This window comes from Lactuca virosa, chromosome 9 (genome assembly GCF_052849685.1).
Source record: "Lactuca virosa cultivar CGN04683 chromosome 9, Lactuca_virosa_CGN04683_v6, whole genome shotgun sequence".
In the NCBI taxonomy this organism is placed as follows: domain Eukaryota; kingdom Viridiplantae; phylum Streptophyta; class Magnoliopsida; order Asterales; family Asteraceae; genus Lactuca; species Lactuca virosa.
In genome coordinates this window covers 51,855,763-51,927,851 of record NC_136434.1, presented here as the reverse complement: position 1 = coordinate 51,927,851, position 72,089 = coordinate 51,855,763, and the positions used below count along the sequence as shown (strand labels likewise).

The 72,089-nt window shown below is 37.3% G+C and overlaps 3 protein-coding genes, 1 long non-coding RNA gene and 1 pseudogene across 4 annotated transcripts; 4 read left to right on the top strand and 1 right to left on the bottom strand.

The window, feature by feature from the left end:
- The first annotated feature begins 10,622 nt into the window (after positions 1 to 10,622).
- Positions 10,623 to 12,020, top strand: LOC145139230 (uncharacterized; annotated as a pseudogene).
- A 10,906-nt stretch (positions 12,021 to 22,926) lies between these two features.
- LOC145136125 (uncharacterized) lies at positions 22,927 to 23,483 on the bottom strand. The gene is made up of 3 exons (XR_013720239.1): positions 23,412 to 23,483; positions 23,282 to 23,330; positions 22,927 to 22,952 (listed from the first exon to the last, which is right to left on the bottom strand). It is a non-coding gene; the product is annotated as an uncharacterized LOC145136125 (long non-coding RNA).
- Positions 23,484 to 29,193: 5,710 nt separating this feature from the next.
- LOC145137480 (Target of Myb protein 1) lies at positions 29,194 to 31,361 on the top strand. The gene is made up of 4 exons (XM_079071610.1): positions 29,194 to 29,324; positions 29,641 to 30,246; positions 30,339 to 30,590; positions 30,677 to 31,361. Exons 2-4 carry the CDS (start codon positions 29,728 to 29,730, stop codon positions 31,088 to 31,090), a joined length of 1,185 nt encoding a protein of 394 aa, XP_078927736.1. The 5' UTR covers positions 29,194 to 29,324; positions 29,641 to 29,727; the 3' UTR covers positions 31,091 to 31,361.
- Positions 31,362 to 37,752: 6,391 nt separating this feature from the next.
- On the top strand, positions 37,753 to 41,766 carry LOC145138855 (Exostosin family protein). The gene is made up of 9 exons (XM_079072870.1): positions 37,753 to 38,438; positions 38,518 to 38,691; positions 38,794 to 38,951; positions 39,040 to 39,187; positions 39,254 to 39,369; positions 39,464 to 39,602; positions 39,727 to 39,837; positions 41,278 to 41,346; positions 41,441 to 41,766. Exons 1-9 carry the CDS (start codon positions 37,902 to 37,904, stop codon positions 41,582 to 41,584), a joined length of 1,596 nt encoding a protein of 531 aa, XP_078928996.1. The 5' UTR covers positions 37,753 to 37,901; the 3' UTR covers positions 41,585 to 41,766.
- A 608-nt stretch (positions 41,767 to 42,374) lies between these two features.
- Positions 42,375 to 46,511, top strand: CSLD3 (cellulose synthase-like D3). Its single transcript, XM_079072869.1, has 4 exons — positions 42,375 to 42,626; positions 42,744 to 43,634; positions 43,726 to 44,533; positions 44,608 to 46,511. Exons 2-4 carry the CDS (start codon positions 42,766 to 42,768, stop codon positions 46,357 to 46,359), a joined length of 3,429 nt encoding a protein of 1,142 aa, XP_078928995.1. The 5' UTR covers positions 42,375 to 42,626; positions 42,744 to 42,765; the 3' UTR covers positions 46,360 to 46,511.
- Positions 46,512 to 72,089: the final 25,578 nt, after the last annotated feature.

Below are 72,089 nucleotides of genomic sequence, written 5' to 3'. Positions count from 1 at the left end.
TATATATATATATATGTGTGTGTGTGTGTGTGTGTATGTATAACTTAAAATGCTAGTCTTACCGTTAGTAGGCCTCATTCACGAAGCCAATATATAAGGGGGGTATAAGGTTATGGCCTATAAAATGGTCGTTTAATGGGTGTCCACTCTCACCCACCGCTTCCTTGATTGGTGGAGGGTCGTTAGCCGAACGGGTAGGATAGGGCTAACCTTTCCTCATTAAAAGTATAATGAACTATAAAAGTAACTAAATGTTTTTACAAACAAATTCTCAATCTTAGTTATTTTAGGAAAAGTGAATTGGTGCAATTCCATGAAATTACACTTTGCACCCTTGCTAAGACGTTAGTGGAGCGCGTGTGGTTAACCGGCACACTAATTGGATTCTAAGCATAGGTGGCAAAGGGTGACTCATTGTTTGTCATAGTTCGATGGAGCGTGTGTGGCTAACCAGAACATCGAATAGGTGACTGTAACAATGAGGGCACCATGTACATTTGCATGGTTATTCACACCCACTTTGTGATCCTCGGCATCCCAGTCACAAACTAGAGGGGCACATCGAGATTTAAACATGCCATTGAAAAGTTCAATGAATCTCAAAAGATCTAGGAGTTTTCAATACATTTAAAACTTAGCTTTAATTTGTTTTTTCATGGTGGAGAATTAGTGAATCGTCATTCACTTACCTTCAAATTATTTACCGGTTAGATTACGGCATCCGTCTTCTAATTTGTAAATAATGTTGTTGGATCCTAGCCCTAATTTCTCATTTGGGTGTTTAATTGGGGATTCATTTCTAATCAAACTTTGTTCTTTTTCCTTTTCAGATGTCGACCAACAACAACAACAACGCTTCTGGTTCAAACTCCTCTGGCACATTCTCACTCATGAACTTGTGTGGGAGAGTGATCTTCGATGAGACCAATTTCAACAATTGGATCCGCAACATTCGCATGACCACTCTCTACGAGGACAAAGAGTATGTCCTTAATGAGAAGCTAAAGGAGATTGACATCAACACTGCCACTGCTGAAGAGATCGCGACCTTTGAGGCCCACGAGCGTGATGCCATGAAAGTCCATTGCATCATGCTAGCGACTATGAGTGCAGAACTCCAGAAGTCCTATGAGGACATGTACCCCCTATGAAATGCATCAGGACCTGCTGGACCGGTACCACCAAAGCGCAAGGCAGGAAAGGTACGAGATCATCACTTCGATGATCACTACCAAAATGAGTGATGGAGAGTCCCTCACTGCCCATCTGCAAAAGATGCAGAGATATGTCGATCGCCTACTAAAGCTAAATGTTAACTTTGATGAAGAGCTGGCAGTTGACATCATCCTTCACTCCTTGCCTCCCTGCTATAGTCAGTTTTCGCATGACCTACCACATGAACAAGGAGGAGGTCTGTTTGTGCAAGCTTCATGGTTTGTTGAGGACTGCTGTGAGCAACCTCAAGGACAAATCTGTTGCGCCAACTCCAACTCCCACTGCTGCCCCTGTCTTGGCAATAGGACAAGGGAAGGGTAAGAAGAGGAAGGCTCCCTCAAAGAGCCACCACAAGGGAAAGTCCCAAGATGGTACCTCTTCTAGTGGAACCAAAGTTGGTTCTACTAAACCCAAACCTAACCCTAAGGAGGCAGAGTGCCACTACTGCCACAAGATAGGGCATTGGAAGAGAAACTGCCCAGAATATTTGCAGGCCATCAAGGATGGGAAGATCAAGCCATCTTTCGCAGGTATTTACACAATTAAATATAATAGTCTATCACATGCTACTTCTTGGGTTCTTGATACAAGATGTGGTTTTCACATATGTTCTGATTTGCAGGGACTAAAAAGAAATAGGGATGTGGAGCATGGAAGGATGAATCTGATCATGGGAAACAGAAGATCGTCGCCTGTGACCAAGATTGGAGTTTATTCCTTAGTGCTTAGTAATGGATTAGGTTTAGATTTGAACAATTGTTGCTATTCGCCAAATATGGCAAGAAACATCATTTCATTTCATGGTTTATATAGACAAGGTTTTAGATATTCATTTGATAATGAAAAGGGTTCTATTTATGCTTATTTTAATAATGTTTTATATTTTGAAGCATTGCCTTGTAATGAAATATATGAAACTGTGATAGTTGTAGATAACTTAGGAAATGATGTATTGTGTGTGGATTCTTCCAATAGTATGGATAAAGCATGCTTGTGGCATTTTCGTCTTGGACATGTCAACAAGAAATGCATAGCCCAACTCCAAAAGGATGAAGTGTTGGAGTCATTCGACCTTAGGGACGATGACGTATGCCAGTCTTGTTTACTTGGAAAGATGACCAAGTCACCCTTCACTGGCACCTGTGCGAGGGGTGAGGGTTTAATGGATCTCATACATACAGATGTATGTGGACCCTTTAGATCCACCACAAGGGATGCAAGCCGCTTCTATGTGACTTTTACCGACGATTATAGCAGATATGGGTATATCTACTTAATCAGGCATAAGTCAGAAACCTTTGAAAAGTTCAAAGTGTTCAAGCAAGAAGTGGAGAATCAATTGGGCAGGAAAATCAAGATGCTTCGATTTGATCGAGGAGGAGAGTACCTAAGTCTTGAATTCCACGACTACCTCAAGGAATGCGGAATTGTTTCGCAATTGACGCCACCTAGGACACCGCAGTTGAATGGTGTAGCTGAGAGGCGTAATCGAACCTTGCTAGACATGGTTCGTTCCATGATGAGTCGTGCTTCACTACCTATCTCATTATGGGGGTATGCCTTAGAGACTGCCGCCCATATCCTTAACTTAGTCCCTACGAAAAAGGTTGCCAAAACACCTCACGAGATGTGGACAGGGAAGGCTCCCTCGTTGGCACATATCAAGGTTTGGGGTTGCGAGGCTTTCGTACGACGAGAGACTCATGACAAGCTCGAACCTCGTAGTGAGCGATGTATTTTCATTGGCTACCCGCAGAAATCCTTTGGATATCTCTTCTATAGACCGAGTGACAATGTTGTCTTCGTTGCGAGGAGAGGGGTTTTCCGAGAGCGAGAACTCATAAGCCAAGGAGACAGTGGGAGGAAAATCGATCTTGAAGAGCTTCAAGAGTCGAGCGATGAAGGAACCTCTAACACTGGCGCTCAACCCGAGGAGGAAACTCCGGTTGAACCAATTGACGAGTCCTTACCTCTTAGACGTTCCGAAAGGGTTAGTGTTCCACCCCAGTTTTATGGTTTTCATATTACTATGGAAGGGGATACGTTCATTAGTGATAGTACACTAGTGAATCTGGACGAACCTAACAGCTATAAGGAAGCCATGGCAGGCCCGGAGTCTGCGAAATGGAAAGAGGCTATGGACAGCGAGATTCAGTCCATGTATGACAACCAAGTTTGGAATTTGGTTGACAATGTACCTGGTCGTAAGACGGTCGGGTGCAAATGGATCTTCAAGAAGAAGACCGACATGGATGGAAACGTGCACACTTATAAGGCGCGATTGGTTGCGAAGGGTTTCACTCAAACTCCTGGAGTTGACTATGATGAAACCTTCTCACCAGTTGCGAAGATAAAGTCTATCAGGGTGATGCTGGCCATTATTGCATTTCATGACTATGAAATATGGCAGATGGATGTCAAAACCGCTTTCCTTAATGGGAAGTTGGATGAGGATGTTTACATGGCTCAGCCAGAGGGTTTTGTCAATGCGAAGCATCCCAATAGAGTGTGTAAGCTTGAGAAGTCCATTTATGGACTTAAGCAAGCGTCTTGCAGATGGAATCTTTGTTTTGATGAGAAGGTCAAAGAGTTTGGTTTTCTGCAAAGAGAGGATGAATCATGTGTATATGTCAAAGCCAGTGGGAGTATAGTTAGCTTTCTCGTATTGTATGTCGATGACATACTACTCATAGGAAATGACATCCCGACACTGCAGGAAGTTAAGTCCTGGCTCGGGAAGTGCTTCGCTATGAAGGATCTCGGAGAAGCTGCCTATATTTTGGGAATACGGATAGTGAGTTACAGAAGTAAGAGACGAATAGGACTTAGTCAGAATACTTACTTGGACAAGGTACTAAAGCGTTTTAGTATGGAGAATTCAAAGAAAGGGGAACTACCAATCCAAAGTAATGCCAAGTTGAGTAAGACTCAAAGTCCGAGCACCGAAGTCAAAATAGCATAAATGATCCGAGTACCATACGCTTCTGCAGTTGGCTTGATTATGTATGCTATGACTTGTATTCTCCCTGATGTGGACTTCGCTTTGAGCATGGTCAGCATATATCAAGGGAACCCTGGCAAAGCACATTGGATCGTTGTCAAGAATATTCTTAAGTACCTTCGGAGGACCAAGGAATGGTTTCTAGTCCCCGGTGGGAGTGATGACTTAAAGGTACGAGGGTATAGTGACACCAGTTTTCAGACCGACAGGGACAACTACCGTTCGCAGTCGGGCTGGGTCTTTACCCTCAATGGAGGAGCAGTGACTTGGAAAAGTTCCAAACAGGAAACCGTAGCTGATTCAACGTGCGAATCAGAGTATATAGCGGCGAGCGAAGCGTCAAAGGAGGCGATATGGTTGAAGAACTTCATTGGAAACCTTGGAGTTGTGCCAGCCATACGAGAGCCTATGGAAATTTTCTGTGATAATGAAGGAGCGGTTGCCTTGACCAAGGAACCAAGGGATCATGGTAGATCTCGACATATCGACAGAAAATATCATTTTATTCGACATCGGGTGGAAGAAGGATTCCTCGTAGTAAAGAGGGTATCGTCGGAGGATAACCCAGCAGATCCCCTTACGAAGGGACTGAGTAGGGTTAAGCACTTGCAGCACGCTAGGAGCATAGGGCTGAAGGACGATATTAGTTTAGATTAGATAGTTTAGAAACATGTAATAGATAAATGTAATTGACATTTGATGATTAAATAAAAGGGTATTATTTATAAGTAATGTTATTGTCTTATGTTAATTGTTTACCTGTTGTTTCATTTTGCATGTTTTGACTTCCTGAATAAAAGGATTATTCAAACGATCCACAGTCGTTCATATGTTGGAAGTAGGTATGAATGAAGACTATCATGAATTGGTGTATAGATTGTCTAAAGTGTGTTAGACATAGCAAAAGTTTGCTACAGCGTTCATGAGTGCTTATGAACAAGTTTTGAGCATTGGAATCACTTCATGGAATTCATCACGAGTGATCGCAAGACGATAATATCATATGGTCTTAAAACCTAGATATATGGTTTATTGTTTGCTGGTTGGTTGTGCATTAATAATGCGTAAACGCATCAGTAACTTGATGTTATAAAACGCATTGTTGTGTATGATTTGATTAGTGAAGAGTAAATGCATATAAGTCGAAGTTTATCTGTTCCTTTTATCCTAAGAGGGTAAAAGCGATATCAGGGCCCCTCGATGATTTGATTTGACTTATGTGTCGGGCCCGGTCAGGACTAAATTGATGTGTTCAATTAAGTTCTATGTCAAATGAATTTGAGATCGAGAAACAAACTGATGGACAATAAGTATGACTATGTTCCATGTGATTGTCCACATGATATCTAGAACAGAGGATCATCCGATCCCTTATCTAAATGGCAGGTTACTGATAGGATCAGAGTTAGACAGCGTCTTTGAGAGCTACGATTGCTAATCGGATTCTACTTGCATTTATGGTTACTAGACTTATCCAAGTGGGAGACTGTTGGATTAGTGTCTAAGCCCGTAACCATATTTGGTAAGTACTTGACCCGATTGTGCATGGTCCTTTTGGGTTGCCTTCACCAAAGCAACTTGATTGGAGAAATAATAGAGAAAGAGGTTATTATGGTTTATTAATATATTATAAGAATAATATATTAAAAGAGAAATCATATTTGTTTAGTTAATATTGTTCAAGAATTAATTAAGAATTAATTTTGTGATCAAAAGAAATTAACTAAACTAGGGGGACTGAAATGTAATTATGTGATAGTTGGAAGTAGGGCAAAGGATGCCCTAGGGATAGGGTGGATGTATTCAAGGGGATAAGGCCCTATAATTCGTCCAAGGATAGGGCTTCTAGAATTATCCTTGGGCTGCTTGGTGGCTAAGCAACCAGATAAGGATAAGGACTGAAACCCTAATCCCTACAGCTATATAAAGACCCCCTGGCTTAGGAAAACCGGCCACTAGATTATTAGAAGTCCTAGAGCCGATTTTCTACCTCTCCCCTCTCTCTCTCTTACCTCTCCATTGCTCTTGGTGTTTGTGAGCCATTAGAGGTACTACACTTGTGGTACTTGCTTTCAAGACAAGAAGATTGAAGAATTGAGTTGTTATTACAATATAACAACAAGAGGTATGTAAACCTTTCTCCATTGTAAATTTCGAAATTACTAGGAGCATGCTAGGGTTCTTCATGTGTTCATAATGTTGTGTATCTAATAGCAAAACATAGATCCAATTCTAGGGTTGCATGCACACATAGGATTGTTTGTATAAAACCCATCACATACTCCACATGTAACCAACCCCTTCCATTAAGCATTTAATCGATTAAGCCACTAAGCCAAACTCTCAGATCTTATCCCAAATAGTGTCTTGACACGTAAAGTTGGCAACTTTACATTCTTTTATGACTTAATGGGGCCGAAAATTTAAAAGGAACCATAAGAGTAACTCTAACTCATGCATGGGCCATAATGATTCATCAAGATTGCATTTTTATGAATAAGGGGCCTCAAAAATGCCAAGATCTACCATTCCTAGCTTTTGGAGTAGCTCATACTCTCAAGCATGGATTAAAGGACCATAAAAAGCATAAAACAATCCCTAAGCTAGATATTATCATAAGGAATCATCAAGTCAGGATCTTTATATCTCAAATAGCTTGCAAAGCTGATGAAGATTCTGGATCTTCAAGCTCCAAGTCCACCAAAGCTTCACCACCAAGCTTCCCTTCATTCAAAGGATACAAAAACACCTCCGAAATCACAACAAGGCTCACAAACACTCAAATGGGGGCAAGGGTTTCGTTCTTTGGGTTTTAAGAGATGAAGGTTGGTCATAAGAAACCCCAAAGACAACTTAAGGTGTTTAAATATGGCATAGACCCTAAAATTTAGGGTTTTGCCCATGTTGGACGTACGCCCCTCGTAGCTATACGTATGTCACATGTATGTTGAAGCCTCCTCGATCCGGATGTCGAGCCAGTACGCCTGGCGTACTTATAGCGTACGCCCCGTGTAACACCCGCAGATTCGGGCTAGTCAATTTAGAGACAATGAGCGTCAAAAATGACTTTTTGATAGAAGATTATTTAGAGTAAATATTCTTAACAAAGTTATAGTATATGTCACAAGGGTTCCATACATATAAAGACGTTGGAATCCGAGTTATAACAAAGAAGTTATGACCTGTCGAAGTTTCGCGACAAAAACGGCACGGCGTTGTGTGACATAAAAAGTGAGCTTGAGATAAAATACTTTTTATCCTTATAGATCTAAAATAAAGGCATAGTATATGTTAAACCGAGAGCATTCATAAAAAGAATGTCCAAATCTGACTTCGTATGAAGAAGTTATGATTTTTCTAAGATTTAGCATAGCAGTGCACAACCCGAAATTTGAATTTTAGACCGATCAATTTTTAGCCGACACAATCTAAAAAAGAATTTAAGATCTCGTTAATAGGAGCTCAACGATATAAAGACAGAAGAAAACGGACGTCAGATGACAAAGTTATGAATTTTTAACGGACTTTACATGTCTAAGCCTGTTAAAATATAACTTTAAAATAAACTCAAAATTAGCCGAAGAAATCTAAAGGAAAGTTGTAGAGTACATCGCCACCTACGCGTGGATATAAATAACATCGAAAACGGAGCTCGTATGCAAAAGTTACGGATTTTAGAAGATAATTAGTTTTTGGAGTAATCTGCGAGTGACACATGGCACAATCCTGACCATTGCTTCCTCCCCACGTCTTACCACCAGATGGTGACACTTGGCACTCAATACGACGAGTTGGAGGCTTAGAACTCGCCGAGTTGGGCCATTTTCCAACCCATAAATAGAGGCGCAAATCTCCTCAATTCTTCACACCTTCACCCTTCTTTCTCTCTTAAACTTCTCTCTAACCCCTCCCAAGCCTTAGTACTTCCCAAGTGCTAAGAGGCGAATCCTGGAGCGCCAGAAGGCTCCGAGAAGAAGAGCTTTCGGCTCGGAAGTTCTGCTCCCGCAGAGCCCGGTTCCTAGCCAAACCTCCTAGTAAGTGAGTTATGCTTACCCGATTTTAAGTATAGCTTATATTTAAGTTCAATATCGTTATTATGAACTTATAAACAATATACACTACTAGAAAAAATACTTTCCTTGACAGACGAATTACGACGTACAACAGTTTTATGACAGACATAAAAATGTCTGTCATTAAAGTTTGTCATATTTCATAAAATATAAATGGTCTATGACGGACAAAACTGTCTGTCATAAATTTATGTCGTATGTTAATTTGTTAAATTTTAAATAAAAAATAAACAATGTGCATTTTAATGTATGAATTGATTTGTTTTTTATGAGTTAATAGGATACGCAAAAAACATTATATATATATATATATATATATATATATATATATATATATATATATATTACTTTAATTCCTAACACAATTAAGAACAGTTTACTTCTTTTGTTTCATATTTTGACACATTACTTTGCTTCTTTCTATAATTTGTCCATGTTTTTCGGTTTTTGATATTTTGATAACCTTATTTTGCTCGGTTGCTATAATGTATCCCTGTTTTATTATGTTTCATATTTTTGACCAAATTACTTTGCTCCCTTGCTATAATTTGTCCCTGTTTTTTAGTTGTTTATATTTTGATCATCTTATTTTGCTCCGTTGCTCCTCTGTTTGTCATGTTACTCGTTTCTCTCTAATCGATACTCATTTTGTATAACCGGATCAAGTGAGGGTGTGTTTTGCTCATTTTATAAATGCAAAATGATTTTAGGGATTTTATAAAAGGAAATCTCATTGAGGGAGTGTATTTGTTTAAAAGACTAAGAAGGTGTTTGGTTAAACTTTTAAAATGACTTTTGACTTTATCTTTTGGAAAAGGTCAAAAAGATGTTTGGTAAAGGGAAAATGACTTTTCCTATAGAGTAATTTGAGTCTTTTTGAAAAGTAACGGTTACCTGACTTTTCCCAACTTTTCACCAGCTAAAAATATTGAATTACCATTATACCCCCCATCTACCATTCATTCACATATTATCGATTCCCTCATTCTCGTTCACTCCGCTCACTCTCTTCTCTCTCGCATCGCATCTCCAGACCTGCAACATCAACCGACGACACCGGCGACCTGCAGCACCGGCGACACCGGCGACCTGCAGCAGCACCGGAGACACTGGCGACCTTCAACACCGGCCTTTCTCCATCTCCGATCAGGTTTTTTTTTTCAGTCGATTTCCAACCTCCTGTCTATTTCCGATTTTCAGTAGCAATGATATGCTGTGAAATTGATGAAATATTTCCCTATTTCTGAAATTGATGAAATATTTCCCGGTTTTCTGAAATTGATGAAATATGAAGCCCGATTTTATGAAATTGATATGCTGTGAAATTGATGAAATATTTCCAGATTGAATTGATATTCCTGTCTATTTCTGATTTTCTAGCATCTCTAATAGTGATGTTCCTCCCGATTTCTGAAATTAATATGCTGTGAAAAAAACAGTTTTGTGATATGCTGTGAAATTAATATGAAGCTGATGATATGCTGTGAATTAACAATCTGTGAACTTGATGAAATATGAATTAACAGTTCTGTGAACTTGATGATATGCTGTGATATTCTATTTTTTTTGTTTTGATTAGAATTTTCATAAATTAATGAAATCATTTAGGAAGGTTAATGAAATTGGTTTGTTGCTTAAGTGTTGATACTATATGTAATTCACAGATAATGGATGAAAACCACACTACAATTGTTGATTGTGAAACATCTTTAAAAATGAAAAAACCAAAATTTGGGTGGGATAATCGTAGCTTCATGGTGTTTGTTGATTCATGCTTGATTGAACAAAAAAAAGGTCATAAACCCGGTACCTCCTTTGATAAATTTGGGTGGGAAAATATACAAAAACGCATTAAGGAGAAAACAGGTTACAACCTTGAAAAAAAACAACTAACAAACAAATGGGAGAACATGAAAAAAGAATGGAAGCTTTATGACCGCTTAATGAGGCTTGAAACCGGACTCGGTGGGACGAGAAGCCTACTAGATGCGTCCCCTGAGTGGTGGGAGGAGAAAATAAAGGTATGATTACTATTCTTTTTAATTATTTTAAGTTATGACTGCATATAGATTGAACATATTTGATTTACAATATCTTTTTGTCTTGCAGTACCAATGTGAATGATTTAGCAATATGTGTTATGCTTTGACATTTATGTGTTATCCTTTGACAATATGTGCTATGCTTTAACATTAAGTTTTATGTTTTGACATTATGTGTTTGACATTATGTATTTGACATTTTATATTATGTGTTATTGTTTGTCTTTTTATGTGTTTATGTCTTTATGTTATGTGTTAATGGTTGACATCTTTTTATTTGTATTATGTAGGATGGATAGTGATGATTCTAATTCATCCAATGATAATGAAGAATGTGAAATGGAAGAGTATATAGAATTTGAAATGTTATGTGGATTAGCTTTGCAAGGGATAATACTCGCTCGTAACTTACGGACGCCATGTCACACTTCAGACCGCACAGGGCACATGTTTATTACTGAAGTACTAAATGGCCATCCTAGACGTTGTTATGAGATGTTTAGACTCAATGTACCGGTTTTTAGACAGTTATGCATAGATCTTGCTACAAATTACGGGCTACAACAAACACGAAAAGTATCTATTGAGGAGTCTGTAGGAATATTCTTGATGACTTTGGCTCATGGGTGTAGCAATAGATTTGTGCAAGAATTTTTTAATCATTCGGGGGAAACGATTCACATGCATTTCCATATAGTTTTGAAAGCCGTGCTAAAACTGAGTGCCGACATCATCAAGCCAGACGCAAACTATAATGATGATGTTCTCGAATATATATTAAATAAGCCTCGGTATTATCCAATGTTCAAGGTATTATCCAATGTTTATTTTCTTGGTAGTCAAACTTTAACAAATAATTTATTTATGATATGTTTTTGAATTTGAAGGATTGCATTGGTGCTATAGATGGGACACACGTCAGGGCCTCGGTTCCACAAAAAGATGAAGTGAAGTACATTGGTCGAAAGGGATATGCAACACAAAATATAATGGTTGTTTGTGATTTTAACATGTGCTTTACATTTGTTTAGGCCGGTTGGGAGGGGACTGCACATGATACAAGAATTTTCAATGAAGCATTACAGAGACCAGATCTTAATTTTCCTTATCCAACGGGTGGTTAGTATTTTTTTTAACACAAGTTTTATGTTTTTACTACTTGTTTGAAACGAATAATAAATGTTTGTTTTATTTACAGATAAATATTACGTTATTGATGTCGGATATCCAAATACAAGAGGGTATCTTGCTCCATACAAAGGCACAAATATTCGTTATCATTTCCCAGATTTTCGACGTGGACACACGGCTGCTATTCGTGAACCTCGTGGACCGAAAGAGAAATTTAACTATCTCCACTCATCATTGCGAAATATCATTGAACGAACTTTTGGAGTGTGGAAAGCTAGGTGGGCGTTATTAAGAGACATGCATGTTAATTACAAGTACAAGAACCAAGTGAGAATTGTGATAGCATCGATAGCGATCCATAACTACATTAGAAAGTTTGGTATGTCCGATGAAGCGTTTAATAGGGCACAACAAGAATCCTACAATCCCGTACGAGGTGATACCTGTAGTGATGTTTACGAAGAAGGTTCAAGTACACGTCGCACGAGCGATGATGATTTATATATGGCAGCGATACGGGATATTATTGCACAAGATATAATCACATTGCGAAGATGAATGTAATATTATCTATGATATTTTTTTATGAATTATTTAGAATTTGTATGAACGTAATTTTAATATTGTTATGGTCTAATCCAAAAAATTAGAAATATTTTAAAAGTCTTCTTATGAATTATTTACAATTTGTATGAACGTAGTAATTTTAATGTCATGGTCTAATCCAAAAAATTAGAAATATTTTAAAAGAAATTTATATTTTATATTTTATATTTTCTAATAAAATGTTTACAAAATTATGATATGTGTTTTAAAAAAAAATTAAATATAAAATAATATATGTAAAGTAGTAAATCAATGTAAATATATAAACATGTCCTTTTTAGTCATTTTACATGTAAAAGTTAAACCAAACACTTTAACTTTTGACTTTTTCCCTTCAAAAACTAATCCAAACACATTTTAAAAAATAATTTTTGTAAAAAGTCGTTTTACAAAAAGTCCTTTTACAAAAAGGACTTTCACATTTAGGGCTTTTAATTGCCCTTGACTTCAACGACCGGGAAAGAAAAGGGGCATACAAACGGACGAGCTTATGAACGATCATAGTGAAGGGGAAAACACGAAGGAAACACGAAAAATGGGAGGGGTTCGATGGTTCTGCAACAATCGGTAGGGTGGCCGTCGTCAGAGGCCGTCGTCGGCGTCTGGCTCGACCGGGGAAGAAAGGAGAGCGAAGGCTCGCAGCGGCTAATCCGGAAGCCCTAAACGATCGCGAAGAGGGAGAAGAGACGAAGGCAGCGAGGCCTTCTCTTTCTCGTCTGGTGATTTCAGACCGATCACACTCGAGTGGCGAGCTCCGGTGGTCGACTAGACCGAAGAAGGACGTGGGCAGAAGCAATGACGCTGCTGTGGGGTTGGCTTACGTATTGAATCCCATTTTCCTAATGCTCCAAACTAATAACTTCTTTTTTGTATATTTGAATTAGGAAATGTCTAGTGATACTCCAACGATCGATCAAATACAAAGGTAAGGTTCTATCGAATGTTCCTACATCCAATAATCTTTTAGTTATGCGTTTACTTCATTTTTTTTTTACTTTTAATTTTCATGAAAATGCTATAAGTAGTTAGTGATATATTGATTAGGTTAAAGGCATATCGAATGATTCACTTGGAGGCTTTATCCTGCTAAAGAATTAGTCTAATAAATATGTCTTGCAAATTATGTCCACTAGGTGTTCGATATAATGCTAAGGTGAGTTACAGACTTACAGCTTAATGTTTTGACTTTTTATTGAATAGGTTGAATATCATTGATCAAATAATTCGACTTTTTAGTGAATTCTATTGTTCTACATTGAATATTATCATTATTTATCTTTTTTTTGTTTAATTGTTTGGTTTTGGCTTATTTTAAAGCTTTTGCACCAAACAAATGATTTCTGATGAGGCCAATATTCTGCTTCTGTACAGGGCCATTCTCATAATAATGATTTTACCTGGGTAGAGTCATCTTGACTATTTTTATTAGTAGGTTTGTCTTATACGCAACTATTCATCTTAGACGATATTTTGCAAAGAAAGTTTTGTGTGAAGCTATGCACTACATGTCGAAGGTTTCATACTCAGGTTGATAAAAATCATTAATTTGTTCTAAGAGCTGCTAGATCTTGCATTCTTAGGGAGGAAACCATAAAGTTAACTTCAATGAAGGCATTCGGATATTCCAGTTTCATCCCTACATGACAATCCTGTAAGTGTTGAGTATTTTGCTTTTTATAAGTATAAAATTATGAACACTTTTCATTGTAAACAGAATGATAGAATCAAATGGTGGCCAATTTATTATGAAGAGAATGAATGGATTAGGAAAGTCCAACTTTCTATCAACAATACAATTGCATCTGATGAAACTACACACCTCAAGGTTTGAAATAATTAAATAAAATTAGTTGTTCACGAATGTTGATTTTTTGTTTTATAATTTATATTAAAATGACAATGTGGGCCTGTGGTGGAAACACTCGCGTGTGATATACTGTTGGAAGCTGCCATGTGAGCACAATGTTTCCATACACGTAACTTGTGGGTGGTTGAACCTTGGAAATGGTTAGTCACAGAGTTTGCTGATTATTATGGAGTCTCAGAATCATACACCAAACTCAGGTACTTCAGTTTTCTTGATTAATAATAATAATGAAACTATAATCTCTTATTTTTACTAAAACTTTATCATATAAAACGTTGTTTACGCATCTTTCACAGTCAAATACTTCTCGAACCTTTACCTTACCATTTAAGTACCTAAAATACACTTTAGTCAACATCAAACTTTATTATAACTGCATGTTTATATAGAATTCACATGAAACATATTTTTGTGCTATGTAGTTGAAGATATGCCCATGTTACATATTAACATAACTGTTACTCTTAACAACACTCAGGAATGTTTCAAGGCATGATGGAGCTCTCATAAGTAAGTTCATTTGACAGCAAAGTTATCATCAATTGGATCAAGCAATCCATGGGAACTTAATATAGCCTCACCAAGTGATGGTTGGCTTTACTGTATCAGGGAAGGACATTCTGGAACAACACAAATTCCTCATTTTGATTGGACAGGGTATATTGTTTGACAAAGCTTCCTATTCTTTTTAACACATTCCTCAGTTTTATCTGAATTATCTTTTTCATATGTCCTTATATTTTTGCAGACCATTAAGGCCTTATCCCATATCAAAAAAACGTGTAATACCTGCAGGAATTGAGCTACCTGATTGGGCAGTTGATGTAAGTCATTAACAATCATGATATGTTTGCAGATGTTTTAAATTCATTAGATGTATTTTTCTAATGATATTAAATGTGTAACTTTGTGAGAAACTCCAAAAATCGAGCCCAATAGTGATCTGCAACATCTTACTAAGGTCAGTGAAAGTTTTGGGAATGATTTCCCAAAACCAGATATTGTCATATCAGGTTTTATTTTGACTTAATGACTTAATGTAAGTAAATCCATTAGTTAATTGATGGACTTGAAGTGTTTTACAATATTTACATATATAATTGTTTAATATTTTATTGCTAATATATTAATTTGTCTCAGTTTTGCAGGGAAGAATGAATATACATATGTCAGAGCTTGCATGATAGGGTGCTTGAAAAATGGGATACTTATGTTATAAACTTTATTTACAAGTGATATGTATTTGACAATTACTTTTTGATGAATTTGGAATGTAATTTTGAATGACACTATAGTTCGTGTAATTTAGACAATAAATTTGTAATTTAGTTTGATTAATATTTGGTAGAATATATATATATATATATATATATATATATATATATATATATATATATAATGTAAAACCATGACATACAAAGTATGTCGTAAAACTATGTCAAAAATCATGCTGTACAGAACATGTCGTAATTTGAAGTCGTAAATGTCTGTCATAATTACAAAATTTTTACGAATTATGACATTCAAAGCCAGTCGTAAATGTATGTCAAAAATGAATGTCATGTATCTATGTCATAATTGTTGGTCATAAAGGTCTGTCGTAAAATTTATGACAGACCAAATGTTTGTCATTTTCTTTTATGACATGGCTTTCAATGACAGACATTTGTCTGTCATGTATAGGCATTTACGACGGACATTGTCTATCAAGAAAAACCCTCTTTTCTAGTAGTGATATATTGTAAAATATAATATACAAAGTGTTATTATAATATCTTTTAACTACTCGCGGTATGGGGAATCTGGTTTGAAGGGCCGCATAGGGTTGTTGGATTTCCGAAGTGCTATAATGCCAAAATGGTCCTGCCCTCCGATGTTTTATGTCTGGCCCCTGTCTGTACATAGTGGTTGAAAAGTATTTTTTAACATTTATAAAAAACATCACTCATAAATAGTCGCTATAATATTAGACTAAAATCTAGTAATAATGATACTAGGTTTCGTCGAAGGAAAAGACGATTGTTATAAGTGAAGCGTTGTCCGAGTTTCGAGTCATCACTTTAACAAGTGAGTGCATAGTTACTTTCATCTTACATATAGATATGAAGTATTTAATATAAATGACATGTTATGTGTGCATATTATATGCGTTCTTGATATCTATGCTGGATGAACCAAATATACATGTTTTATTTGATTTAAATTGTATATGTATTTTATACCTATAAAAATATTGGGTAAAGATGGGTGGATGAATTGATAAGAGATGAAAGATGATATAGATGAACACTGGCAGCTATGGACTTAGTGCCCTGTAGATGAACATTGGCAGCTGCGCCACAACATGTAGATGTTTTTGAACTACGTGTTCACCATATGTACTCTAAAAATCCTCGCAGCTGCGCCTAAAGGATAATATTGGCAGTTGTGCCTAATAGAGAACATCATAATCTTGGCAGCTACGCCTAAAGGATAATATTGGCAGATGTGCCTAATAGATAACATCGGCAACTATGGACTTAGTGTATGTTGGATAAACCCTGACAGCGATGGACTTCATGCCTATTCCTTAAGACAGTCCTTAGTAATGAATGAATGATGAATAAATGATTCTTAGGGTAGATCCTTAAGAATAAAGAAGATAATGGGGATGAGAAGTTGGGTTAATTGTTTAATGATTAAACATAATAATTATATTATTGTGGGTTGACAACCCTATGTACTCACCAAGTTTCCCAACCTGATCCACTCAGTTTATTTGTATCACAGGTACGAAACTACATTACACTGAGAGATTAAAGGAGATGTACATAACTAGTGTAAATGAATGTAAGGTCTGTTTATGCTTATGTTTATGTATTGACGATGACATCCCAAAGTTTTAATATAAACCAAATACATTTCTTTGGAAATGCTTTGATAATATATTTATCATGTTTTCTCAGAACAAATTCCGCAATATTATTCTTTAACAATGAATACTCTGATTTTCAAATAAGCATAAATAAAATTTTTAAAATGACCGTGAATTTGGGGGATGTCACAGTTGGTATCAGAGCATTAGTTTAAGCGAACTAGAATAAGGATTTATTTATAGACTTAAACTTAGAATGCTAAGCGACGATTGTGAGGAGTGTGTCTAATGTATTTTAGGTAGTACACCTAAATAGACACAAGCACTAGCTTATTTAGGGAAGATGCCTAAAATGCTTTTAGGTGCTAAATGATTTGTGATGCTTTATGATGCTATCATTTGATAGGAACTATGGTCTGTTGCCGACCGGATCTGGAAACTTTATGTGTTCAGATTTCTAAACGTTTAATTACGGTATTAGAACCGGCATGTAACTTTTCGAAAAGAAAATGAGATTTATACGTTTATCGTAAATAAAGTTTTCCTATCTAAATTTTCGTCATTGCACATCAAACGTCTGATTTGGTGCATAGATCGACATGGTGGGAACTAGAAGCGAATTTGGAAATGTTAACGCTAATCAGCGGCCTATGATTGAGCGTGCACCAGAAGTAGCGGATGCACCCGAGCCAATCCTTATGGCAGGAATACAAGCAATGATTCAAATGATGTTGGATCGCCAGATGGAAGAGACAAGGCGTATACTTCAACAAAATAGGGATGAACCTATTGTGCCTGTTGAACAGCCTGAACTAAATGAAGGTTAGTCAGAAGAAGGAAACTATAATAGAACTGTTGGCCAAGATGAACCTCCAGTGGTTAGGAAAAATAACCAAGACAAAGGGATTGAAAGAAACGGCTGCAAGTACGAAGACTTCACGACTTGCAAGCCATCAACTTTTACTGGGAGAGAAGATCCAATTTAAGTTATGGACTGGATTTCTGAAATGGAGCTAGCTTTCATAACGTGTGGTTGCAAGGGCAAGCTACAAACCACTTATGCAGTGCGTCAGTTTAGAAGTGGTGCTATTCGCTGGTGGAACACCTTGGGGAAGACCATAAGCCCCAATGAGCCACTACAACTGACATGAGCAGAGTTCTTGGTCCACTTTAAACGCAAGTTCTGCTCAGCCCCAGACATGTTGGAAGTAGAAAATCAGTTTCTGACATTAAAGAAAGGCAACATGTCCACTGACAAGTATACCAATGCCCTCACATACAATATGGAGTTTGCTTTGCGTATCGTCCCTGATGAACTAACGAAAGTCGATAAGTATACGAAGGGACTACCATGGAAGTATGTTGTACCAATACGCCATACACCTACTCTTTAGGCGGCTATCTGGGCTGCTAAGTCTGTCGAGGAGATGATCAAGAGTAGAGCCGCCAACAAGGTTGAAGTAGGAGAGATTAGAGAGTTTTAAGGATCTTCAAGGTCCAAAAAGAAGAGAAAATTCTCGAGGTCTGGAGGAGGAGGAGGTGAAGAAAGATGGTGTGATAAGTGCAAGAATAAACACTTTGGAAAATATGGCGAGGAGGTGACATGTTTCAAGTGTGGAAAGTCTGGGCATTACGCGGATGATTGTACATTCAACAAAAGGGTGTGTTATGGATGTAATGAAGAAGGACACTTCAAGCAAGACTAATCAAATAGGGAAGGAGTTACAAAGCCAAACGTACTGCCAAAGCCAAAGGCAACAACATTCCAGATGATCCTTGACGAAGCAGGTGACAATGCAAAGAATCAGAAGTGAGGAGTTTATATTCGAAGATCAAGATATGAAGTAGCCATGCGGATAGTATCATGTGGTATAGCCTATTAGAGGCATAATATAGGTTGAACTTGAACATCTATCTAATCGTTTCAAGAAATAATATAAAGCTTGGTTATGTTATCCGATATGTTAAATGACTATGTGAAATTCATGTATGGTGACTTGGAGAATTGCGAGACAATACTTGGGACGAGTATGAGTAGGTGTGAAAGGTAGTAGAGGCATATACTACCGGAAGCACATGACTCACACTTGGATCAGGGAAAGTCACAAGGTTACCAAGGCGCTAGTAATTGATTCTGTTTTGTTCATGTATGTTGTTACCATCATTTCGGTAATGACTAAGAAGATGATTGTTATTGCGACACTAGTGGTCATATCAAATTGAGTCAGACTAAGATGAGTATGTTACGTGTTTCAGAGAACCAAGTTCGACGTAACATCTGACTTAAGCCAGAAGATTGAAGTGAAAGATAATCGAAGCGATCAATAGAAGTATCGCGATCGTTGTTAAAGTAAGAGATTGTATCTAGAAGTGCTACATGACATTATAACATGAAGGAAGGAAACTTCCATTTTGTAATCTGACTCAAACAGACCTGAGTCTAAGCATTGCATCATACGATGAGAGGTCATTAGAACATGACCCATCGGTCTGTTACGATAATTGAAGGAAATAACTTATCTTAAGTCTGTTAAGAAGAAGAAGAAGTCTCTAATAAGGATTTATTTTGTAACTCGAAGGTTACAATTGAAAGTCCAACTCGAGAAAGAGAGCGGGTGCAAGATTGAACACTATCTACAGTCAAGAAGTCCAAGAGTTAGATACTCATTCGAATGAACATATAGGTTACGGTTATTACCTAGGATGAAGAGATAACGTATGGAGTCATTTTACAAGCCCTGTTTCGTTGATGATTCCGAGACGTAATCATATTAAGGGGGAGATAACTGTAACGCCCGCAGATTCGGTCAAGTCAATTTAGAGGCAATGAGCATAAAAAAATAACTTTTTGATAGAAGATTATTTAGAATAAATAATCTTAACCAAGCTATAGTATATGTCACAAGAGTTCTGTACATATAAAGAACGCTGGAATCCGAGTTATAACGAAGAAGTTACGACCTGTCGAAGTTTCGCGACATAACCGGCACGACGCTGCGTGACGTAAAAAGTGAGTTTGCGATAAAATACTTTTTAGCCTTAGCGATCTAAACGAAAGTCATAGTATACATTAAACCGAGAGCATGCATAAAAAGGACGTCAAAATCTGACTTTGTATGAATAAGTTATGATTTTTCTAAGATTTAGCATAGCGGTGCACAGTTCGGAATTCGAATTTTAGATCGATCAATTTTTAGCCGACACAATCCAAACTAGAATTGAAGATTCGTTAATAGGAGCTCAACGGTATAAAGACAGATGAAAATGGACGTTGGATGACAAAGTTATGAATTTTTAACGAATTTTACCTGTCTAAGCCTATTAAAATATAACTTTAAAAATAAAATCAAAATTAGCCGACGGAGTCTAAACGCAAGTTGTAAAGTACGTTGCCACCTACGCATGGATATAAAGAACGTCGAAAACGGAGCTCGTATGCAAAAGTTACGGATTTTAGAAGATAATTAGTTTTTGGAGTAATCTGCGAGTGACACATGACACAATCCTGGCCATTGCTTCCTCCCCACGCCTTACCACCAGATGGTGACACTTGGCACTCAATACGACGAGTTGGAGGCTCAGAACTCGCCGAGTTGGGTCATTTTACAACCTATAAATAGAGGCGCAAATCTCCTCAATTCTTCACACCTTCACCCTTCTTTCTCTCTTAAACTTCTCTCTAAACCCCTCCCAAGCCTTAGTACTTCCCAAGTGCTAAGAGGCGAATCCCGGAGCGCCAGAAGGCTCCGAGAAGAAGAGCTTTCGGCTCGGAAGTTCTGCCCCCGCAGAGCCCGGTTCTTAGCCAAATCTCCTAGTAAGTGAGTTATGTTTACCCTACTTTAAGTATAACTTATGTTTAAGTTCAATATCGTTATTATGAACTTATAAACAATATATATTATAAAATATAATATACAAAGTGTTATTATAATATCTTTTAACTACTCGCGGTACGAATAATCTGGTTTGAAAGGCCGCATAGAGTTGTTGGATTTCAGAAGTGTTATAATACCAAAATGGTTCTGCCCTCCGGTGTTTCATGTCTGGCCTCTGTCTGTATATAGTGGTTTGAAAAATATTGTTTAACACTTATAAAACAATATCGCTCGTAAATAGTCACTATAAAACAATAATGAGCTTTTTAAAACCTTATATTTGCATGATTATAATATTAGGGGAGAATTGTTATGATGTTTTTGATAAACAACCATTTCATTGGTCATGGTGTGAATTCTCTTATGTTTCTCACAATATTGATATGCTCTTGTGAATGGGATTCATCGGATGCTTACATTCACTATCCAATCATAAAGAGGTGCGTTGTTAAAAACTATATCATCAATATACAAAACAATTCATTCTTATAGTATTATATATTTGATTTTTCTAATCCAATATTTAGTCGTTTTTTATCATATTGGGAAACAATTTCTAGTCTTTTTCTACTTTTTAAAAATAAAACACCGTCTGTTTGATGCTAAAATAAAACTAAAATAAAAGTAGAATCAGTCCATTCCAACAAATAACACTAGTTTTTCCATCGTTGTTTGTTGTGTTAGCAAGGTGCTGTTTGTTTTTTGAAAAAACCTCTTCAGACCTCTTATTGCTGCGCGTCGCAGCACACGCACATCACTTTTCATCTCGCAGCTGTTTGTTTTTCAAAAGTCTTCGGATTAAAAAACCCCTGCGCGTGCTCTTCTTGGCGCAGCACTTGTTTTGCCTCTTCCTACCTCTTCCAACCTCTTCTTCTTCTTTTTTTCTTGATAAAATATTGATTATATATTATTGAAATCTTATTTCACATTTTTTTTTGTTTATTCTTGTTGAATTTTTTTTTTCTTTTTTTTATATTGAATAATAATAGTTTGTTGATGAAATATCATTATTTTATGCTAAAATATCTTTATTTTTTGTTAAAATATCATTATTTTTTGCTGAAATATCATAAATTATTGCCGAAATGTCATACATTATTAAATTTTCGGTATTAAAAAACTATATTCGGATTATAAAATCAGTTTATTTTAATTTTTTAATATCTGCAGCAGTATGCAGATGTTAAAAAAACAAACACGCTTCTTATTACAGTCTGCAGCCGTTTGGTCCACCTCTTCTACTGCAGAGGGCTGCAGAGGTGGTCCGCAGACTTTATGAATTTTTGCTTCAAAAAAACAAACAACACCTTAGCATATTACTCCTTTGTACATTGCTACCACAAGGAATTGTCCATTATCGAATTAAATTGCCTTAAATACGTTATTGATTTTACTTGCAAAATATCTCATAATATGGTGTTAAATAATCTTATAAACACTAGAGGGGTTACCCGCGCGTTGCGCGGGGCGGAATGTGTTCGTTTTGTGAGACAAATAATGAAGTACATTGCATAAATTAGTATCCAAATTAAAGTATGTTGCTATTATGTGTAATTTTCCATCAATCGGATGAATGGAAATGTAATGATATATCATGCTACCAAAAGAAGTACAATGCTATATTTGAATAGATTTTCAAAAACAATGAAAATACAATCTTATATCCAGGTACTTTTAAATGAAAGTAGAATGCAATCTACAATAAATACAGAAAGAACATCTTCATACTTACCTCATCCCTCACCCGTCTTCTTCGATTTCATTTCCTTGAATGATCAAATCATGCACCTAACATTAGAATTAAAGTAAAATGTTATATGTTTCAATAACACCATTATAAGGTCTCCAAATTCCAATGGGTAGTTTAAGAATTGAAGAGAAAATGTATTATAGACACTCATTTAAACAATATGGCCATCGGTACTAACATGAGGGTACAAAAGAATGAAAGCAAAGTAATCCATTTTAAAAAACAATGAAACCCAGTAATGAGAAACAATCTATTATTATTCCATTTATCAATAACCATGACCACTAATCATCTCATTTCGTAACATGCGAGCTTAACCAAGCAAGGGTAATTTCGTAATTTGGAGAGCAACATCTAGTAGTAACAAATATAAATTAACAAAAGTAAAATATATTAGAGAACACGTCATTTAAGAAGTAATCTGGAAAATTTACCATAAAATAATACAAATCTAAAAAAAAAACAGTATTTCAGTTGAAGAAAACAATGAAGAAACAGTGAACAATATACCTGTTTCTTCAATGGATCCAATCTTCCCCTGTTTAAAAAAAATCAAAAGGTTGAAACCCTCCTAACTTTTCAATAAACCCTAATCCACATGAAACTTTTTATTTGTTCAAATTTGAACATTGGTTCAATGGATTTCTACGAACAGGATGTGGGTTCCAAACAAAAGAGAAATATCAATTCGGTTGGTTTATTATGAAGCTAAAGTTGGTCATGCTATAGCATAATATACTCCTGTTCGAACCGGGGTTTGAAACCAAACTTCTCTTCTATAAAATTACTTAATTGTGTCATTAATTAAAAAAAATGAAAAATAATAAAAAAAATATTAAAAAATTAAAAAAATTAAAAAAGAAGTACCTTGTTGCTGACTGTATGGCGTCAAAGCTGGATTGACGTCTCAGATTAGCTGCAAGGCAATAAAAAAACAGAATTCATGTAAAAAAAACATAATAATTTATATTGTAGTTTTTTATAAGTTTTAACTAACCTTTGTCTTTTCGTTGTGCAGAAACACCTTGAATTGCAGTAAAGATTTCGGGTGTAAATACATAAACACCACGTTTCTGTCAACCACAAAGTAAAAACTCAATTTCTTTTCAAAAGAAACTGGAAACCAAAGTTGAAATCACCATTCCATTAAAATTTCAAATTCTCAAAATGATAAACAGAAATAGGGCATAGGCATAATACCTCATCTGTTTATGAACCACATGTAATGAATCCATTAACAACAGATAAATGAGAAAATCAGAAGAATATTATCATCAAGAGAATATAGTAAATGTAATAACATAGCTTCTCATTAGTATGACCTTTAAAGGTTAACATGCAACTGTTGGCTGTGGTTGATGAACAACCAAATTTGGCTGGTTTATTGAGGTCCCAAAGCTTTAAAGTGTTGTCCGTTGATGCACAAATTAGGGCTCCATGTAGAGTGAAGAGCCTATCCTCAAATTCCACTTCTTTTGTCAAGAAATCGACTCCTACTGTTGCCATGTATTGATTGCTAAACTTCTTGTTCGCATATCTAAAGTTGAACATTAAGGGCAAACAATAATAATCATCCTCAACAATAGATTCCCTGATCTTCAATGATCATATAGATTGATATAAATGTAAAATTACCCAACTATCTCTATAAAAAAAAAAAAAAAAAAAAAAAACTGCTTATATAATTCCCAGATTCCAATACCTGAAGTTGCAATAATCAAATTTAAAACACCTTCTTCAGTTTTTGTATATAAACTTTTCAAGCTCTCAAAAGGAATATTTGGCATAGAAATATAGGTTGTAACTTTTTCCACCGAACCATAAAGTAGAATATGAATACATTCATTGATTAATCATTAATTATTATATAATATAATAGTAACTAATTAATTGTAAATATTAAAATAAAATGTTACTGACCTAAACAGAGAAACCTGAGGTAGGTTTTTCTCCATTGGATCAACCAAATACCTTCTCAACATTCCAGCCCATCCATACCCTGATATCTAACAATAAAATTTAAAATAATAATAATATCATTAATTTCAAATAAAAGTATTTCTTTATTATTATTATAATTTATAAAGACATAATTTCAATTCAAACCTCATAATTGGAGAATAAAACCCACTAAAAGGATTGTATCCTTTTTAAAACTTATCTCCAACCTAAATGAACGACATATATTTGAAATGTAATATAAAAATGCAAAATAACACTAACAGAGAAGGTAAAACCTGGCGTACTGGGTTTGTGGCGGTGGTACCGGTCGTCCTGGTTCCTTTCCAGTAAGTTTTCACTTATTTCCAAGCTTTAATAGATGTATACTGAAAATAAACCAAACAAAACTGTAAAACCTGGCAACAAAAAAAACACGAAGAAATGGGTAAAGTAGCAGACCTTTATTTCTATTTATATAAGGTTCTTTAGCCGAAGCCAGAGCTGCTGTTATTATTTGAATGGAGAAATGAATTGTTAACATTATAACTTTGATCCTTTAGATGGATTAACAACAAAATCAGCATTGAATAAAATTGGTAACACCAATAATGCCTTTACAATAGAATAAACCGTTAACCTTTTATGGATGGATGTTAAGTCTTCATTCAATCACAATTACTGGAAACTGGTCATGACAACCTTTGACACTTAAGATACATCAAACAAATGAGAAAAAAAAAGTACAGATGAAAAAATAAAGACCTTTATGAGTTTTATGAATGCAATAAACAACTGCCAACCTTGGATTACAAATAATCACATAAGAAACAGATACATTCTTATGTGATTGACTCATTTCAAAGCCTTGAAAGGGTAAGTTTTTCATCCGTAAACAAAAGGTTCATGTTCTGCAAAAAAAAAAAAAAAAAAAAAAGACAGATACCCTTTGTTAGAAAAGTGAAAGTTGGATTTCAAGTTAATATAATGATTCTTGAAGTATACATACCACCACCTGGAAGAACAAAGATTAGAAGCTTTGATTGAGTTGAAATGTTCTTAAAGATTTAAACTTTGAATTGAGAAAGATACCTACACCAGGGTGGATGCGATCAATATCAATACTGTCATTCTTAATGCAACAAGTACCTAATTTAATAATCTTAAATACATTCTAAAAAAGGTACATTCTAAAAACAACATTTGACAGCGAAAACTCGATATTACTATCAGTAATTTTAGCTATCAACACTACAATTATGATTTGGGGTTTTACGATTATAGTGGATAAAGAACATAAATGTGATTTTGGAGTCGACTTTGCTTAAGAGTACCTTCCGACACTTCAAGGTTTTTGGTTTTTTAAATCCTGCTTCTGCATAAACATCCAAAATTAATAAAAGCAAATCTTAAAAGAAAGGTGTGAAGGGAGTGATGAACAACCGAGATTCACGAAATCAACAAAAAAAAATGCAAAAATTAAAGAGTTATATAACCGATGTTAGAGCAGGTTAAGATGGAAATACAAATCAACCCTCTATGGAAACCAAACCGTATGAAACACCCTACATCGATCGTAGAACTACATAATGTTAAAGTCGTCGTCATCAGATCAACATGACGATAGCGTTGGATGTGGAAGCTGATGGTGGACATCGAAGCAATCGATTCGAAGCCCTAAACCCAGATGAAACGCGCTGCAAGATCTGTCGCTTCAGTGGCGGAGGAAGACGGCCAGCAGTTGCAGTCGATCCCGACCTTCGATCTTGCAGTCGATCCTTTTCTGGCGCCTCAACCGTGCTGAAGGTCGTGTGTGAAGCAGAGAAGAGAAAATGAAAGGCAACAGAACTGTAGAAAAACGATGATAAGCGGTGGAAAGGCTGAGGCGGTGGATAACTGGGCGAAAGCAAGTTGGTGATAGAAGAGGAGACACTCACACAGAGGGTTGAGGAAGAATAAGATGAGGTGGTGGGTTCCTCGAACAGTGGAATGAGGAAGGATCCAGAATGAAGCATTATAGACTATAGAGGCGGTGAAGCGGTTAACCCAATAAACAGTCTACGGTAACCCGAGGAACAGTACCCTGGTCAGGTATTGTTCCTAACTTTCATTTCCTTAATATATACAAAATGACACACAAACAAAAATGGAGGGACCGAAAATGTAATTTAAGGGACCAAAAGTGGCAAAAATGTCTCAGGTTTACTGTTCTTTTTCTTCACAACTTTAATATATATATAATAATGATATGATTGGCATCATTCACACAATAATACATATTAACAAGGTTATAAAACTCGTTACTCGGTACCTGTTCGGCCGACTACCGAGTAGCGAGTACTCGGAAGTACTCGGATTCGGTAATTCATATAGAAATATTTTTAAGGAAATTATATATGTCAAATCATAAGTTAAAATCAAAAGTTGATTGAAATATATAACAAAATTAGATACATGTGAATACACACAAACAAAATTCGCATAATGGTCTCACTTCGTAAATAATTGCTGAAAATTTAAGATATATATATATATATATATATATATATATATATATATATATATATATATATATATCTAGTATTAATCACATGTGTGTGTTAAATAATAAATCACTAAGTATATTATACATATTAATCACTGAGTTGATCGGATTTTGCAACACTGTTCAGTTTAGTAAGGGGCCGATAGGGGAGTACTCGGGATTCTGCAACTCGCATCGGTAAGGGCCGAGTAGCGAGTACTCGGAAGAGTAATCGGACAACTCGGCGAGTTTTACTGCATGTTAATACAAAATTAAAGGTATGAACATGCCATGCTTTTAATTTGTCTTTCTCTCTCTGCATGGTTTTCTTCGACTTTCCGTAAAATGGCGGAAGTGGTTGAAAATCTGCATTTAGCTTTCATTTATAGTTAACAAACTACTCTTTCAAGTTTAGTTTGTTGGCACACTTGCCCTTACACTTATATTATTGGCAATTAAACTCTCAACTTTCATTTAGACAAACATGGGCCTCAAAATAATATATTTAGTATCATTTAGACAAACATGGGCCTCAAAATAATATATTTAACAACATTAATCGATCAACCAAATCAAACTTTTAAATTCTAACTTCCCACATTTTCATATTAAAATAAATTACCGTATAGAATTCTAAAAGATACACATGCATCATGCATCACCTACATGTTTAGGTACATATTTTCATATAAAAATAAATTACCTTATAGAATTCTAAAAGTTACACATGCATCATGCATCGCCTACATGTTTAGGGACATGAGCATTTGTAATCAAACTCAATCCATTTTTAATTATTTCTCATTTAATTTTAAATCATTTGGTTGACGACTTAAACGCTATGGCATTCATTAAATGGATGAAATTTTTATTGTTAGATTTGGTAGAAATCATCATCACTTTGTACATCATCTTTTTTATTATTATTTTTTTTTTCATAATCTCAACATCTACCATTATCCAACTATTTATCATTCAACCTAATATTGATGTAATATGTTACTTTATAAATGGAAAACATGCCATGCCATAATAAGATCTCAACAACAGCATAAAATATTTTGTACTTATTTTTGTTAACATCAATTATTTTATTTTATGATGTACAAATATATCAAAGGTTTTAATCGTATTAAGACAAGTATCAAACAACGAAAATACAATATAATTGTAGTAAGATAATATCTATATGATACTCACATAATACAATATGATTATAATACAGTCGTCGTTTTTTTCTAGTTAAAAAGTCATGATTTTATCCTTAATAAGCTACGAAGGTGGATTTTTTATGAATATTACCAACTAAAATCCAAGATTACTACCTAAAATCTTAATTGTGTAAATGATTATTAGTTTTTTGACTTCTTTTGTAAATATTTGTTGGGTTTTTTTTTGTTATTTCCTGTTTAAAACTATAAAGATAGTTTTATTTTTTATTTTTATTTTTAATGAACTCAAAATATAAAGACTTGTGTAAGGAGGATTATCTTAATAATTTAATATAAATACTTTTCTAAGGATTTTCTAAAAGCATCTCCAATCCACTCTCATTTTCCATTTGTTCCTCATTCTTCTTCAATCCTCTCCCATTTATTCCCCATTTTGAGGGATATGAATAATATTACACCAAATATGGTGTTATACTATTCATTTCTTCAAAAATGGGATGAACTTTATGTTGTCAGTTTTAGTCTCTCTGTTTATATATTTTTACATTTCTAGTTTATTTTTACCTACTAATTATAATTCAAATGTAATATTTAATACTTATAATATTTTGTTATATATTAAATTATATTAATTAATTATAAATATAAAGTTTGTTTTTTGTTCATCAAATTCCTATAAAAAGTTAAATACATATTGAAATTTTAAAAAACAATAATATATTTTATAAAAGCTTCTAAGTGTTAATAAATATAATCTTATTTATTTAATATTATTGTAATGAGAAAAATATAGATTATATATTTGTTAAAACCAAATTAGTAGAAAGGGTGTGTTTGACAATTTATATAAGTTGGAAGAATGAAATATACTTTTTGGGGTAAAAAACAGAGTAGAGTTGGAAAGAAAACATTATTTACCTCATTTTTTACTCCATTTTTAAACGAAAAAATAAAAATGGATTTGACATGGTCTAATAATATATATTTTTTTCAAATTAAGGGAATGATTACGGTGAAGAATGATTATCAGGGACTATAAGTATCAAAAAAGATACTATAGGTGAAAAAGTGTTTGTCACACATCTGTTTGGGGACTGTTCTTTTAACTTTGAAGAATATATTCATCCATCAAAGGTCAAGGGTATAAGAAGACTTGCGGCAACTTCAAGGAAACACCAGACCCACCTGCAAGTCTTCTCTGCGACCAAGCACCGAATCCACTTTATACGCATTCACAACCTAACAATTCCATCTTCCTTCGATTTTACCTCACAAGGTACTGTTTAATTTTCTGATTTTTATGTTCTCATAGCTATTGAATTTGCTTACAATATCTTGTGTGATCATTCATTGCTGTTTCACATCTGTCGAAATTGGGATACTAATTAGTGCCCATGCTTTTAATCGTGTAACCATCCTTGAATTTCTTGATCACTGATCGTCGTTTATTCAATTGAGAAGTCCGATCCTTTGTTGCGTTTGTTTTATTTATGCTCGGATTCTTACAGTTGCTTATTTCAGTAGTCCAATTTACATCCTTCTTTGATATTTCCCCTTTCAACTTAAAACAAAATCATCGGACTTTACTGTAGGTTTCTTGAGATTTAGCAGACAGTTGAAAACTAGGGTTGAGGGTTTTGAAGAGATCTGATTTAATTCTGGTTTTGGAAGTTGGAGCCATGAGTGATAACATAATGGACAAAGTTAATGCTCTCGGTGAGCGCCTCAAAATTGGTGGATCTGAGGTCAGCCAGAAGATTACCGCAGGCATGAGCTCCATGAGTTTCAAGATGAAGGAGTTCTTTCAAGGTCCTAACCAAGCTGATAATCTTGTTGAGGAAGCAACAGCCGAGTCTCTAGATGAACCTGATTGGGCTACAAATCTTGAACTCTGTGACATGATTAACCATGAAAAAATCAGCAGTATTGACATGATTCGTGCCATAAAGAAAAGAATCATGCTGAAGAACGCTAGGGTTCAGTACTTAACTCTAGTGTTACTCGAGACTGTAGTCAAGAACTGTGAGAAGGCCTTTTCTGAAGTTGCTGCAGAAAGAGTGCTTGATGAAATGGTGAAGATTATTGATGATCCCCAAACTGTTGTCAATAACCGAAACAAAGCTCTAATTTTAATTGAAGCATGGGGAGAGTCTACTGAAGAGCTCCGGTATCTTCCTGTTTATGAAGAAACATACAAGGTATTATGAAACCTTTTTAGCATCTATATGTTCTTATGATTTTGGTTATATTACTATATATATTTATCTATTCATTGATTATGTAACAACAGAGTTTGAAATCAAGAGGAATACGATTCCCTGGACGTGATTCCGAGAGCTTGGCTCCTATATTCACACCCCCTCGTTCCATTCCACCTTCGGAATCATATCCCATTCCTCATCCTCCACAACAGATTCCTCAAGAGATTCCGATTCAAAGCATGTCAGCAGAACAAACAAAAGAAGCCTTTGATGTTGCAAGAAACAGTCTTGAGCTTCTGTCTACTGTTCTATCCTCATCACCTCAACAGGATGCTTTGCAGGTATTGTTACACTTACACTTAATTGATAGATTCATTATAAGACTTTATGTGTTGGGATAAGATTTCTAAGATGTTGTGAATTACAGGATGACTTGACCTCGACACTTGTGCTGCAATGTCGCCAATCACAGCTTACTGTTCAAAGAATGGTGGAGACAGGTGGAGATGATGAGGCGTTGTTGTTTGAGGCTTTGAGTGTGAATGATGAAATCCAGAAGGTTTTGTCAAAGTATGAAGAAATGAAGAAACCTAATGAGGTGCAACGGGAACCAGAACCTGCTATGATTGCTGTTGCTGCAGAGCCTGATGAGCCATCTCATGTGGGGAAAGAAGAATCTTTGATTAGAAAGTCTCGTGGGAACAACAGCAGCAGCAACAACAACAACAACAATGATGATATGATGGATGATCTTGATGAGATGATCTTTGGGAAGAAATCTGGTACCTCTGCTTCACCAAGAAAGGATCAAAAGCCCAAAGATGATCTTATTAGTTTTTAGGGTTACATAGCACACCACTTTGTCACTCGGGTCGTTATGAACATGAATTTGGATTCTTATTTTGTGTCTTCTTTTATTTTTATTTTTTGGTTTGGGAAAGATTATATGTGTAGCTTTACCACTATTTCTACAAGCATTTTGTGTTAAAACAACTTGGTTGTGGTTTGAACGGTTGCTAGATTTTTACTCTATAGAAACAAAAGAAGTTATGTAACAATCTGTTGGCATATTCTCACCTTGTTTTTCAAGTTAGAGCCCAAAGTTTCCTAAATCGCTGATGCAAGTTCTTGTTTGTTGCATAAATGTTCGGTTATTACCCTTGTAATGTGCCATGATGAAAACTAGTTATCTACTTGTGAATTTGGGTTATTTGTAATATACTTCACATACCAAGATATTGTCCGTTATAAGCAACATGTTTAACCATTATGGTACTTCTTTTGCATGAGCATGCTTAACTAGTGGAGTTTTGATGGCATCCTCTGCTACACAACTTTAAAATATTGCCTCGAGAGGAGAGTCATGCACACCTTCATGAGTAATGTACATTTCGTTGTCAAACCGACATGACACTAGTTTTGTACTCCTACCATATCTTTGATACCAAAGATACCACTTGTAATACATGAGATGCATGTACTAAAATATTGTCCGTTTTATAACACTTGAACACAAATGGGAATGGTATCCTGATCCCTTTCCTAGTCATGTAAAGTTGAATTAGGATTTGCTTGAAAGGAACTAAAAAAGAATAAAACTATGTCTAATATATACGATTGGTCAATGTCATTTTAATTTAAACAATATCACCTCGAAGCTATAAAATTGATTTAAATATAACATTTTATCATCTGTGTAGCCAGTTTTGGGTATGAGTTGGCATCTTCGGTGAGTTTAACGATATATATGGGCACCAGATACATATATATCGTTTTAATTGACAAGTCTTATATTGATAGTTTGAGCTCATTTTTGCTATATATATTTGGAGACTCCTGTTAAGGATACCATACCATCTAAATGTGATGAATTATAGATTGCATACCTCAATGATCTTCGCCATAAAGATGCAATCTCTAATAAAAAATCGGCTAGATGGTTGAGAACAAGTAAAATTGGTATATTTCAAATGTAATAATGATTTTAAGAAATTAGAATGTATAATTAAAATGATAGATAACTGTCAAAGATGTCAATCCTGACAAAAATCCATTCAAACAAAAAATAATTAGTAAAACTGTAAAAGTAATATACATTATAATCAGATATATTGACTTGGAAGTATAAGAATAAATCAATTAAAAAGGAAAATGACTAAATATAGTAAATCATTTAAAAAGGAAAATGACTAAATATAGTAATATAGCTTTCAGTTTGTACATATTTAGTCATTGTTATTATTATTATTATTATTATTATTATTATTATTATTATTTTCAAAATAAGTCCTTGAACTTGTTCATGTACACATTCAATCCTTATAACCGGCTACCCGAGGTTAAGAAAAGAAAAATGACTTGATATGGTAATATAGTTCTTAGTTTGTATACATTTAATCCTTAATGTTTTTTTGTTCCAAAATAAGTCCTTGTTTTTGTATGCATTTAGTCATTATGACTGGTTTTTTCAAGTTTTGCTCACACACGAGACAATCGACAATGAGATGTTCTCATATGTGGCTCGTCCATTACTTATATCAATAACCTAATTCACGGATCGGTCAAATAATGTTGGTGCCCTAGTTTTCTCCAAGAAGATGTCTTTGGCTTCGATTCACATATCTCAAAATAGATAACGAGATTCTTTGTGATTGATTCATCCCACCTCAAAGTTGCACTTCCAAGACAAAAAAACGTCCTGCCAAAAAGTTTAAAGATTTCCCTAATTATTTGGTGTGTCAATTTTGACCATTTTTCTACAAATGGGTTTGTGGTTCTTTTCAAATTGACATTCCTTCTTACCCGATTAGATTTTTTTGATACCGAAGAAACCAGTTACTTAAAAAGTACAAGTTTTGTCAATGGGTTGATGAAGAACATGTCAAATTGAACCCGGATTTTAAAGACGAGCTTGCAGTTGTTAAAAAGGTGGTTTTCTGTCTCAAGTAAAATGTGAATGAACTAAAGAGGAATTCATATAATCATAGGGTTAAAATAAAGGTAAATGTCACTGTAACCAACCAACTATTGTCACACCCCCAAACCGGAACGGCGGAAACGTTCAGAGGTGGATGACATCATGTGTAGTATCACAACCATTGCATCATAGTAATCATAGTAAACACAAACATTACATTGAATATACATGAAAAAAAAGTTTACATCTGTTTGATTCTTGCTTTTATACATCAAAAGTATAATCAAAAGAAAAAGACGTGACCCTATACGCTCCGTCTTCACAAAACTCCAGGAAGTACCTGTCTACTGATTCCCTGAGAATACAAGCAGTTTTGAAAGAGTATCAGCACAAAGCTGGTGAGTTCATAAGCGATGTTTTTGTAATGAAAACCTGTTGATGACTCGGTTAAAATGTTCGTACGTTTCCAAGAAAATCTAATATTTTCTTTAGTGAAACTGTGATGTTATCAGTTCCATCTGTGACTACTTAGTTTATGCTAGCCATGTATAAACCAATATCGATCAGACTGTTGACTATGTGGATCTGCCCTAAGCCCACAACCAAACAAGGAACAGGAAATGAGGTGGAAACCACACATTCCACAGTCTATCGAATATTTTCCATACAGGGCTCTGATGCTTAAACTAAGTAATGATAGAATTAACTCTGAATGTTCGTTACTGAAATCTATTGTAGCATAGGAAAATACTAGTTTGAATGTCTAGTTAATGCCAATCATAGTATGTATGTGTTCTGTACGAAAATCATTATATATCATGTTCCCTTTGAAAATCCTGGTTACCACTAGTATGTATAGTACGTTCTGTTTGAAAACCCTGACTATCGCCAGTATAGTAGTTTTATTACTTAAAATAAAACTAATGAAGAATGAAATCCCGTAAACAAATGGTTAGTTTATACTATTGTGAGTCGTATAACCATGCTTGATATGACCTAGTGACCTTTTCGACGTTCTTCAAGTGTCGGTTAAATGACATTTGTCACCCCAGGCATGCCTGCCTAACTGTAGCTAGCAGTTCAGGTGTGAGATTGTCAGTCCCGAATAGATCTATTCACAAATCTCACGCTCTCCCTCCAGGAGACTCTGGTTATACTATGATAGGATTTAATTCAGTACACCAAAGGGTACAGTTTTAAAGTAGAGTCTCACAATTCTGTAGTAACTAGTTTACGTGTAGTTCTTGTAGTGATCTAGTGTATTGAAATCCGTGTGTATACTGTATGAGGTAATAATTATACCTAAATAATTATTAAATGTTGTATTCTTGTAGTAGTGTATACCATAAACTAAATCGGTCATAGTTTATATGTTTACCCATGAATGAAATCTGAATCGGTAGAAGCTATGTATTGAAATCCTGAAACTATACCCACTATAGTTTGCTTGAAATGTTTTGTTCTTGATTTGTAAATTGTTCTGAAAACTATGCAATTATGTTTTTAAGTTGAAAACATCCCTTATGATCAGCATAGTACAAAAGGGATAAAATGTCTAAATGTTTCATAAAACGTGGGAATCATTTAATTGTATCAATTGCATAAGTTTTAAACTTATTGAAATACTTTTGTTTTGTTTCACAAAATCATTTGTGTTTGGCTTGTATTCCCCCATTGAAAACATTAAAAATCATAAAAACGTAGGGGTATGAACTCACAGTTAGTAGGGTACAGTGTTGAATCAATGAACTGGAATGAAGACCCTCGAGTTGTAGTGTGGCACTTAACGGAATCCTAACAACAATTAAATACATAATGTATCTAAATTAGCGATTTCGTTAGATAAAGTGTTAGGAAAACACTTGCTTTCGGTTAAGGAATGTTACCGGGACTTGATTGAATCGAGGAAAGCAGGTTTTCAGTCTAAAGCACCACTTAGGGAGTGTATACGACCGTAAATGGGGTGTACGGCCGTGAACAGGTGTACGGCCGTATACAGTGTACGACCGTAGACAGCCTCTTGAAGGGTGTACGGTCTTCGAAGGTGTACGGCCGTAGACTGGTGTACGGTCGATGAAGATTTGAAGACTTGAAGGATGTTCGGCCGTACACTCAAGAACAAAGATGCTGAAATCGATGAAAAACGTGTTCTAGGTGCTCCGAAATGACCCCCAATGGTGTTTTTCGATGTTTTCCGGAAGAATAAAGGTGCTTTTAGGGGTGTACGGTCACAAGTCTAGAGAGAGAAGGAGTGGGTGTTCGGCCAGAAGAGTGTAAATGAGGGGTAAGGTATCATATATATAGGGGTTTTTGTGGTCGGTGGGTGGGGTCCACGCGACTCCGGCAGTAAACGAGTGTACGGCCGTACACGGGTGTACGACCGTGAACCCAAGTCAGGCCGTGAACTCGGTCTTGTTCCAAGGAATTCCCAAAATTTCACGTGGTTTTGGTTCCGACTCGAATATAGAACTCAAAATATATAATTAACTGATTTTCCAAACCGAAGGAAGTTGACGGAACCCAATAAAATAAAATTTTATTAACGGAAATTAATTAACGGAAACTAGAAAAAGGTTCGGGTTGTCACAACTATCAGGTTTTGTTTTAAAAGGTCCCTAATATTATTTTTTTTATAGTTTAGAGGCATAAAGTCAATTTTTACCTACTAAAAAGGGACATTGACTTGTAATTGCCTGTTTCCTTCATGTTTTGGCTTTTTTCACTAAAAAGAAAAATTTAATTAAAATACACCTCATTTTGTCACTTACTTCCTCACCCACCACAAACTTATGTTCATCTTCAAGAACACCCACCTTCCCTATTCTCAATCATAGACCTTTCCGATCAGGTTTCACTCTCTGCTCGGTATCTTTGGTTAGAATTTCTTCTTCATTTCGATTTCCATGGATATACAAGTCGGTGAAGCAGCACAACAGCCCAACATGGATGTTTATTCGGTTTCTTCTTCATTTCGATTTCCTTGGTTTGAATCTCTTCTTCATTTCGAGTTCCATGGTTCTACAAGTTGGAGGGCGTGAGTTTGAGCTACATGTGATTGTTGTGGGAGTTGGGAGGAAGATGAACAAAAGTGTAGTGTCACCAACTAAAATCGAAAATCAAAATTGCATCGACTTGGCGCTTGTTCGTGGAAGGGGCAAAATAGTTAACCTACATCGAAGATGAATACAAGTGCATATTTCACTTGTTTTTGTTCGTTGATAATCTTGCTTGGAAACCATCTGGAATCGTTTTGCCCAAACCTAGAATTGTTTTTGTTCCAGATGTTTGTGTTCTTAATTCCTTACCATCAATTGAAGAAGGGGTGAGACACACACACAACAACAAGAAATAGCCTTGTTCTTGACTCGAAGGGGAAGAGACCACCTAAACCCATGTATTTCGATTTCCAATTTCTTTTGGGGCCTACACATAGGATACACAGGTGGTTGCGAAAAGTTTGATTTATTTTGGGATTGTTCATGACAGATCGTTGTGTTCAGTTCACATTCACGAACAAGGGAGGTGGTAGAGACGATGATAGATCGAGAGAGATTGATGACATTGGAGGCTGATGGTAAGGTCTTCGGTGGTGGTCATTGGCGAAAAATGGTTATGAATTAGGGCTTTTCATTGGCACTGACTAGGTGATCATCGATGATGGTCAACGTACCAACGAGGGAGTAAGGGGCAACGAAGGAGGTTTTGGCTCTTGCACTTCTGGAACTGCACTTCTAGAGCGACAATTTAACTGGAGGAAAAGAGCGACATCTTAACTGATGAAGGGGATGTGGCATCTTACTTGATGAGGTGGATTTGTGATTTAATGACATGGCTTTTAATTTGTGCTGACTAGACTGTTAGCCGGTAGTAAGTCAAGGATTTCAAAAATAGTGACATTTTAAAATTTAAAAGTGAAGTTTATACACCTACAATGCAAGAAAAAAATATGAGAGACATTTTAAAACAAAACCTGATAGTTGGTTGGGTTACAATAACAATTACCCGTTAAAATAACTTGAAAACTTCTGTAATGATATTAAAAGTACCATGTTATTGATTTGTTTCTATTAAATGGTATTATATGGTCCACTACCAAACCAAAACCAAAACCAAAACAAGTGACATATAATTTCACTGCCCATACGAGCAATGTATGAGAACACCTCATTAATTATCGTCTCATTTAAGGTATCACATGAGCAACATCTGAAGAAACCTGTCATAAGGACTAAGGTGCATATGGTGCAACTCGTTGAAGCCTACTGAAAGTTAGTTTATCTATTACAATCGTAAGGGTGAGTATTTGGACCGAACCTGACTGAATCAATTCTTGAATCAGACCAGTTTTGCAGAAAGTGGTACTTTGGACCGAATCTGTTGAGGCTCGTATCCGATCCAGAGATCCAAATGCTCACCCATACCCTACAAACAAAAAGAAAAAAAAATGATCGACTTCATAAAATTTTTGCTCCACAAAAAAATAAAAAAAAATTAAAAAATGATCGACTTCATAAAATTTTTGCTACCCCTTTTAAGTTTAGCATCACCAGCAATACTTGAGCTCGTGTAAATTTAGTTGGTCTACACTAGAGAACACCAGTCTTGCTTATTTGTAAACAGGTTCCAGATTTCTTGATCTCTGCTACTTCAGTCTTCAGTTTCATGGGGTTAGTTCTCAAGATTCAAGATTTTAGCATCGATTAATTCTTCAATTCCTATATGTGTTTCTTCTTTGATGGGCAAAATGGTTGGTGGTAGGCACTACTCTTCTTCCTCCATGAACCCTATCACCAGAATAACAAGATCTCCATTCCTTCTAGTCATCGTCTCCCTCACCTGTTTCTTTCTCCTTTTTTACATCTTCACCACTTCTCCCTCTTCCCCCACTAAACCCAACTTCTTACGTACTTCCAATACAAATCAACCGCATCTTAACCCTAATGTTCATTATTCTTTCGTCGATTCACTTGAACTATTCTTGAAAAAGTGGAGCATTTCGGGATCTCGTCATCTTCCCGAAGATACAGTCAGTGATCCGGAGACTGAAGAACAGCAGCAAGTGAGGAAACTAGATGATCTCATCTGGAAAACAGAGACGGCTAGGCTTTACGATGATGAACAAAGTTCATTCTTTTCTCCGCCTGTTAGGGTTTATGTTTACGAGATGCCAGCCAAATTCACTTATGATATGCTTCAGTTATTCCAAAGTACTTACAAAGAAACCTTCAATCTCACCTCTAACGGAAGCCCTGTTCACCGGCTTATCGAACAGGTAGGTTCTTTATTTTCCCAAAAAATGCAATCTTATTATCCGTATCAACCTCTTTTATCTTGATTGTCGATCTCTGCAGCACTCAATTGACTACTGGCTGTGGGCGGATTTGATTGCTCCAGAATCCGAAAGGCTTTTGAAAAGCGTTGTAAGAGTTCATCGGAAGGAGGATGCTGATCTTTTCTATGTTCCATTTTTCACAACTATCAGCTTCTTCTTGTTGGAGAAACAACATTGCAAGACGCTTTACAGGGTGTGAGTGTGTATTCAAGCTTTCATAGCTATTTCTTTCATATGTTCTCTCTATAACCGACCTCCATTTTTTTGCTAAATTTGCTGTAACATATGATTTCAGGAAGCTTTGAAGTGGGTTACTGATCAGCCTGCATGGAAACGATCAGAAGGAAGAGATCACATATTTCCAATTCATCATCCATGGTCCTTCAAATCTGTTCGCAAATTTGTGAAGAATGCAATATGGCTTTTACCAGATATGGATTCCACAGGGAACTGGTATCTTTTTTTACTCTTATAACTATACATTCATCGAATTTATGAATCCCATTTTGTGACCTTTAACTAACTATATCAACAATTTCAGGTACAAACCTGGCCAAGTTTCACTTGAGAAAGATTTGATACTTCCATATGTTCCCAATCTTGATTTATGTGATGCCAAATGCTTATCAGAAAGTGCACCAAGAAGAAGTACACTGCTATACTTTCGTGGGCGGCTTAAAAGAAACGCTGTATGTTTTAATTTTGTTATAATTGAGGGAAAATCAAATTACTTTTTTCTAATATGTTGATTTTAGGGAGGGAAAATAAGGTCAAAACTTGGGTCAGAACTTGGTGGTGCTGATGATGTTATTATTGAAGAGGGAAGTGCTGGGGAGGCAGGGAAAATAGCAGCACAGAGTGGCATGCGCAAGTAAACTTATGTTTCTGAATCATGTGTTTTTCACTTGGGCTGTGTTTTTTTTAGTAAAAATGATGAGTTTTTTTTTTTGTTGTTTGGTATGCAGGTCTGTGTTCTGTTTGAGTCCAGCTGGCGATACTCCATCATCTGCTAGATTGTTTGATGCGATTGTGAGTGGGTGCATACCTGTTATAGTTAGTGATGAGTTGGAGCTTCCTTTTGAAGGAATACTTGATTATCGCAAGGTAAGCATGCCATTTTGCTAAAATCAATGACAATGAGTAATGACTAATGAGAAAGAGTGTTACTATTAGTATTTATGGGTTACATAATCTTTGTTTGTGAGTTTAATTACACTTGTTGTTGCAGATGTCTATATTTGTTTCTTCAAGTGATGCTGTGCAGCCAGGCTGGCTTTTGGCTTACCTGAGAAGTATTAAACCTACTCAGATAAAAGAAATGCAATATAACTTGGCTAAGGTATGTAACTGTTGTAAAGGCTAGTTTAGAAGCATGTTATAACATCTGAGTTTTCTGCAAAATTTATTGATAGATTGCAAAAAATACATGTATGTTAAGCACCATCAACTTTATTTTCAAATCAAGATCAAGATTAATAGTAGCTTAGGTACTAACTACCGTACATTGTTATCAAAAGAAGCTAAGTAAGCCAAAGATCTGGAAGAGGTTTAGTCAACACTTACAAAGAGCATATGAATGCTTCGACTTTGAATATGTGTATCAATGATACTCGAGTGTGATATGCTTTACAAAGAGTAAATTACATAAATTGTCCCTGTGGTCTACCAAAATTGATTCCTATATTCCTATCCTCAATGTTCAACCTTTTTTCTTCCTGTGGTCCCCTACCCCTACACTCCAGAAATGCCAGTGACTCTTAGCAGTCCAAGGACATTGGTTTCTCAGAGCAGCTACGCTCCTCTGGAGAGGTCTATTTAATCTTCAGTTTTACAAAATACTAAAATCGACACAGTTTGATGTGGGAATTGATTTTTCTGCATCATCCACATCCACACCCACACCCACCAATCCATACCTGAAATTTGGATCCCAGTTTGCTCCATTTCATAATTCTAATCTCCCAGACTCCCATCCAAAATTTGACCTCTCGATGTGCAAAACAGTCATTTCTAGAATCAATTTTTGCACCGACTTTTGCTAGTTGGAGAAGATGACCAACTGCTCCTGTTCACATTCTGCTTCATTTTAAGAGAATTCCATTCTTTTTTCAAAATCTTCTCCGATCCAAAAATGGTGTTCAGTTTAAGAAATGGTGCAGTGGGGAAGAAGCCATTGGATCCAAGGTGGGTGAGGCAGTTGAAGAAACCAAACAGGAAAAACTCTTTTTGAAAAAGAGTTCTTGAATAATCTGCTGAGGGTAAAGTTGAAGGACTCACCCCACCCACAATATAATGAGAATAAAAATACAAAATAAGGTTATAATGCTAGTTTGGCAGATTGTAGTTAATGGTGTTAAGTTGAGGGACTAATCCACAACATAAGAACATTTTTTACAAGTTACAAACTTTCTGGACTCCATACAAAGAAAACAGCAGCAATCACTTGGCTCAACTTGATCCCAATAACCAAATATGAAACTAAAATTCTATTTTATATCTCTTACATCACCAGACATGCTATGCTACAAGATCATAACTTTGTATTGCGGTAGTTTATTTTAATAATTATCAGTATCTTTCTGAAACCCTATTTGTCAATTAAATTTCTACTTCATCATTGTATGTGTGGTTATGCCAGTTACCAATGTTTAAACCATCTGTTGCTGCTTGAATTCATCTTGTAAATGCAAAATTAAATAAATAATTACAGTCGGTTTAGAAAGAAAATGTATGATGTTTAAGCTGATATATTTTTGTACCATATGATATGATATGACAGTATACAAGGCATTTCTTGTACTCCCATCCCGCTCAACCTTTGGGACCAGAGGACTTGGTTTGGAGAATGGTATGCCTCTTATGCTTTCTTTACCTGCCTATGCCTATCTGATTACTACTGATATTCTTGTTTGTTTATTTGGTGTGTGTTAACATAACAACAGATGGCTGGTAAACTAGCAAACATCAAGCTTCACTCAAGAAGATCACAACGTCTTGTTAAAGACTCAAGAAGCATCTGCATGTGTGATTGCAAGCGTCCAAACGTTACTGTTACTGTTACTGTTACTACCCCACTGCCCCCCTGATGGGCTTGTCTTCCATTGTTGTTCCCATTTCTAAACACCAAAAGGAACCATTTCCAATATTGTTTTATTATTATTTTTTTTAAAGCATAGGACTATAGGTAACATGTATGTAAAAGATTCAACATTGTTTGGTAAGATGGTTTGTATCCATTATTGTTTCCAAGAGAGTTTTCTTTTGAGAATCAAGATTCATAAAAACAGTGATGATGGACGTGAGAGAATCTAATAAGTAATCATAATATACTAAAGGGATGTGAAGAAGCATCATGGGGACGTGCAACCCACATTCGTCATATGCATTCCATGATTGAATCACACTTTCATGCTTCCCTTTTATTATAATCATTATTATTACAACATATGATTTTATACGATCTCTTCCATAAATAAATTCCATAAAAATATAACCAATGTCCTTCCCAAGATTTAATTAGCTACTACCAAAAAAAAATGTATTTATCAGTATCATCTTCGTTTAACTAAAACAAAACGTTTTTTTTTTCATTATAATGCGTCATGTCAACAACTTAATTTTGTTTGATTGGTTTGGCAGTGACAACTAACAAACATTTTAGTGTTGTAGTGGGTCCCGTTAGGAATATTGTTAGATCTACTCAAATGAAATACTACTACGTGGTCATGTTCGTGTCAAAAAACTTTGTTTGACCAGAAATATAATTCATGTCGAAGTAAATTAGTGTTAAGTGGGCCCATGAGCTTAATTTAAAAAATAATATGGCGGTGATCGTGGGATGATAGAAGTTCGATAATGGTCACCGGTTTTGAAGGAAAGAAGAAAGAAAAGGGTAGTTTTGAAATGACGCGTATATACATGGCTTCACGTTCACATGTGATGTCGGAAGGAAGGCATGGATGACAGCTTTGATCTCAGCTGATTTAGATCTAAATAATCTAATCCTACTCCTCTACTATAATTGCCATTTCATGCTCTCCATTCCCATTCCAATTCCATTAAAGCCCTAAAATTTCACCACTCTTTCATCCGTCTACATTGCATCCTTCAATCATGTCTCTCTAAAAGGTATGTATCACTGCTTTCAACTTTACTCTTTTCAACTTCAATCGCATTTCAACAACTTTCAATTCTTTCAATTACCCTTTTCGAAAAAGCAAATAACTCTGCTTTTGGGTGTTTCAGGATCCAGTGAATTTACTGAAATATGGCGTCCAAGTCATTCAAAGCTACTCGCTCCAATCTATCCATCAGCTCCGATGCTACGGATTCACAGCCTAGCAAACCGCCGTTGCCACCACAAGTCACATTCGCCCGCCGGACTTCGTCAGGGAGATATGTAAATTATTCAAGGGACGATCTCGACAGTGAACTCGGAAGTCAAGATTTCATGAACTACACAGTCCACCTGCCGCCGACTCCCGACAACCAGCCGATGGATGCAATTTCGCAGAAGGTTGAAGAACAGTATGTTTCCAGTTCGCTTTTCACCGGCGGATTCAACGCTGTTACTCGCGCCCATCTCATGGACAAGGTAATCGACTCTGAAATCAACCACCCTCAAATGGCGGGTGCGAAAGGATCTTCCTGCTCTGTTCCTGGATGTGATGCCAAGGTCATGAGCGATGAACGGGGAGCAGATATCCTTCCGTGCGAATGTGATTTTAAGATATGTAGGGACTGTTACCTGGATGCTATCAAGACCGGAGATGGAATCTGCCCAGGTTGCAAGGATCAGTATAAAACCACCGATTTGGATGAACTGGTCGACAATGGTGCCAGGCCGCTTCCACTCCCAGCGCCTTCCGGAATGTCCAAAAACGAGAGGAGGTTGTCGTTGATGAAATCAACCAAATCGGTGCTGATGAGAAGTCAGACCGGGGAGTTTGACCACAACCGGTGGCTGTTCGAAACCAGTGGGACTTATGGTTATGGCAATGCTATATGGCCGAAGGAAGGAGTCATGGAGAATGGCAAAGATAACGATCATGCCGACTCTTTGGAATTGATGAACAAACCATGGAGACCTCTCACTCGCAAGTTAAGAATCCCCGCTGCTATTATCAGCCCATATAGGTACTGCATCTCTTCTCATGTCCCCATCATCTCTGTTCTTATGTTTCCTCTATGGAGCCCTGGTTCACAGTAAGTTATCGTTTCTTTGCAGGCTTCTTATAGTTGTTCGAATGGTTGTTCTTGTACTCTTCTTAGCTTGGAGGATCAACCATCCAAACAATGATGCAATCTGGCTATGGGGAATGTCAGTTGTTTGTGAACTATGGTTCGCTTTATCGTGGGTCCTTGACCAATTGCCTAAAATCAACCCTGTAAATCGTGCAACTGATCTTGCTGTTTTGAAGGAGAAATTCGAAGTACCAACCCTAAACAACCCTACTGGGAAATCGGATCTACCAGGCATTGATATCTTTGTATCGACTGCAGATCCAGAGAAGGAACCTCCACTTGTTACTGCAAACACAATTTTATCAATTCTAGCTGCTGATTACCCTGTCGAGAAGCTTGCATGTTACGTTTCTGATGATGGTGGTGCACTTTTGACCTTTGAGGCTATGGCGGAAGCTGCAAGTTTTGCTAACATGTGGGTGCCTTTTTGCCGGAAGCATAATATTGAGCCTAGGAATCCGGATTCGTATTTTGGTTTGAAGAAGGATCCTTATAAAAATAAGGTTAAATCAGATTTTGTTAAGGATCGTAGGAGGGTGAAGCGGGAATTTGATGAATTTAAAGTTCGCATCAATGGTCTTCCAGACTCTATACGCCGTCGATCTGATGCTTATCATGCACGTGAGGAGATAAAGGCGATGAAGCAACAGAGACAAAAGAGGGATGATGAAGCTATCGAGATTATCAAGGTTCAGAAAGCTACATGGATGGCAGATGGAACTCATTGGCCTGGAACTTGGTTGAATCCTGCTCCAGAACACTCCAAAGGCGATCATTCTGGAATCATTCAGGTAATCCTTGTTCTTCTTGATGATCCAGTTGGTGCTAATCGAAGAAATTGCTTAATTGTAGTGGTGTCTTACAGGTGATGTTGAAACCTCCGAGTGATGAGCCTTTACAGGGCACAGAAGATGATGCTGGAATGCTTGATTTTACTGATGTTGACATTCGTCTTCCCATGCTTGTATACGTGTCCCGTGAAAAGCGTCCAGGGTATGATCACAACAAGAAAGCCGGAGCCATGAACGCTCTGGTTCGAGCCTCTGCAATCATGTCGAATGGTCCGTTCATTCTCAATCTTGACTGCGATCATTACATCTACAACTCACAAGCCATGAGAGAAGGCATGTGTTTCATGATGGATAGAGGTGGAGATCGTCTTTGCTACGTCCAATTTCCTCAAAGATTCGAGGGTATTGATCCTTCTGATCGTTACGCCAATCACAACACTGTCTTCTTCGATGGAAACATGAGGGCCCTTGATGGGCTTCAAGGGCCGGTTTACGTGGGAACTGGATGCCTGTTTCGTAGAATCGCGCTTTATGGATTTGATCCACCACGATCCAAAGAACGCCACCCTACTTTCTGTAGCTGCTGCTGTACTGGTCGGAAAAAGGCCAAGTTTAGCACTCTGGAAGAGAATCGCGCGCTAAGAATGGGTGATTCCGATGAAGAAGACATGAATCTCTCTCTTGCTCCCAAGAAATTCGGAAACTCTACTCTTTTAATTGATTCCATTCCGGTGGCAGAGTTCCAAGGCCGACCACTAGCAGATCATCCGGCAGTGAAAAACGGAAGACCACCTGGAGCCCTAACCATTCCCCGAGAGCTTCTCGACGCATCCACTGTTGCAGAAGCAATCAGCGTGATTTCATGCTGGTATGAGGATAAAACGGAATGGGGGCAACGCGTTGGGTGGATTTACGGATCTGTGACGGAAGATGTTGTTACAGGTTATAGAATGCATAACAGGGGATGGAAATCGGTGTATTGTGTGACAAAACGAGACGCCTTCCGTGGTACAGCTCCGATTAATTTGACAGATCGACTTCATCAGGTGCTCCGGTGGGCTACAGGTTCAGTCGAGATTTTCTTCTCACGTAATAATGCTCTGTTAGCAAGCTCGAGAATGAAGATCTTACAAAGAGTCGCTTACCTTAATGTAGCCATGTATCCTTTCACTTCCATCTTCCTCATCGTCTACTGCTTCCTCCCTGCACTTTCCCTCTTTTCCGGCCAGTTCATCGTGCAAACCCTAAACGTGACTTTTCTCGTCTACCTACTCACGATTACTCTCTGCATCGTGATGCTTGCTGTGCTTGAGGTGAAATGGTCAGGGATCGAGTTAGAAGAATGGTGGAGGAACGAACAGTTTTGGTTGATCGGAGGGACTAGCGCTCATTTGGCTGCTGTTCTTCAAGGACTTCTGAAAGTGGTTGCCGGAATCGAAATCTCATTCACATTGACGTCAAAATCCGGTGCAGATGATGAAGATGATGAGTTTGCAGATTTATACACTGTGAAATGGACATCCCTGATGATCCCGCCAATAACTATAATGATGGTGAACTTGATTGCAATAGCTGTAGGGTTCAGCCGGACAATTTACAGTACAATCCCACAGTGGAGTCGTCTTCTTGGAGGTGTGTTCTTCAGTTTTTGGGTTTTGGCACATCTGTATCCATTTGCAAAAGGGTTGATGGGAAGAAGAGGGAGAACACCAACCATTGTGTTTGTGTGGTCTGGACTGATTGCAATCACCATTTCACTTCTGTGGGTGGCGATCAATCCTCCACAAGGTCAAAACCAGATCGGAGGCTCGTTTCAGTTTCCTTAACTATTATTTCTTGCTTCATTATATTCTTTTTAGTAGAGATGGTAAAACACCATTTTCACATGTTCAATTCTTCTATTGTTTTGTAGCCTTTTCAACTCAAAAAGAGGTTCTTTAGTGTTTTATCAAAGATACAAACTTGTTGTATTTAGAAACGGGCCTATAGAAGTGGGATTTTGCCTTGGAAAACTATGAAAAATATAAGTTTAAATACAAAACGCCTACATTTGTGATCGACTTGAGAAAAAATAACAAATACTATATCTAAAACAGTCTCAAAGTTTAAACCCCGTTTCTTTTGTGATTGGCTTGAAAAAAATCACAAATACATCTAAATTTGTTAAGTTTTTTCCAAAACAAAAACAAAATTTTTGTGATCCTATCAATAATCACGAATTTTAAATGGCCCACTACAAAATGGGCCTTCATATATAAGATAATTTTTCACTTTCCTCGATTTTCCATCCTTTTTTTTAAAGTCTATCTCAACTTATCTAACATCCTATTTTGGTGAACTTATGTAACATCCTATTTTTGTACGGAAATATGCCTTTCTTAGTACAAAAATAATTTTAAAGTAAATAAATAATGTATTAGGCCTGAAATTTTTTTAACATGGTAAAATAAAGGCAAATTACAGAAAAACACAACAATTTATCAATCATTATTCAAAAAAACTTTTATATTTTGTTTATATACAGAAAAAAATTTCATTTTCAGTTACCTTTCATGTTTAGCCAAATAATTATTTTTTTTAAGAAGTTATCAAGTTGTTTTCTGAAATAACATTTATGTTGTTTGTTTTTAGGTTGACATGGAAAAAAATAAACAATATCATTTATTTTTGCTTGAATAAATGGTCGTCGAGTAAATGGTATATTTCTCACGTTTTACCTTAGAAAATAGACAAATGTCTCTTATTTATGTTTTCGTATTAACCTAAAAACAAAAAGGATAATTGTTATGTCACAAAACAGCCGATAATTTCTTTAAAAACCCGGATAATTTGGTTAATGTGAAAGGTAACTGAAAATGTAATGGTTTTTCTGCATATAAACAAAATGCAAGGATTTTTCTTAATGCTGGTAGATAAATGGTTGTGTTTTCTGTATTTTTCCGGTAAAATAATTATAAGAGATATCCATAAAATTTGTTTAAACAATAAATTACTCATATTGTGAAATGTAAGGAATCGAATATAAAATAATTGAACTTAATTACTTAACCATAGATTGAAATTTTAATTGGGATGAAAATTTACCGTAAAATCAATAAGCATGAATAACATAAATATGTGTTACGCTTAAATATATAATAGAACTCAACATGGTTTAAGAGAAAGTTATAAAGTTCAATTTTTTATGGTGATTCCAAGAACTGAATCATATACGAGTAAATAGTTCTAGCATCCTGGGTATGAAATTTTTGCCTTTTTGTATATATATTTTAATTTTGAAAAAATAAATAAAAATAAAATAAAATAATAATATATTTTATTTATTAGTTGGAAAGGAAAATTTCATAATTTAAAAATAGATAAAATTGCAAAAATGGTCATTGTGTTTATCAAAACTAGGTGGGGAACCCCCTCGTTGCGGGGGTCGGATGCGACAGGTCTTTCAGCAAAATTGAAATATGAACAAAATAACTTTACATAGGGGTAGTTTAGTCACAAAACTGTTAACGATAACAAAAACTATACGTATTTTTTTTGCTGATAAAATTAGTCAATTTTAACCCAAAAAAAAAAAGATTCGATTTTACACTATATTAGAGTTCTTTTCCTCTGTTTTTTATAAAATTCTAAATATTCTCCTTTATCACACATAGTAGTATTTGATATCACTATGGAGACGTATGAGGTAATCAAGTAAATCAAATTTCTCATATGGTTAATCAGTAAGAGATTACCAAGTTTCAAACATTTTAAACGATCCAACTAAAGTTTTTAAAATGCATTTTACCAAGTTAATTGTAAACGACAACTAAATACTAATTTTATGTAATTCACTTAAACACATGATTTTATACCTGATACATGTTTCTAGCAATCATTCATTTTATACCTAATACATGTTTCCACAATATGCAAATCAAAGTATCCACTTTACTGTGATATGATTCTTATTAGTTTTGTAGTACCTATAGTAAAGAGGAATTAATTAGGAGCAAACTTTTTTAGCATAACAAAAATCTCATTACGTCCACAGAACATAGAATGTACTTTCAAATTTGATTTAGAAAAACACAAAGAAAATTATTAGCATCCTACTTGCCGTAAAAAAAAACCGGACTTCTATCACCTGTATAATTCAATAATTTAGAGACGATTTCAGCATATTATTATCCAATGTTGGCAAAGGAATAAAAACAAAATGCAAAGTATATCGCTATTTACTCAATTTACTACTTAAATATATTCAACAACAATTTGAGTTCGAAACCGTTAAGATCAAAAAAAAAGATTAACTATAAAAACGGTATGCAAGAGCTGTGTCATCCAAAATTGTTAAATTCAAATTTTTTTAAGTATAAAAACATTATGCAAGGGCAGTTTCGTCCAAAATTGTTAAAAAAACTATAAAATTAGTATGCAGGGGCACTTTGGTCTAAAACTTTTAAAAACAATTTTTTTTAAGTTTAAAAACAATATGCAGGGGCAGTTTGGTCCAAAAATCTTAAAATCAAAATTTTTAACTATAGAAACAGTATGCAGGGGCAGTTTGGTCCAAAAATGTTAGAATCAAAATTTTGTAACTATAAAAATAGTATGTAGGGGCAGTTTTCAGATACATTTTGGTAAATAGTTCTGTAACTGTAAAAACAGTATGTAACATATAAAATATATATGTTACAGATAATTACCATACGAAGGAAATAGAGTGTTTACAAAGAATAGAAGAGTGATAGGAACGTCCTGGTCTTTGAATCTAGCAAACCAATTGAGCCGGCAAAGCAGAATTCAACGGAGAAGGCAAACGTAGGTGTGGTTTCCTGTTGATGTCCTCCAATCTGTAGCAATCGATTCCAAAACTTTGTTAATACACCCGATGAGGCTGATCTAAAACCGATTGATCTGAAACTACCTGATTTGAGTGGATAAAGAATCTGTCAGGAAAAAAAATCCCGGATTCCCAAACACCGCTATCACCGGCATCGGAGACACCACTGCATAAAAAACAAACAGACGTAGCTTTGGTGGTGTAGGCGACATGCGACGGAGGTGAACAAAAAAAGAACTTACAAAAACTTCAAATGAGGACCAGAATTTCAAAAGGAAAACTTTTTGGGAAAAAAATGCAAAGAAAAATTTTTAAAGACCAGAAATGAAAAAAAAAATGGAACGAAAACTGCAAAAGAAAATAAAGACCAAAATTGCAAAAGAAAACCTTTAGAGACGAAATTTGCAAAAAAAAAAAAAAAGAGCTACAGTAGTAGTGTTTTCGTTTTTTTTAATGTTTCATAATGATTTTGGTCCCTTAATCTTAAAAGACCATTCTGCCCTTGAGACAAAACCCAAAGAAATTCTGCCCTTGGGACAAAACCCGAAGATATAGTGTGTCATTTGGAAACCCAAACTATGCAGGGTCATTTTGGACAAAAAAAAATGTAAAAACCACGATTTTTTTTACTAAAAGAATAGTATGTAGTGACATTTACCTCCCCCACACCCCTCTTTGCATTGAATATGACAACATCTGGTTTTATTTTGTGCATCTTATGCTTTCTAGATCTGATGAAAGGAAAAAAAAATACAAAATGTTACTTTTTACAAACTTTTGTTTCCATATATGCTTAAATGAAATAAATTTAAAACAACAAATTAGTTTTTACCCCATCTTATGGTGTTGCGAGTATGTGTCTATGGTGAGAAAGGTAATACTGAGTTAAGCAATTGTCGATAGGGAAGAAAAAGTGACATTAATAGGCATTGATAGGCTTAACCCTGTTAAAAATCCAACACTCATAACATTAAATCTTCAAGGTAAAATGTTTTAATAAGGAAAACACATAAAATAAATGTAAAAATGCTAAAACAAAAAAGTAGTTCATGATTTTTTTTTTCACTTTTGTTTATAGAAGATTATCGGCTATAATGTCCTCAAACATATATTAAAATTGAAGAACATAACTATGACTTTATGTCGATAAAAGAAAATTTTGTGATTCAGCGTGTAAGATGCTATAAGCAGGAAAACTTACCATATATCATGGAATGTAATGAGTAAGAATCATTCCATTCCTCCATCATTAATTTATTCTAGTCTATCAAAGTAAACATATCCTAACAAAATCCAACACAAAACAACAAAATAAGTAAATATTTTAGTAAAATTACAATGGAACTATTACAGTAAGCACCTAAAGTTGTTGTAGACTTCTTCAACTCGGTTTTGGTCTGTGACATAACAACCCCAAAAACGGAAATTCAGTTTAATTACTCCCTCATCTCTTCTTGTAATGAGTAATGACAATTCCAAAAATCTATAGTCTTTCATATAACAACTCAATAAAAAAAACAAATAATTAGTAACAAAATGTACATGTTTTTTTTTGCTTTATTAGTTTCAATCCGACCTATGTTGATGTCCACATCAAAGTTGCATAAGAATGTAGAAAACAGATCAAGTGTCACTCACAAGGAAAATCATCTGATCACATAAGAAAACCCTCATACACAAAAGCCCTGCACAAATGAAGTGACAAAGCGAAAACAGATGAACCAAGCAGAAATCAATCTAAAAAAAAATCCAAGTTGTAACCTAATAGATCCCAGATGAAGAAGATTAAGCAAAAGGCCGACAGCTACCTCCACCAGAACCGACAAATTGACTGTAACTATTTTTAATTTCAAAAACGTTATAAACAGACAAAAAATTAAAAAATGTTTTTTTTGTTATTTGGTTTAGACATTTCTTCAAACAGGTGGTGGGCATAGATATGAAGACACACATAGAAACGAAATTAACATGTAATCGGAAGTAAAATCCACATTGAAATGAAATTAACATGGAAACTTACAGTCATCAAACTCAGAGGTCTGTCGACAGGTTCTTCTCCACTGTTGATAAAGGAATCAAACTAACCCAACAGTGATGCTTGTCTGCAATCGTCCTCCTCCATTCTCGTTTGAGTGATTTGAGTGAGTCCGATGGAAGCGATGGTCTTCATCAAGCCCTAATCTCAGGTCCAGATGAGGCGGCTGATGGTGGTAGTGATCGAGGTAAAAAAACGACGGCGGTGGCGTTGGCCTCTGTCAGCGTTTTCTTGGGCTGCTTCTCCACCTGTGCCGACTCCTTCCGTCATCGGAATATTGGAGTGAACTCCATCTGTCACCGCCTTAGGGGGCAAAAAAAATCAGCAGGAACCGAACAAACAAAACAAACCCGAACACAAACCGAAGATTTTACCTGCAAGTACACAAACGAAGAGAAGAAAGAAAACGAAGAAGATGGATACGGCGAAAACTAAAACAAAAAGCAAAGGCGTCGGCTATGGCGAAGTGATAGAAGCGAACTCAGCGACCGACTGCACTCTTCGGTGGTATAATAGAGGAATCGACAACTCAGAACTCCTATGAGTTCGATTTGTGTGTGGAAGAGTGGAAGGATCGGGAAGTAGAGGAAAAAGAACAGAAGGTTTGGATAAGGAAGGTAGAGACTGGTAGCGGTGGTGCACAGTTGATGTGAAGAGAAGGTTTGGATAAGAAGCAGCGGAAGGAAGAAACTGGAAGGTGCGATTAACTTACGGGTGTGGGGATAAATGACCGGGAAACTGGAACTGTTAACGAAGCCGATATTGTAACCAAAGGCAAAAACAGGGGCCATTTCACAAAATGACCCAAATATAGTTGAGGGACCATTTCTGCCAATCTATTAGGAACTTTACTGTTCCTTTTCTTGATAACTTTAATATATATATATATATATATATATATATATATATATATATATATATATATAATAATTATGTGGTTTTAAGGTTTGAATGCACACTAATTTTGTGTGTTTTTGGTCCAGACCTACTATTAAAAAATAAAAAGAAAATATCATCCACCCTACCCTACCCCACCCACCTCTCTCTCTCTCTCTCTCACACACACACACACACCGTACCAGACCCATCCATTTCTCTCTTCCTAGTTCATTTTAATTCATCCACCACCTCAATTTCCATTATCACCGTCGTCCTCCTCCTGGAACACCGCCACTCTCATCACGAGCCTGAAAACAAGACCAGCCCCCTCTGAAAACTCTACTTGCTGGTGTGTGACGGAGATGAACAGATCTCGAAAAGATATGGGGGTCGTCGATTTTCGTAAATCTCAACCATCGATGGTGGTGCTAACTCAACGAACAAGGTAATGTTGTAATTGGTCGAACGTCGGAGAAGAAATAAAGAGTGAAGATGGCGACTACGGTGGTTTGAAAACTCTAGATCCGACAATAATCGTGGTGCTTCTCCGGCTACAACGAGCTCTGAAACTGACGAGATCTGGGTTTTTCAAATCTGAGAAGGAGTGTAACATCCCAAATTCTCAAGCTAAATTTTTTTCATTTTTAAAAGATTAAAACATCCAGTTTTACAAAATTATATTTAGGGCAACGCGTTTGTTCATAAACCATTATTTAAGAATCAGAGTTACAATGAAAACATTACGAAATCTCAAATCATAAAACTGTTGATGTGTGTGTACAGTCCCGCACTCGCAATCTGATAAGTACCTGCAAAATATTTAATCCACAACTATAAGCACAAAGCTTAGTGAGTTCCCCAAAATATCGCATACATCACAACATAATAATCAACTACGGGTTATCAGCAACCCTGGGGATTATCAGCGGTCCCAGTAGGCTAACAACATGCCCTGTGGATTAACAACACATCTCACATGTTATCAGCAACCCTGGGAACTATCAGTAGTCCCATAGACTCACAACAGTCCAGAAGTTATCAGCAACTCATTTCACGTATAACAACAATCAACAAATAAGACCCAATCGGTCAACATGCATCTACTACCACACAGGCAAGTATAGTGAGAAGACTCGCCTCGCAAGTAACAACTAAACACCACATCTCTCATCCATCGAAGACTGGTCCTACAAGGTACCTAATAGCAATAAAGAGTACCCTCTCAGTCTACACTCCCAAAACCATTAGTTTAACCAAAATTCAATCGATATCGAAAGTCAATGGTCAAAGTCAAAGTTAACAGCCAACAATACTAACAGTTAACCCTTACGTCGTGACCAACCCTTGGCCACGTCGTGAGAACGCACTCAAACCGACTCCAACTCGATATAGCACCAACTCAGTCAACTCGGTTATGGACAACCTACTCAACATGCACCACGACGTGACCCCTCCTTGGTCACGTCGTGAACACAACAAGACAAGATAATCGAGGGATTCCTCCATCGTCATGCCGTGACACTCTCCATGTTACGACGTGACTACTATCTGAAGCAAAATCTTAATGGTTTGAGTCATTAATCCATTAAGTCTTCAACTCCAACTTTCTAGAAAGCTTTAAGGGACTCCAAAGGTTCCTAAAAATGACAACTTTATGGACATGCATGCTTCATGTATGTCCTCTACCTATCCTAGGTCAAAAGGCAAGAAAATGACCTAAAACTCATGCAAGTTTCACAATCCACAACAAATCCTTAAATCCATATGATATGATGCTCAAGGGACTCTGAAGGACCATAAAGTTGCCGACTTTATTCCATCGATTCACTCAAAACAAAACCTTGAACCAAAAGGGACTAAAACAACTTAGATCTAAGAGAATAAACCATAAAGGTAGGAGCTTGAATCCTTAAAAATGGTCCAAAAGGTGACATCAAAGATGAGAGAGTGTTTCTTGCTTGATCCTTGCACCAATTATCCTTCTACTTCCTTCAAAACGCACCAAAACCACCAAAATGAGCCACAACCACCAATATGAAGTAGGGTTAGGGTGATGGGTTTTGAGCATAACATCATTCCTATGGTGTACATGCAACCCTAATTTCTTTGGATCTGGGTTTTTCTAATTTGAATATACAACTATGAATACCAAATAATTAACCTTATAACTAGCATACATATTTCGAAAATCACATATGATTAGGGTTAGAATCTTTACCTCTCTTGTTATATAGCAATAACAAGTTTAATCCTTATTGATCTTGACTTCTGAAAGCCTAGTGCCCCAAGTGTTGCACCTCTAATGGAGTCACAAGACTCAGTGAAAGGAGGATGACTTGTGAGAGAAGGATTTCGGCTAGGTATTTTTTCTTGAATGTTTAGCCAAAACTCCTCTTGTATGGGGTCCTATATATAGCTGTGGTTGCTAGGGTTTTCAGGTGGAAACCTGTAACATCCCGACTCCTAGGTATAATATTTATATATTTATTTATGAGTTGTTTGAGCAACTCGACGAGTTGGATGCCCTAACTCGTCGAGTAGAGGCAGATTGACCACGTGAGTTTTATGACTAACTCGACGAGTCGGAGAGACCAACTCGGCGAGTTGGCGCTGTGAGAGGAAACCCTAAATCTCCGGGGTTGGGTCCTATTTAAAGGACCTTAAGCCCTCATTTCCGCCTCACCTGCCACCTTACTCCCCTATGTGAAACCCTAATCGTCTATATTGAGCTAAGAGAGAAAGAGAGCTAATCTTTGGGCATTTTAATGCACCTTTTGAAGGCAAGAGGATAGTATCAAGGAAAGGAACGATAAAAGGCTATTAGATCTACTGTTATTTCATCTATAGCTTCTGTTGAAGGTAAAAATTCTTCACCTTGCTCATTATTGTGACTAGATCTCGTTTTCATGGAGTTTTAGGGCTTTTTCCATCTTTCCTTGAGACTTTGAGTGTGTTGAACTTACCAAGTGATTGAGACTTCAGATTTGGACCTTGTGAGGTCCCTAGAGTCCAAAGTGTAGCACCTGGTTCTTGGTACGTATTCTTTTATTTAAATCTTTGTGTATTTTGCATTTTGGCCTTGGACTCGGCGAGTCAAAGGCTCGACTCGCCGAGTAGAAGCGGGAAGGGGCACGGGGTTTAAGTCGTGGACTCGCCGAGTCGGGTCCCGGACTCGGCGAGTAGCTGCTGTTTGGACAAAAACCCTAATTCAGGAGTGTTCACCCTATCTAAACACTCTAACTCGGCCTCCCCTGTCCCTAACACTTCCATAGAGCTGTAGAGCGAAACCCTAGCCCCCATATTGTTCTTGTGAGTGATTTTTGGCTTTGTGAAGGAAGTTTGGAGCTTAGAAGAAGAAGGAGGAGGTTGGAGGGTGCAAGGAGGGGAAGTAGATCCGAAATCTACATTGTGGGAAGCTTCCATTCTGGTAGAAAAGTTCCTACCTTGATCACTAGTTCATTAGATTCCCTGTTTGTCCCTAATTTGTGGTTTTCAAGCCCTAAAACCTCAAACTCCATGTGTTTATGCTCTATGTTTTGAAAGGACTTCAGATCTGGACCTTATGGACATCTTAGAAGTGTAAAGTCTCTGTGGTTGAAGTGATTGAGGTCCCTATTGAGTGTTTGACCTCATAAAGAGCTTGGAATTGCCTTTTGAAGCTCATAGGGCCATGCATGCACGTAAAGTTTGCAACTTTACGTGATAAGCATGCCCTAGGAGCTTAGATCTATGGTTTGGAACCGTTGTATGTCTCAGATTTGGTCTGTATGGGAGGAGGGTTGAAGGGACTCGGTGAGTGCCAAAGTGCACTCGGCGAGTTCTATGAAGATGGTCTTAGACTCGACGAGTTGGATGAACCACTCGGCGAGTCCTATGAAGATTGCCTGGGACTCGACGAGTTGTTCTTCAACTCGGCGAGTCATTCGAACGGTTACTGAGTTAAGAGGGGTTTAAGTGTAGAAGGTCCAACCCTTCGTAGCTGCACGCGGAATTAGCAATTTATCGAGCAACAATAGTCCCAGAAACCCAAATCCTCAAGATGGATGCTCTGGTGAGGATTTGGAAGCGAGTAGGAGATCTGCTCGTAGGGACTCGGCGAGTTGTTCTCGGACTCGGCGAGTCGGATCGCGAGTCGGTCTAATCGTCCCAAGTAGTGAGTTAAGGGTGACTCAGTGAGTGGGACGAGGGACTTGATGAGTTAGTACTGGGATAGTAGGAGAGGGACTCGGCGAGTCTGTGCCATGACTCGGCGAGTCCAGTCAACTGGAAGTTGACTTTGACCAAGGAGTTGACCTTGGACCAGGGGTAAGCCAGTCATTTGACCTAAGGGTATTTATGAGTGTCTAATCTATGTTTATGGATTTATAGCCGGAGGATTACCGGTGCAGCAGTCAGACGCCTAGCAAGCAGACTTTCAGCAGCTACTTTTCAAGGTGAGTTACCTTCCAGTAGGGGTGGGTCTAAGGCCACAATGTCGGCCCACCAATGAGGAGTATCTAGAAGATGATTGTCTCTGTGATAATTATCTTGGTCTTGTTATGTGTTGGTTATGAGTTATATCTGTATGATATGTTGCGTGCATGATAGGGATAGTTTCCCTGATAATGGTCCTGAGGACCAAGGGGTAGGTCAGTACCCGGATATGCCTGACTGTATGCTTATACTTTGTTGATTGTATGCTAGTGGTAGGGGGTGGAATAGTCCCCAGTTACCGGTTGAAAGATACCGATGAATAGTTACCGGTTGAAAGATACCGATGAATGGTTACCGGTTGAAAGATACCGATGAATAGTTACCGGTTGAAAGATACTGATGAATAGTTACCGGTTGAAAGATACCGATGATGATTACCGGTTGAAAGATACCGATGAATGATTACCGGTTGAAAGATACCGAGGACTTGTGTGGTATGTGGTATGATGGGGGAACTCACTAAGCTTTGTGCTTACGATTTCAGTTTTTGGTTTCAGGTACCTCTTCGTCTAAGGGGAAGGAGCCGACGGCGTAGCATGGCATCACACACACACATCTGATTTTCCGCACGGTGTTTTCTGGGATTATACTCTGATATGATATTTGTTTATGTTGTGGGTTTCAAACATGATACTTGGTTTTATGAAGTGACGTGTTTATACAATATTTTCTAATGAATGTTTTATGAGCTAACTAATGAAAAATGAAATTTTTGGCCTTGATTTTTGGGATGTTACACAAAGGTCCCAACTTTATCCAGCTATAGAGGAGCTTTTATGCTTAAGACCTTAAATGGAGCTTGTTTTGGCATTTCAAGCCCTAAGTGCCATGCATGGACGTAAAGATTGTAGCTTTACGTGGTATCTCAGCCTCGGGAGGCTAGATCTAGAGTTTGGGGTTGTGAATCTGCCTTAAAATGTCTGAATGAGAAAAGAGACTTAAGAGACTCGTCGAGTTGATGAACCAACTCGACGAGTCGGTTAGGGTTTTCCCTGACGAGTCTGGACATGAGTAACTCGGTGACTTGATGAAACAACTCGACGAGTTGATATGGGTTTTCGCGACTTTTCTGAAGGAACGAGGGGACTCGACGAGTTACATAGATGCACTCAACGAGTCGGGTCAACATGGACTGTTGACTCGAGTGTTGACTTCAGTTGACTTTAGGGTTTGGTCAAGACAAGGATTATGGAGACCATGGAGGGGTAGATGGTCTTTTACCCATTCCAAGAGTTAGAGAGAGAGAATAGCCTTTGGTTTATTTAGATTTGTGATTGGAGTGTTAATTAGAGATAATTATCATATGTGTTAGGTGGAGGCTAGATTGGTGATTCGTGTACGAGGTTTATTTGCTTGCTTAGGAGGTGGGTCTTCTCACTATACTTACCTTGAGTGGTAATTCCGTATGACCGGAGGTTCTTGTGTGCTTATATTGAGTATTATGATATCCTTCATTATGTCTTTGTGATTTATGTTGCGTATTATGTTGAGCTTTATTGAGTTAGGATCGGAGGGTCCACCCGAGTTGTGGGACCGGAGGGTTCCACTAAGACACATCAACCAGAGGGTCTTATTTGAGATATAGCCATGAGAGGCTAATGAGTTATGTGTGGTATTTTGGGGAACTCTGTGACAACCCGAACCTTTTTCCGTTACCGTTAGCTGTTTTTCGTTAATAAAATTTGAAATTTTATTGAGTTCCGTCAAATTCCCTTGGTTCACAAAATCATTTAGATATATAATTGGAATTTTTATATAAGAGTCTGAACCAAAATCACACGAAAAACCCGAGTTTCCTTGGAAAATCAATGGTTTTCGACCTAAGAGGTGTTCACGGCCGTAAACCCGTTTACGGCTAGTGCCAGGTGGCCCCCACCACCGACCATACCCCCAACCTATATATACGGGACCCCTCCTTTATTTGAACTTTCTTAGCCTAAAACTCTCTCATTCTCTCTCTCTACCTCTCAACCGTAAACATCAAAACACCCTCTTTTCTTCCGAAAATCATCAAAAATCACCCTTGGAGGTTGTTTCGGAGTAGCTAAAACACGTTTTTCATCGAATCCAACATCATTGTTCTTGAGTTTACGGCCGTACACCCTTCGAATCTTCAAATCTTCAAAGGCCGCAAACTGTTTACGGCCGTAAACCCTTCAAACCTTCATAGATTCCTCAAGAACACTGTTCACGACCGAGAACAGTTCGCGGCCGGAAACCCTTCACGCCCGCAAACTCCTTCACACCGTGAATCTTGGTTGCAAACCCGCTTTTCCGATTCAATCGAGTCTCGGTAACATTCCTAAGCTGAAAGCAATTATTTTTTCAACACTATAAATAATGGTTTCGCTAATTAAATGCATGTATGTATTAATTGTATTAGGATCTCGTTGAGTGTCGCGTACATCAACTCGAGGGTCTTCACTCCCAGTTTTCACTGTCCGACTATTCACACGACTAACAGTGAGTTCATACTCCTATGCTTTTATGATTTTAAATGTTTTCAAGGGGAGAGTACAAGCCTAAACCCAAATGATTTTGTGCATTTATACAAAAGGATTTCAACACATTTAAAACTGATGCCATTGACACAAACTTACAGTTTCCACATGATTATAAAATATTTAGATATTTTATCCCTTTTGTAACGTGCAGAGCATAAGAGGCCTTTTCAATCTACAGTCACAATTGCATAGTTTTCAGATGAATAGATAAACCAAGTACATATCATACATGCAAACTATAATAGGTATAGTTTGGGTTTTCAAAACACAGTTTTACAAATTCAGAGCTTTACATAGCAAAACATATAAACTATGACAGATTTAGTTTATGATATACATTACTACAAGAGTACAACATTTAATAATTATTTAAGTATAATTATTAACTTATAAAAGTATACACACAGGTTTAAATATAGTAGATCAATACAGAACTACACGTAAACTAGTTAATACAGGATTGTGAGACAACACTTCAGTTGTACCTTTCGGGGTACAGGTTAAATCCTATCATAGTATAACCAGAGTCTCCTGGTGGGAGAGCGTGAGATTTGTGAATAGATCTATTCGGGACTGACAATCCCACACCTGAACTGCTAGCTACAGTTAGGCAGGCATGTCTGGGGTGACAAATGTCATTTATCCGACACTTGAAGAATGTCGTAAAGGTCACTAGGTCATATCAAGCATGGTTATACGACTCATAATAGTATAAACTAACCTTATTGTTTACGGGATTTCATTCTTCTTTAGTTTTATTTTATTAATAAAACTAGTTCATAATACAAATGGAGGATTCCAGGGATATCAACTCATAGTTTTATTTTAATTAATAAAACCACTATACATATTGGTGGTAACAAGGGTTTTCAATCATAACATTCTATACATTACCGGTGATAGCCAGGGTTTTCATACAAAGGGGTTCTTCATTCAAAACAGCGATATACAATACAGCTGGTGGTAACTAGACATACAAACTGATACATTATACACTACTACAGAACACAGTAATAAACATTTATGTTAGAAAATATTAGATTTTCTTGGAAAGCATACAAACATTTTACAGATTCATTGATAGGTTTTCATTACAAAAACATGCTTATGAACTCACCAGCTTTATGCTGATACTCTTTCAAAACTGCTTGTATTCTCAGGAAATGAGTAGACAGGTACACCTCATCAGACTTTTGAGAAGACGGAGCATATAGAGTCACGTCTTTGTTTTGCTACTTTTGATGTATATAAATATGAACCAAACAGATGTAAATACCTTTTTATATATTCAATGTAATGGTTGTTTTTACTTGATTACTATGATGCAATTGTTGTGATACTACATATGACGTCATCCACCCCCAAACGTTTCCGTCGTTCCGGTTTGGGGGTGTGACAAACTCACTAAGCTTCGTGCTTACCGTGTTATGTGTTATGTGTTTCAGGTACTTCTCAGGATCATGGGAAGGCACCGGCTTAATTGTACACACGAGGGGAGTTATGTTGAGGATCTTGGATTGTGTTTAAACAATTTATGAACATGTGTTTTTGATAAATTGTCATTTTGGAGATTTGTGAACTATGTTTATGAGAATTATGTGATTTTTAAAAATAAAAAATTTGTTTGAAAAATTACGGTGTTACAAGTTGGTATCAGAGCCTTGGTTTGAGAGATTCAGATGTACCTTCGGGTGTGTATGGACTCAAACTGAGGATTTGAGAAAAAATTCAAAAGAAATGATTTTTCCAAAATGAGAAAGAGTTTAAGAGAAAAATGAGTTGGAGCACTGTGTACATCAGCCAGAGCCAAAACAGTGATTTCCCAAAATACCCTTACTTATTTGTGTTATGAGATATTTATGAGATGTTAAGGATGCATGCTAGAGGATAGGCTAGGTATTTCATATTTAGGGCTAGAGTTGCCTGATTTGTGATGCATTAGCCTAGGAGTTGTTGCTATCTGTTGTTTGCCTTGAGTATGTGCTGAGTAGGAGTATCTAGCAGGAATCACTTAGAAAGAGTTATGAGTCGAGGGATAATCTAGGAGAGATATCTAGATGAGTATATGAGGAGTCTAATGAGAGAGTAGTCTGATATCCGTGAGAGATAGAGTACTTGTGAATTGGAATCCTAGGAGCAGGACCTGGGGTGACTACAGGTTGGTGTGGAAGGTAGTATTGGGCCCGTACTAATGAAAACACCGGATATGTATGCAACCCAAGTAAGAATCCTTAGGGTACTAAGGAGCATATAAGGGAGGGAAATCGAGTGTGAGTATGCCCGAACGAGTTTCTGTTGATTTTTTGTGTTGTGTTTCAGAGATATCATGGTGGGTACGCGCCACAACCCCGATGGCGGTAGTGCCAGTGACGAGGAGATCCGCATGATCATTCATGAGGAGGTGGCCGCAGCTATCCGAGAGGCAATACCAGAGATGTTTGGATCTATAAAGACCACACTGATTGAGACATTTGATGAGCATAATGTTGTTACTGAGGCTGCTGCTGCTGCAGCCACCGCGGCCGTAGCCGCTGCTAGGCCACAGGGAGGTGACTCTTTGTTGTTCCGGGAGTTCAGCAACACGAAGCCACCAGAGTTTGATGAGACACAGGATCTGATTGCTGCTATGAGATGGATCTTCGACATCGAGGGGTGTTTTTACACGTGTTCATGCCCCGAGCACTTGAGAGTTCAGTTTGGGCTGAACCAGCTTCTCTTGGGAGCGAAGGACTGGTGGAAGTTTGTGACAGCCAGCTTTACTCCTGCAGATCATGTTGCAGTGACTTGGGAGAGGTTCACACAGTTGTTCCGAGACGAGTATGTTCCCCCGGTGGAGAGGGAACAGTTAGCCCATGAGTTTCTGTCTCTCAAGCAGAAGACAGAAACTGTGACTGAGATCTCGATGATGTTCCATGAGAGGGCGTTGTTTTGTCCTGAGCACGTGTCTACTAAGCAGGCACGTGTGAGTCGTTATCTGAGCATACTGAGGAGGGATATACGGGAGTTCATGGCGAACCCGTCTTACCGGACATTGGCCGAGTTGCAGACCAATGCCCAACGGAGGGAGATTGAGCTAGAGCTACAGGCCAGGGAGGAGGGAGAGTCCCAGGGGAGGGACCGGAGACCGATACAGTCGCAACTGATGACGAAGCGGGCAAATCCTGCTGATGCGAGAGCTGAGGACAGAAGGGCCGCACTTGTGGCAAGTGCGGCAAGAGTCGCGATGTGTAACGCCCACAGATTCAGGCTAGTCAATTTAGAGACAATAATCATCAAAAATGAGTTTTTGATGGAAGATTATTTAGAAGGAGTAATCTTAACCAAATGTTAGTATATGTTACAAGGGTTCCGTACATATAAAGAACGCCGAAATCCGAGTTATAACGAAGAAGTTATGGCCCATCGAAGTTTTACGACAAAACTGGCACGACACCGGAAGACGTAAATAGTGAATTTATGATAGATGACTTTTTGGCCTTAGTAATCTAAGCGAAAGTTGTAGAATATGTTAAACTGAGGGCGTCCACAAAAAGAACGCCCAAATCTGACTTCGTATGAGGAAGTTATGAATTTTCTAAGATTTGGCAAAGCAGTGCATGACCCGAAACTCGAATTTTAGATCGAGAGGTTTTTGACCTACGCGACCTAAATGATAGTTGAAGATCTCATTAATAGGAACTCAACGATAAAAATACAGACGAAAACGGAGTCCGTATGAAGGAGTTACGAATTTTTCGCGGTAATTTAACAGTATAATCTCCTCCTACTGTTAAATTTAAGATCGATCAAGAATTAGCCGACGGAGTAAAATGAAAGTTGTAGATCTTATTATTACCTACGCGTGGATATAAAGAACGTCAAAAACGGAGCTCGTATGCGAAAGTTACGGATTTTAGAAGTCGGAAGTGTGTTGTGCGAAAATGGGTGACGTGGCACAATCTTGGTCATTGTTTTCTCCCCAACTCTTGCCACCAGATGGTGACATGTGGCACCAAGTTCAACCATATTTCACCCTATAAATAGAACCTCTCACACCCTTATTTTCTTCACATTTTTCCCATTCTTTCTTCTCTCTACACTCTCTCTAAACCTCCCAAAACTCCCCTAGCGCTAGAAGAAAGCCCCGGAGCGCTCGACGGCTCCGAGAAGAAGAGCTTTCGGCTCAGAAGTTCTGCCCCTGCAGAGCCCGACTTCTAGCCAAACCCCCTCGTAGGTAAGATACGCCTACGCAATTTTAAATATAGTTTTTATTTAAATATAGTAATGTTATTAGAACCTTATAATAAATATTTGGGCTATTATTATGAGTTATATAAGTGTCGTTATAATATCTTTTTAACCACTCGCGGTACGGGGAATCTGGTTTGGAGGCCGCTTGGGTTGTTGGATTTCAGAAGTGCTTTATGCCAAAATGATCTTGCCCTCCGGTGTTCCATGTCTGGCCCCTGTCTGTACATAGTGGGTGAAGAGTATTGTTTAACGCTTATATAATAGTAATAATAGCTAGACTATTAATTAGTCTCGTCGAACCTTAGATTAAACTCTAGTGGTAATGATACTAGGTTTTGTCAAGGGAAAATTGTTGTAAGAGTAACGAAGCGTTGTCCGAGTACCGAGTCACCACCTTATCAGGTGAGTGCATAGTTACTTTTATCTTACACATAGATATGAAGTATTTTATATAAATTACGTGCTATATGTGCATATAACATGTAAACTTGCTATCTATGCTGGATGAATGATTTTATACATGTTTTAAATGATTTAAACTGTATACGTATTTTATATCTACAAATATGTTGGGTATAACATGGGTAGATGAAGGACGAGAGATAAAAGATGATATGAGTGAACATTGGCTGCTATGGACTTAGTGTCTATTGAATAAATGTTGGTAGCTATGGACTTAGTACCTGATGGATAAACGTTGGTAGCTATGGACTTAGTACCTGATAGATAAACGTTGGTAGCTATGGACTTAGTACCTATTATATAAACACTGGTAGCTATGGATTTAGTACCCGATGAATGAACTTTAGCAGCTATGGATTTAGTGCTTTACAAATGAGCATTGGCAGCTATGGACTTAGTGTCCGTCTTATAAACCCTGGAAGCAATGGACTTCGAAATGAACGAATGCAAGATAGATGACTCTAAGGGTAGACCCTTAAGAGTGAGGAAGATAATGGGGATGGGTAATTGGGTTGATTATTTGTTGTTTAAACATAAATAATTGTATTATTGTGGGTTGAAAACCATATGTACTCACCAGGTTTCCCAACCTGACCCACTCAAGCTTATTTGTATCACAGGTGTCGATACGAAGCTACTTTATACTGAGAGATTTAAAAGAGATGTAGATCACTAGTATAAATAAATGTACGTTCTGTTTATGCTTATGTTTCCGTATTGACGATGACATCCCAATGTTTTGAAAATGAATAAAAATACATTTCTTCGGAAATGCTTTAATAACCTAATTATCATGTTTTCTGGAAACAAATTCCGCAACATTTTTTATTAAAAGAAGTACTATGATTTTATAAAACATAAACAAAATCGGTATTTTCTGGCCGTGAAAATGGGGATGTCACAGTTGGTATCAGAGCATTAGTTTAAGCGAACTAGGAATATGGATTTATTTCTAGACTTAAACTTATAATGCTAAGCAATGATCGTGAGGAGTGTGTCTAATAAAATGTAGGTAATACACCTGAATAGACACAAGCACTAGCTTATTTAGGGAAAATGACTAACATTCTTTTATGTGCTAAGTGATTTATAATATACATTATATGATCGGAGCTATGGTCTGTTGCCGACCGGATCTGGAAACTTTATGTGTTCAAATTTCTAAACGTTTAATTACGGTATTAGAATTGGCATATAACTTTTTAGAGTGATAGGGAGATTTACACGTCGATCGTAAATAAAATATTTTCTATCTTAATTCTCGTCATTACACACCGAACGTCTATAGATCAAAATGGCAAGAACCCGAAGCGGAGTCGGGAACGCAAATGGGAATATGAATCAACAGCCCGCAGTGATTGAGCAAATACATGTTATGGTAGGCACACCGAGCCAATCACAATGGCTGGAGTACAAGCCATGATGCGGGCTATGTTGGCTGAGCAAAGAGAAGAGATGAGACAAATGTTGTAAGAAAATAGGGACGAACCTACCATGCCCATTGAGCAACCTGAGCTGATCCCCGAGCAATCGGAGGAAGGAAACTACACCCGTACTGTGAGTCAACCTAGAACCCAAGGGGCAAGGGTGAATGGCCCAGAGAGGGGAAATGACAAGGATGGGAGAATGTATAAGAACTTCTTGGGTGCCAAGCCCCCAAGTCTTTCCGCAAGCCCGAAGCCGGTTGAGATTATGGAGTGGATCTCCGAAATGGAGATGGTGTTTGAGAGCTGTGACTGTAGCGACAAGCAAAAGACCGTCTTTGCCGTCAGACAACTAAAGACCGGAGTGTTAAGTTGGTGGAAGTTTTTGGCAGATACAATTCCACGAGGAGAGGCCATACGGATGTCTTGGGAAGCATTCACGGAGCAGTTAAAAAGGCAGTACTGATCAGAGATAGATCTGATAGACCTAAAAAACGAGTTTCAGAACCTGAAGAAAGGGAAGATGAGTGTTGATGAGTATGCCACCGCATTCACCGAGAGGATGAAGCTATTTCCCTACTTGGTGCCTACTGAACTCTCCAAGATAGATAGGTTTGCTAACGGGCTGCCCACTGACTTTGGCCCAAAAGTAAAAATGGCAACTACTTATAAAACAGCCGTTAGAGCAACAAGAAATGTTGATACCCAAATAAAGGAAAAGGGTCTGGAGAAAGTTGAATTTGGCGAGAAGAAGAAGTTTGAAGGATCCTCAAGACTTGATAAGAGGGGAAAATTCTCGAAGTCTAACCTGGAAGACCAAAAGTATGGAGCCAAGTGGTGTGAAAAGTGTAAGAAGAAGCACTTCGGGAGATGTGATGGAGAAGTAACATGCTACAGGTGTGGAAGGATCGGACATTATTCCAATGATTGTACACAAAATGATAAGTTATGCTACGGATGCGGAGTCAATGGGCACATGTCTAGAAACTGCCCAAAGAAAAACGAGGCAGCGAGACCAAACACACCACCAAGGCCAAGAGCATTCCACATGATCCTCGACGAAGCAGAAGACAACGCGAGGAATCAAGGATGAGGACTTCATCAAGTTATGCAGTAGCCATATAGATAGTATCGCATGGTGTAGCCTATTAGAGGTATAGTCTAGGGTGATCTTGAACACCTATGTAATCGTTTCAAGGAATAATATAAATCCATCATTTTGCTATCTGATGTGTTAAGTTGTTGTGTGATTTTCTTGTATGGTGACTTGGAAAACTAAGAGACAATACTTGGGACGAGTATGAGTAGGCGTGAATGGTAGTGGAGGCCTATACTACCGGAAGCACAGGACTCGCACTTGGATCAGGGAAAGTCACAAGGTTACCAAGAATCTAGTAATTGATTTCGTTTTATTCAAGTATGTCGTTACCATTGTCTCGGTAATGACTAAGAAGATTGTTGTTATTCCGAGCCTAGTGGTCATATCAAATCGAGTCCGACTAAGACGAGTATGTTACGTGGATCAGAGAACCAAGTTCGATGTAGCATCTGACTTAAGCCAGAAGATTGAAGTGAAAAATAATCGAAGCGATCAATAGAGGTATTGTAACATCCAAAATTTTCAAGCAAATTTTCACATTTTAAAAACACCTTATTTCATAATATTATAAAACTCATTGTTTCATACATCCAAACATAAGTCAAAATCCCAAGATCATAACATATATAAAACCCCGCGTGTGTGTGTACTGATCATGCCGGCGCCTTCCCGTGATCTTCACTAGTACCTGAAACACATAACACAAAACACTGTAAGCACAAAGCTTAGTGAGTTCCCCAAAATACCACACATAACACATACTAGCCACTCGAGGCTATAACTCTGCGGGCCCTTGGACCCTAACTCTGTGGACCCTCTGGTCCTAGCTCTGTGAACCTTTCGGTTCCAACTCTGATATATACACGGCATAAATCACATAGAAATAATGCAGTGCAACACATCACATAACTAGCATACAACAACTCTGTCACATAACTCTAATTACCTACTCAAGGTAAAGTATAGTGAGAAGACTCACCTCGGATGTCTCAGATAATATCCCGCCCGTGTATATACTGATCTAGCCTCTGCCTATACACATAACATAATCATCTCAATCAATCACGACTCTCTAGGCTAGACTAGACTCTCACATGTCCTCTAAGAAGGCTAAAAGGCTATTTTACCCTTCAAACAGTCCACAAGTTCCATTGTTGACCAAACACTAAAAGTCAACAAAAGTCAATGGTCAACTCTTGACCATACTCGCCGAGTGCACAAATGTGACTCGGCGAGTTCAGTCGTGAACTCGAGTCCTCTATTCCCCCTCTGACTCACTGAGTCATTCCCCCAACTCGACAAGTCACTCACTGAGTGATTCACGGGAAACCCTAACCCTACTCGCCGAGTCTGCCCTTGGACTCGGCGAGTTCATGTCATGCACCAACTCAAATGACCTCATGAGGTCAGATTTGTTCCTCTAATCCATAGATCTGGCCTTCCCGACCACTATAATCACGTAAAGTCTCGATCTTGATGCACATGCAACATTTATATGACCATATATGATGATTTAGCCCCAAATACCTTAACCCAAGGCCATGACCTCTATTGTTCTTCATAAAGCTTGATGAATAAGGCTCTCTGGACCTCTATGGATCCAGATCCAAAGCCTTATCACCAGAAGGGGCTATTTGGACATCAAATCTAACCAACAAAGGGTCTAAGAAACCCTAAATCCATATGATCATCATAAGAACAGAAGGAGAGTCGAATTACTACCTCAAATGTGAAGATCTTAGCTCCAAATCCACAGAATAGCAACCTCCTATGCTTCCTCTTGGCTAGTACCTCCTTCTTCTTGCTAAACAACACTCCCAAGGTCAAGAATGGCTTCCTTTCTCTCTCAAAACGCTCAAGCACTCTAGGGTTTCTCTCTATGGTCTGGTAGCCGCCATTGAAGGCCATAAGGGCCTTTAAATAGGTCCCAAACCCAAGAAATTAGGGTTTCATTTAAACAGCGTGGACTCGCCGAGTCCACGTATGGACTCGCCGAGTCCAGTCAGTAATCCAGTCTAACAATGCGCGGCTCTACTCGGCGAGTCTAAGCGCCTACTCGCCGAGTCCCTCTCCAAAACTCAATATAAATTCATAAATTAAGATACCTGGAAATCCGGATGTTACAGGTATCGCGCTAATTGTTAAAGGAGTTGGTAGCTAGAAATGTTACATGCTAGAATGTGATCATATCACATTAGAACATGAAGGAAGGAATAGTCAGTTCTGTAATTTGACTCTAAAAGACCTGACTCTAAGCGTTGCAACATACGATGAGAGGTCAGTAGAACGTGACCCATCGGTCTATTGTGGAAGTCAAAATAACTTATCTTAAGTTTGTGAAGAATAAGAAGGAGTCTCCAGTAAGGATCGAGACCGTGACTTGAAGGTCATAATTTGGAGTCTAGCGTGAGATAGGGAACAGGTGCAAGATCAAGCATCGCCTGCAGTCAAGGAGTCCAAGAGTTAGATACTCGTTCGAAGCGACATAGAAGTTACGGTTATTACCTGAGATGAAGAGATAACGTATGGAGTCATTATACAAGCCTTGTTTCATTGATGATTCTGGGACGTAATCATCCTAAGGGGGAGATAATTGTAACGCCCGCAGATTCAGGCTAGTCAATTTAGAGACAATAAGCATCAAAAATGAGTTTTTGATGGAAGATTATTTAGAAGGAGTAATCTTAACCAAATGGTAGTATATGTTACAAGGGTTATGTACATATAAAGAACGCCGAAATCCAAGTTATAACGAAGAAGTTATGGCCCGTCGAAGTTTTACGGCAAAACCGACACGACACCGGGAGACGTAAATAGTGAATTCACGATAGATGACTTTTTGGACTTAGTAATCTAAACGAAAGTCGTATAATATGTTAAACCAAGAGCGTCCACAAAAAGAACGCCCAAATCTGACTTCGTATGACAAAGTTATGAATTTTCTAAGATTTGGCATAACAGTGCACGACCCGAAACTCGAATTTTAGATCGAGAGGTTTTTGGCCTACGCGACCTAAATGAGAGTTGAAGATCTCATTAATAGGAACTCAACGATACAAATACAGACGAAAACGGAGTCCGTATGAAGGAGTTATGAATTTTTCGCGGTCATTTAACAGTATAATCTCCTCCTACTGTTAAATTTAAGATCGGTTGAGAATTAGCCGACGGAGTTAAAATGAAAGTTGTAGATCTTATTTTTACCTACGCGTGGATATAAAGAAAGTCAAAAACGGAGCTCGTATGGGAAAGTTACGGATTTTAGATGTCGGAAGTGTGTTGTGCGAAAATGGGTGACGTGGCACAATCTTGGCCATTGCTTTCTCCCCAAGTCTTGCCACCAGATGGTGACATGTGGCACCAAGTTCAACCATATTTCACCCTATAAATAGAACCTCTCACACCCTCATTTTCTTCACACCTTTCCCATTCTTCCTTCTCTCTACACTCTCTCTAAACCTCCCAAAACTCCCCTAGCGCTAGAAGAAAGCCCCGGAGCGCTCGACGGCTCCGAGAAGAAGGGCTTTGAGCTCGGAAGTTCTGCCCCTGCAGAGCCCGACTTCTAGCCAAACCCCCTCGTAGGTAAAATACGCCTACTCTAATTTAAATATAGTTTTATTTAAATATAGTAATGTTATTAGAACCTTATAATAAATATTTTGGCTATTATTATGAGTTATATAAGTGTCGTTATAATATCTTTTTAACCACTCGCGGTACGGGGAATCTGGTTTTGAGGGCCGCTTGGGTTACTGGATTTCAGAAGTTCTTTATGCCAAAATGATCATGCCCTCTGGTGTTCCATGTCTGGCCCCTGTCTGTACATAGTGGGTGAAGAGTATTGTTTAACGCTTATATAATAGTAATAATAGCTAGACTATTAATTAGTCTCGTCGAACCTTAGACTAAACTCTAGTGGTAATGATACTAGGTTTTGTCAAGGGAAATTTTTTTTAAGAGTAACGAAGCGCTGTCCGAGTACCGAGTCACCACCTTATCAGGTGGGTGCATAGTTACTTTCATCTTATACATAGATATGAAGTATTTTATATAAATTACGTGCTATGTGTGCATCTAACATGTAAACTTGCTATCTATGTTGGATGAACGATTTTATACATGTTTTAAATGATTTAAACTGTATACGTATTTTATATCTACAAATATGTTGGGTATAACATGGGTAGATGAAGGACGAGAGATAAAAGATGATATGAGTGAACATTGGCAGCTATGGACTTAGTGTCTATTGAATAAATGTTGGTAGCTATGGACTTAGTACCTGATGGATAAACGTTGGTAGCTATGGACTTAGTACCTAATAGATAAACGTTGGTAGCTATGGACTTAGTACCTATTATATAAACACTAGTAGCTATGGATTTAGTACCCGATGAATGAACTTTAGCAGCTATGGATTTAGTGCTTTACAAATGAGCATTGACAGCTATGGACTTTGTGTCTGTCTTATAAACCCTAGAAGCAATGGACTTCGGAATGAACGAATGCAGGATAGATGACTCTAAGGGTAGACCCTTAAGAGTGAGGAAGATAATGGGGATGGGTAATTGGGTTGATTGTTTGTTTTTTAAAGATAAATAATTATATTATTGTGGGTTGAAAACCCTATGTACTCACCAGGTTTCCCAACCTGACCCACTCAAGCTTATTTGTATCACAGGTGTCGATACGATGCTACTTTACACTGAGAGATTTAAAAGAGATGTAGATCACTAGTGTAAATAAATGTAAGTTCTGTTTATGCTTATGTTTCTGTATTGACGATGACATCCCAATGTTTTGAAAATGAATAAAAATACATTTCTTCGGAAATGCTTTGATAACCTATTTATCATGTTTTCTGGAAACAAATTCCACAACATTTTTATTAAAAGAGGTACTCTGATTTTATAAAGCATAAACAAAATCGGTCTTTTTTGGCCGTGAAAATGGGGATGTCACACGATGGATCATGTCGGGCAGGGATTTGCTATAAATGTGGCAAAGAGGGGCACATGGCGAAGGATTTCCCCAAGGGGTTTGCAGTATGATTTCACTGCAACCAGACCGGCCATCGGAAGGCCGAGTGCCCTCAGCTCATTCAGGGATCAGCCCAGGTTTCCACTCCTGTTGCTTTGTGTGCTACTGATAGTCGGTCGGTGAAGGCTGAGGCTCCGAGGGCTCGCGGGAGAGCTTTTCAGCTGACAACGGAGGAGGTCCGTGCAGCACCTGATGTCGTGGCTGGTACGTATTTCCTTATTTATATTATTTTAAGATTTGTTGTGCTTATTATGTGATGTATATAGGTACTTTTCTTGTGAGTTATGTACCTGCTTTGGTATTATTTGACTAGGGTGCGAGTCGATCCTTCGTGTCTTTAGCTTTTAGTCGTCACATCAGTATCCGACGTGAGGCGTTGAGTCGACCTCTGAGGGTTTCTATAGTCGACGAGCATGTGGTATTCACTACTGATGTATTTCGGGGTTGTGTACTAGAGATTTTTGGTGTGGAGTTCCCGATAGACCTGGTACCGATCGCGATGTATCTTCACCTTCCTAAGTCTTTCATTTTTGAAACACTTTCCGAGTCAAGTTTAAAACGACATTCCTTAGTCATAATATGATT

What these genes read in the sequence shown, in the direction of transcription:
- LOC145138855 (XM_079072870.1), top strand. Translation starts at nt 37,902, where the DNA reads ATGGGCAAAATGGTTGGTGGTAGGCACTACTCTTCTTCCTCCATGAAC. An exon ending in TTCACCGGCTTATCGAACAG is followed by an intron (nt 38,439 to 38,517) that starts GTAGGTTCTTTA and finishes CGATCTCTGCAG; the next exon opens with CACTCAATTGACTACTGGCT. An exon ending in GAATACTTGATTATCGCAAG is followed by an intron (nt 39,603 to 39,726) that starts GTAAGCATGCCA and finishes TTGTTGTTGCAG; the next exon opens with ATGTCTATATTTGTTTCTTC.
- LOC145137480 (XM_079071610.1), top strand. Translation starts at nt 29,728, where the DNA reads ATGAGTGATAACATAATGGACAAAGTTAATGCTCTCGGTGAGCGCCTC. An exon ending in TTTATGAAGAAACATACAAG is followed by an intron (nt 30,247 to 30,338) that starts GTATTATGAAAC and finishes ATGTAACAACAG; the next exon opens with AGTTTGAAATCAAGAGGAAT. An exon ending in CTCAACAGGATGCTTTGCAG is followed by an intron (nt 30,591 to 30,676) that starts GTATTGTTACAC and finishes TGTGAATTACAG; the next exon opens with GATGACTTGACCTCGACACT.
- CSLD3 (XM_079072869.1), top strand. Translation starts at nt 42,766, where the DNA reads ATGGCGTCCAAGTCATTCAAAGCTACTCGCTCCAATCTATCCATCAGC. An exon ending in GCTATTATCAGCCCATATAG is followed by an intron (nt 43,635 to 43,725) that starts GTACTGCATCTC and finishes GTTTCTTTGCAG; the next exon opens with GCTTCTTATAGTTGTTCGAA. An exon ending in ATCATTCTGGAATCATTCAG is followed by an intron (nt 44,534 to 44,607) that starts GTAATCCTTGTT and finishes GGTGTCTTACAG; the next exon opens with GTGATGTTGAAACCTCCGAG.